Consider the following 58,325-nt stretch of genomic DNA (forward strand, 5'->3'; position numbering starts at 1 on the left):
GTCTTGATCACATGACTATAGAGATACTGTGTACTGATTTGCGTGATTTTTGGACAGAATCTGAAGGAGTAATAACAACAAATTTGTTTTACAAAAGTCAGCCTCCTGGTGGCGCTCTAACAGGCAGATATGAAAAATGCAGGGCAAAGGTTTTTCCTTGGCCTCTAGGGAGTGTGCAAAGTTTCCTGTGGCCTGTCATAGCGCCACCATGAGGCTGATTTGAACATTTTCTATAAAAAAAAAAATTAAAAAACAATCTGGTCTCGGTCTCGACTCGGTCTCGCCTCCGGTCGGTCTCGGCCTCGACTCGGTCTCGCCTCCCGTCGGTCTTGGTCTTGACTCGGACTCGACCCCCTCCCTGGCCTCTCGGACTCGGTCTTGACTCGGACTCGCCCCCCCTCGGACTTGGTCTTGACTTGGACTCGCTTTAGGTGGTCTCGACTACAACCCTAGCAAAAATATAAAAAAATACATTTGCCTCTGAGATATAGCCTACTTGAGTAGAAGTATAAAGTATTGCATAATGGATATGTTTAAGTGAAGAAAAGTACCACAAAATTGTAAAAAAAAAAGGAGTAGTTCACCCAATCAATCACAATCAATTACACACCCCATGAAGCATTGAATTCATGGAGATGTTTTTGTTTTTGTCGCATTCCTAAGCCAATAATTTGATTACCGGCGGAAAGATGCTAATGTATCCGGTAGGAGACTCAAATTAGTCTTTTTGAGTCTCCTACTGGAAATACAACCGGTCATAAAATTATTGTCTCAGGAATGCGTCAAAAACAAAAACATCTCCATGAATTCAAGGCTTCATGGGGTGTGTAATTGATAGAAAATAAGTCTTTAAAGGAGCATTACACCCCTGGAAGAACTTGCAGTCACTCAATGTTAATCATATATATATTAATGATCTATTATAATATAGTAGATAACAGTAGCTAAATTTCAAATTTGCACCCTATGGCCAGAAAAATATAGAAGTCTTGACTTTGACTGGATGACTGGGGTTTGGCTGCATTACTACAATGACCACAATGCTTTGGGGCACTGCACTTCCTTGTGGGGAGGAGGCTGCGTGGGGGCGTGGTCTACGTTGTAACTTTCCCCTCCCAGTTCTCACTACAACAACATCAACAAACACATACAGCACATTGCATTGGCCAGTGTTGCCATGTCTGCTTATTATAAGCGGCTGGTTTCTAAAATGTAGTTGATATTTGGGCTCGTTTCCAAATGTTTTGATTGTTGTTTAAACCAGTGGTTCTCAAACATGTTCATGTACTTTTCCACGGACCCTCATCTGTGCACTGCGCGCCAACATATTTGCCAGGGAGACCCTACCAAAAATGTGTTGTTAAAATGTTTAAAAAATATTCCACATTTTGCACTTTTTTCCCCTCAAGATTTTTTGGAAAATAGCAGATCTACAAGCTCGACTTTTTTGTCTACCTTTGGATCACAAAACACGACATCGAAGCCATGTTCTTTCTTGGATCACGTGAAATACCCATTGCAAGTTTGCTATACCAGGATGTCAGTCCCATCATCACGTTTCATACTCATGTTATGTGTGACTCCTTATTTCTGAGAGCATAATGTTTCACTGTCATTTCCAGTTATATTCTTTGGACTAAACTTATAGAAAACATGGGCATTACTTTAGAATGACATGCTAATGTTCAAATACTCTTGTCATACACACAGCCTAATCGTTTTTTTTCTCTTTTTTCAAATGAGACCGTTTCATGCTTTCAATTGGTGTATATGGATAATATTAGGTTTTACTATAGCCTATTATATCTAAGACCAGTAAAGTTGAATCCAATGTGCTGGGGTCCCCAGAAAAATTATGATTACATGTAGAAGTAAATACTAACAGAATGTACAAGAGTTTTTCACTATTATATCTGTAATGCAATTATGTACCATTCTGCCAAATGAAAGACCATCTCCTATCATGAAACAGTTCAAAAGAACCCTTATAGAATTGGGGTTCACATTTTGTCATTATGAATGCTTATACAATGTAGAATGTACCGTGATCAATGAGTAGAGCAAGCAGGGTGTCAATGTAATCGTTTTATTTAGAAAAAGAATATGGTTGTATCTCAAAAGGCGAGTCCCAGGGGTCTTCATCAGCCGAACGTTACTCCATTTCCGCAGGCAGGCGAAACAACATTCTGTCCTGTTAAAAAGAACACATTAGATTACACTTGTAGATTAAATAGATATCATCCCACGTGAAGCCTAATCTATACTAATATTGCATGCAAGCCGCAAATAGCAGACCTACAAGCTCACAAAGTGTCGAGTCTGACGCGTTGTGAGCTTGTAGATCTGCTATTTTCGGGACCCGGCGACGTAGCCCTGAAACATGACTGTCATGGGGGAACTTCAACCTGGTGTTTGCACTTTCTACATGTACAATCCGTTATCTACATAAACGTTCGGATTTCAAATAAAAAGTGCTTATCCCATGACCACGGATGTTACAATTTGAATCGGGTGGGTCTAAGTACCAGTATCTTCCGTATTGTTTAATAAAAGCATTTTAATCCGATCAGTGGCCATTTATTATGCGACCCTTATGCGATCGGTTGGGAGGTTTATGAGAAAATGACCACCGATCAGATTAAAATGCTTTTATTTAAACAATACGGAAGATACGGGTACTTGCACCCAGCCGATTCAAATTGTAACATCCGTGGCCATGGCATAAGCACTTTATATTTGAAATCTGACAAGAGACAAAGCATAAATTTGGCTTGTCACACAAGTGGTTTAGCTTTGCATTTGGCTAGCTATGGAACGACAATGTAAACAACACTGCTCTGCGTGCATGCGTCTATCAGAAGTCAACTACACATTGTATACTACTACCCTAACTTTATTAATCTCTAACATTAAAGCAATCAAGTACAATTACACTTGGATTATTATGTCAAATTGGCATAACGTTTACAGCAATCATTACTTACTCTATAAAGTAATGAATCCAAGCTGTGTCCAGCATGATTTCAGCATACAGCCTGTTGAATTCCTCTGCGGTGGAGCAGCTCTTCTGTGTTTTATGGTTCAAATAAATATCTGTTGTGTTAGTATTCCTCCCACGGAGTGTTTACCGACGCGAGCAGGGAGAAAGCAAGGCTGATCCCACTCTTTGGGAGACACCCCTTGGGGTGTGTGTGGGGTTGGTCTCACTGAGACACCATGTAGTGCGGACATAGGTGAGAACCCGCGGAAAACGTCATTTGCTGCAAATGGGCAGCAAAATCGGCGAAGTTTCCCTTTAAATACAGTACTTTTGTAAATGTAGGCTACTTCCAGTCCATGTACTGCCTTGATAAACATATCTCTACAACACAGAGATCATTTGATTCAAAATGTCAATCATGGTAGCATTTCAATAGTTCAGAGTGTGTCTGAATATACACACACGTCATGTTTATTTGGTCGACTGCTGCATAAAAACAGGAATACAAATCAAAGGCTGCAGTGAAGTGAGTGTTCACCATCTTGATTCTGTTGACTTTTGGTATATTCTGTTTGGCTAGAAGCCAAGACACATGATATGATCGTTGTAGAGAATGTCTCATCTCACTCTGCAGCCATGCTTTCCCTATATCACAGCTCTGAGATGTACTCAGTGAAGGTGATGGAAGTGATATTTTTTGGTTAATTGGTTTATTTTATTTTAGTTAAAGATCCAGATTGAGAGTAATCATTGCTATAGAGCGGGGGTCTTCAACAGGTTCCGGGACCCCTAGGAGGTCCTTAGAGTTACTCCCTACATTCACTGAAAATAGCAGATGACACATTGTGAGCTTGTAGATCGGCTATTTTATTTTAGTGCATCGTTTGTGACATTGTGTTCAATGATTCGTGCCTTCACTGCTCTGTTATTTCCTCATTTTACAATCATGCACTCAGATTGTGCAAACAACTGCCCTATCTCTCATTCACACGTGTGTGAATTGACACATACGCACACACAGATGATTGTTAAGTTAGACAGACCTTACAGTTTTACATATTCATACAAATGTGTCAAAATTGCATTGCCTGTAGTCAAGTGTGTTTGTACATTTCTATGTACCTATGCACCTTATGTCATGTGTACCTCAACCCCTAGCACTGACCTCTCCTTGTATCGCTTCTTGTACCTCACCGGCTCACCCCCTAGCACTCAGCTATCCTTCTATAGTGGTGCGGCATAGCTAACCGTTCATTTTGTGATAGAAGCGCCAAATTTAGTAGATGTGCGTGTGTGTGAGCTTGTAGATCTGGATATTGGGGCATGGCCACCAGCGGTTGGTCTAATCTTCCTAACCCACCCTTTAGTGGCTGAAATGTTGCAGGAATGTCAAGTGTGTGTGTGTGTGTGTGTGTGTGTGTGTGTGTGTGTGTGTGTGTGTGTTTCATGCTAATTGCCTAAAAAGGGGCATTGGGCAGTGGCCTCATATGGCAAAAACATTCATAACTTCCAAGTAGATTCACAGATTTGCACAAGAGTTAGTGGAATGGTTGGTTATGACCCAAAGAACAGCTCGGTAACTGTTCATGTCAATTGCTAAAAAAGGGGTGTGTCATTTCAGATGACAACTTTCAAGTTTGACCTATTAAGCACAATTGATGTGGCTATTACATTTTGGGCCTTGTTGTGACACATCTCTCTACTGTTGAATGGTTTGCCATGTTTCAAAGCGTTTGTCTTTCAGGAAGGGGGTTCTGTCCTTGAAGTAGTTGTTGAAGAGTCTGGAAAGACATGAAAGGATGAAACATTTTAATTCAACAGGTATGATGTGTGTAGTATCTACACGATGAAAACAATAATTATTTAATTAATTATTAATGTGTGTGTGTGTGTGTGTGTGTGTGTGTGTGTGTGTGTGTGTGTGTGTGTGTGTGTGTGTGTGTGTGTGTGTGTGTGTGTGTGTGTGTGTGTGTGTGTGTGTGTGTGTGTGTTTTCATGCTAATTGCCTAAAAAGGGGCATTGCAATGGGAGTGGCCTCATATGGCAAAAACATTCATAACTTCCAAGTAGATTCACAGATTTGCACAAGAGTTAGTGGAATGGTTGGTTATGACCCAAAGAACAGCTCGGTAACTGTTCATGTCAATTGCTAAAAAAGGGGTGTGTCATTTCAGATGACAACTTTCAAGTTTGACCTATTAAGCACAATTGATGTGGCTATTACATTTTGGGCCTTGTTGTGACACATTTCTCTACTGTTGAATGGTTTGCCATGTTTCAAAGCGTTTGTCTTTCAGTTCTGTCCTTGAAGTAGTTGTTGAAGAGTCTGGAAAGACATGAAAGGATGAAACATTTTAATTCAACAGGTATGATGTGTGTAGTATCTACACGATGAAAACAATAATTATTTAATTAAAAATATATTAATAATGAACATAAAAACATATTTTTTGTTTGCACATTTAAAAAATACAACAGCATAATATTGGGTTGGGTTGTGCAGGTGAGATTTAGAAAACCACGTGGGGTTTATAGAGTTAATCTCACCTCACTTAACAACAAAAAATACAAAGTAATAAAAAAACAAACATAAATTATTTGGCAACATAAATAATACGACAATAGATACACAGTATAACAAACATAAGTATTGAATTCTACTCACCAGACAGTTTGGATGGAGGTATTGATGGAGAGCAGCTGGAGTAATCTGTCTGTTAGAGCATCAGTGAGATTATTGTGACTCAGACTACAACAACACAAGGAAGAGAAAGGACAAAGGAATAGATCAGTACCTCATGTACGCACACACGCGCACACGCACACACACACACACACACACACACTCTCACACACACACTCTCACACACACACACACACACACACACACACACACACACACACACACACACACACACACACACACACACACACACACACACACACACACACACACACACACACACACACACACACAATTCTAAGATACTACTCACTCCAGGACTTGTGCTTTGTGCAGGTGGGGGATCAGAGTCTCTAGTAGCTGGTCAGTGAGTTGACAGTGACTGAGGTCCAGTTCTGTCAGTCCCTCAGAGTGTTCCAGAACCAGGGCCAAACATCTGCAGGCCTTCTCATCTAGTCTGGTCTCACTGAGGTCCAGCTCTCCACCCAGGGCTCCAGCCAGGGAACCTGCTCGCATCACTGTGTTCCTTTCACTGCCCTCAGGGACCAGAGATAGGAGCTGGAGAAGGAGGGATTTGCTGCATCTGGAGAAAGAAATACAGAAGAATAAAAACATCGATGTGGTTTTAAACCTGCTGCTTCTTAGATTTAAACTGTTTTGTGAACATTGTGGCAAGTCAACACATAGTAAGAACAGTGACGAAAAGGCAACACCTGGCTGCTGTGTCCCAGGACAGTAGAGATGTCCCTGCAGTGTGTGACAGTCAGAGACAGAGCCACCACCTGCTGTTGCTCTGACAGGTCCACAGAGGAGGAGCAGGACAAATCCAGTCTGTACTGTAGAGCTCTGAGCAGACCTGCTGCTGCTGCTGCCCCCTGCTGTGTCTGACAGGTAGTGCAGCAGTGGAGGAACATCAGCAGCAGAGTCCTGTCAACACTGGTTTGAAGATGTACAACATAACACATTTAATCATCACTTAATTGATGAAATATTAATAAGTCATGCAAATACATAACCATACAACATAACTAGACATGTTGGATTACCCATCTAAGATAATGCCATCATAATCGCTCATATTCATATTGCATATTCTAAATGCATGTTTCAGCATTGACAATTGGCTACATCCAACTTACCTGAGATGAGAGACGTTGTCCAGAGAGTACAGGATGTTCTTAGTTACTTGTGGTGGTATGGAGGTCCACAACAGACTGAGTTCTGTCACTTTATCACAGTGTTTGAGGGTAAAGAGCAGAGCATCACAGTCCACTGTGTCCAGCTCTGTGTTGTTCAGGTTGATTACATATTCGAATGACCTCAATAGACTGGACACATAGAAACCGGAAGAACATTCATATGTCTCTCTGATGGCACACCGTGTAAAGCTAGGTCTGGGTCTGAAAACATGGATTATTGTTAGTATAAAATGCTGAATTACAAGTATAGTAACACTAGAAGATGTACTAGAGATGTTCCACCATTAAGAATATAGTCTACAATGTAAACAAAATATATCCATTCAGTGATTATTTTAAACTCACCTTTTAAATAAAACTCTGTCCAGAAAGGGTAAAAGACCTGTGATGCTTCTCTCTGAGATTCTTATCTTCCTCAAGTCCACAGTGATCCTCAGCTCTCCACCAACCTTCTCCAGGAAAGACTTTGTCAAGTCCTCATCCTGAGCTGTAAACACAACACCGGCTAGCTGCTGCAGAACCTCTGGACACAGTCTAATGGAATTATGGATCAGAGAATGTAGATAAAGTCATGAACGTTTTAGGATGAAGGTCGTTATGCTTTTTAAATTACTGACATGTTTTATGTCAACAAAACAAACTGACTTACTTGATTTTCAGTTGATCATGGTGACTCAACAGTGGAAGGAGGAGGTATGAATGGATGCTGGACTTGGTCATGTCCAAACTTGTGACTGACCATTGTCTCAGCAGGGATGCCACATTACTAACAACCGTGGACAATAGTCTCTCTGATTGTGGTGTCGTCTTTAGAAGGGAAAGCTCTTCAATAGCCACTGGATAGGATAAATGTCCTATTCTTACCAATCGAAAAAGTAGCAACATCATGCTTTCAGACAGTCTGTAAGAGAAAAAAAATAAGAATAATATATTTGAGTTATGAGCACTCCTAGTTTTAATTACACAGCTACATCATATGATTCAGAGTCAAGGTACATTTCTGATTTTAGTAATAGTAGCCAATAGCTTTACAGAATCTAATAAACATAGCCTACCTTAGACTTTGGATTTGTGCTACATGTCTAAAAAGCAGTGAAACTTCTTTGAGAGAGATCTTGCTGGGTGTCAGGAGCAGATCCACTCTAGAGCCACAGAGTTGCAGAACTTTCCCCACAGTCTCGCAGGTGTTTGTCCATAAGTCTCCTGTCAGCACCAGGGTGAAATCAAGGAGACGGAGGAGAGAGACCAGCTGTTCCACCTCCTCTCTGGATCTAACAGTGATGTGTGCACAGGTGCTGGAAGAATCCTGGATCACATCTGAAACATGTATGAGTTATGGAAGAACATATTACAGCAGCAATATAGTAACAGACATAATGATTAATAACCTTGTATATTTCTGGAAAATGTCTAAAATATTCATCAGTTATTCATCAGTGACTTGACTAATAACTATATGTTAGTGTATGATATATTTAACTAAAAATATTATTAAGAAGTCTAGATGGAAAGAGGGGTCCACGCACATAGGGTGGATTTTCTTTCTCCACCAGTTTTTTTCTTAATCCTTGAAGGGTGTATTGTAGGATACTGCCAGGTGCCAAGCTGAAATAATGTCCCATGGCGTTATACCCTTTTTTACACATATCTTGACCCTAAACCCCAAGATGAAAACAAGCGAAAACAAGCATAACATTTGAAGGAAACAACCTACTGAGACAAATTAACCTTTTTTTCAAAGCAATTTGGACCCAAGGAATTAATTAAGTGATTATTATAAGATTCAAGCACATCTTGACTCTATTACAGGACAAATAAAGTAGTTTGAAACTATACACACTATACAAGGCGGATTATAAAATGAAATAAAACTTTAAAGGGTATTGCATTTATCTTCTAAAGCTTTTATAAAAAAAATAAAAAAGCTATAAAGATAGATAGTGCATCATTTGATGCTGGGATAATAATTAACCACTAAAGCCCTATTTTATACTTACAACACGTCCCATCGTGACACATTGTAAGCTTAGATCACCGAATGAAATTTGCGCCTATTAAGCAATTATTTTAACAGCTTATCAATTACTGATTATTCTTGTAATCGATTAAACCGATTAGTTTGATTAAGTGTTGCAACCCTAAATGGAAGTAAAAACATTAACCTGAGCTGTGAGATGTAGGGTAGACACTGAAGGAAGCTCCTCACTTCACTCTCTTCATCTGACCAGCCTCTCAGCTCTACTGGTTTCTTCTCAGGTTGGAGTTTCAGCAGCTCTAGGAGGAGGGAGACCTTTCTCTCTGAGAGGTCTATGGACCAGACTGTAGGAGATGACTGGTAAACTGGTTGTAATGCTGGAAGAACACTCTTGTGTGTTTGACTCTCATAGTCTTTGACATGGGCGTACAGGTCTAGAAGGAAGTCCCATTTGCGAAGATATCCAGACAACAAAATCACTTTCACATTTGTATATTTGTATATCCTTTACTGCTGACATGTAGGTAAAGATCAAGAAGGATGTCACATCTCATAGTGTAAACAGCGAACAATGACAGGAGTGTGTTCACTGTCTGCTGAAATACTTCCCTCTCATTAATTGCTGCATCCAGGCACAGATCTAGTAATAGCTTCTTTGTTTCCCCCTCCAGTAATCCAGGGAATTGTCCCTGAACCAGTGAGTCTGCAACTCTGGATGTGTCTCTGAAACTTAATTGCAGTATTCAAACATGGGTCACAAAAAAGGTACAGTACAACTTACTAGTATATTAGTTATTAAATAAGCAAATCATTTCATGATTTTATTCTTTAAAATGTGTCTGTTTCAAAGTGAATTCGTTAATTCAAGTTGCAAAGTGGATGTTGACAAATTTGAGAAAGATATTATAGCATCAACATTGCACAAATGCACACACCTGAGTTTGCTGATACGAGGCAGAGACTCCAACAGAGTCCGTCTCAGATCTTGAGAGGCACTGGTCTTCCTGTCCCAGAGGAGGCAGAGGTGAACACTCTCTGGACTGTTCTGCATGACCTCTACTGCTCTTTCAAACACTCGTCTTTTACCACAATCGACTGGGAGGTGCAACTCATTTCTACCAAGGCCAAGTAAACCTCTGTAGTCCATCTCCTCTTCACTGAGGAGTAAAGCCTCCCAGAGCTGGCTTTGCAAGGTATCACACCTTTTCCTGAAGTGAGACCCTCCCTTCCATATTAAATATAATTAGACATGTTGTAACATTATAGTATGTCCATCTTTGCTGTTTCATGGTAACCGCTGTACTACGGTTTTGGGCCAATTGACTAAGTTAACCACTTGTACCCTAGCGTCCCTATTCTGTGACAAATATTTTGTGGAAATAGTCAATCTACAAGCACACAATGTGACAAGTTGTGAGCTAGGATATGTTCGGCAAAGACATTTGGTGTAGAAGGGAAAAGGAGGAGGCCTATTATAGGGGGGACTCTGGTCTATGGAGTATATAGGGTTTAAGTGGTTTTAAAAGCTTAGTATCTGTATCATATTAAAGTAAAATCATGAATCATCTCACACAGATAGTGGTCTAATTAAAACAGCAGTGACTAATGTACAGTATAAGTGCTATTGTAACAACCTCATTAGATCAACTGTAGACCATATAGACTATAGAGTGTAAATACAAATAAATGCTCACCCATCCAGTTGGATGTTTTGCAGGCAGCAAGTATTAATCTCAGTCCTTGTTCTGGTACAGTGTCCTCAAGTTTGAGCTGTATTTGGGCGGTGTAGCCGCCCCTATAAGTGGGGTTGGGACACCTCATTAGTATTAGTTTCCTGCACTGTGATTGGCCCACTTGGCCCACTTTCCTGTACTGTGATTGGCTGATTCTATTGGCTGACTCTATTCAGCACTGTGATTGGCTAGCGAGACACATGATGACATTAATAACCTATAAATAGGATTATGCACAACATTTTTTTTGGAAGTGAGCTTCCATCACTATGATGACCACTGTGATGACCACACCGCCCACTTCACACTGGGTGTGATTTTTTGGGCGGTGAAACCGCCCCTATATGTGAGGTTTGGATATTTGCACACCAAATCCTGCGCTGTGATTGGCCACCAGTGTACCCCCCTAACCCTGCACCGTGATTGGCCAGTCACAGTCTATTCAGGACTGTGATTGGCTAGGTAAACATGACACATGTACATAGCCCTATAAATAGGACTATGCACTTAAAAAAAAAAACATTTATGTTTTTTTTTTTACCACATTTAAAAACACATTTATGTTTTTTTTTAAGTGATGTCCACAATATTACTTTTCTTCCATCACTTCTTCCATCACTGTGATGACCACTGTGACCACACCGCCCACTTCACACTGGGTGTGATTTTTTCTCTCTTTGGACTGACTGATTACATAAGACACAGCACAATAATGGTGAGGATCAAGATTCTCTTCACTCAAATCAAGGCAATAATCCAGTTTGTCCAGAAAGTCAAGACAGGCTTCAGTGGACTGAGATTCATACAAGCACTGGCATAAGAACAGTATGTTGTCACTGTGATCTTCATTTAGTCGAGAAAAGAGAAATGTGTTTACCACGTCTCTGATGAAAGACTTAGCGATGTTTTTCACCTGCTGATCTGGAGCCAGATATTTGAAATTGTCAAGATTGTTCACCCTACACAAACCACACAAGAAAGGGATCACATGTTTCATGTGTTTCTTCTCTTCGGTGCAGCACTGTTGCAGAAGATCAGTTATTTTGTCAGGATTCTTCAAAAACCACAACGCTGCAAAAAAATCCTGTATGGTGTAGTGGAGAAATGCAGAGTGGGTTTTCCAGTCTGTAGGTTGCTCTTGAACACAAAGTGTGTTTAGGAAGGCTGAAAGAACACAGCTTTCTTCGCAATCTGTTAAGTTCACAGTTTTTTCTTGAGTTGCCTGAAAAGCAGCCTTTGCCAATAAAGCAAGTATTGCTTCACTGTTGTCTCTGATAGTTTAGTTTATTTTGTGTTATTTCCTTGCCACTGTGCTTTTGAATGCAACCACGAAAAATATTGATGCATATTTCAGTTACAGTGCACAGTCCTTGAGGAGCCATAGAGCAGGCAACCACCATCAGTGCATATACTGGGACATGGCAAAGACTGAACAACTCCATATTGTTCTCAATGGTGTTCAACTGCTCAGAGTTCAACATCTTATAAGTACTCTCTGATGGTTGTTGTGCTGAAGCCGTTCACCTCCACTCTGAGAGAAGCCCAGTCTGATAGGAAGTCTTCTGATTCAACCTCTGGTCTGCATGTGATCACGATCTTTGCATCAGGAAGGTCGCCTTCCACAAGACTCTCTATCACTGAGGAAGACAGAACTGTCAGTCCATCAAAAATGATTTTAACATTTTCCGAATGCCTCTTTATGTCCTCCAAGACCTCTCCCTTTCCTTCATCTGGTTCACTAAACTTATTGAAGAGAAGATCCTCCAAACTCAAGGGATTTGTGATTTTTCTCATATCAAAATAGAACATGTAATCTAGGTCCTTGTTGTCTCTTCCTCCCCAGATTTTCAGTATTTGACATACAGCTGTTGTCTTTCCAACTCCAGGCTTACCAACCAGGAGAATTTTGATCTCACGTGTTTTGAGTAAATTGTCTACAGATATTTCCTGTTCATCCACAGGAATGTAGGTCTTCATTTTACGCCGGGTTTTCTTGCATTTTTTGCTCTTTAATGTCATTCTTTCAGATGGTGTATTTTCACAAGTGTCTAATACCAGTGGAGTGTAAGACAGATGAGAATACTTGTACTTTGGTAGGAATGTTGGTTTGTTTCCACACATCTTCTGATAGTTTACGTGTTTTTTTCTTTAACTTTTCCTGGTATCTGTGGCATGGTGTTGGACCTAAAATGACAATAATAGAAGGAGATAAAAAATCATCCTTAAACTGACTGAAATACCTATGGACAGTATTGTTGTACAGATTTATGAGTTAAAGTTTTAACACTGTGTTCACAATGCAAAAAGTAATGGCAATATCAGCGTTCAAAACTGTTTCTCCTTTATAAACATTACCTGTTAAATAGTTGATTTCCTCATCATCTTTGAAAGAAAAGCAGCTGATCCATTGATGTAGGTCTGGTCTCAAGGTCCTCTTTCTAGTTACGTCAATGATCTTCAGTAATTCATAGCAGGCCGCCTCTCCTTTGTTTGTGACCCTGTCCAGTATCGTTCTTCTTTTATTAAAGTCAGTATCCTCTGTCTGTATGTCACTGACCTCCTCCTCAGTGAACACTTCTCTCTGGTACAGATTCTCCACAATAAGGGAAAGATTCTGTAATCCTCCATTCACCAGGTTGATTCTGGCGTTCCTTATGTATTCCACAGCTGACTGACTTGTAGACGCCATGTTCTCAAACATGTACTGTAACCTATACTAACCTGAGTGCATAGGTTTTTTAAATGATAATGTAAACTGGCATGTGTTTTAATAATGTTACCTTAGCAGATCCTAAAGTCTTATATCTGTCTCTTAGTGTTATCTGTGTTGTGTTCTATGGTTGTGCTGATTGAAGTTTAGATCCGGACCACAAACATCTGCTGGTTGCTCTTTTAATGGGAACTATATGGAGGTTGTGTCTCTGTACAAATCAATACAAAATAACAGAAATGATCAGTGATACAGTCTCCACACACACACACACACACACACACACACACACACACACACACACACACACACACACACACACACACACACACACACACACACACACACACACACACACACACACACACACACACACACACACACACACACACACACACACACACACACACACACACCTGCTCACAATGCAATGCATTGCAACATGTTGTGAACTTGTAGATATTTGCTATTTTCGAATATTCACCTATAGGCCTATGCCCAAAACATGCCCAAAATTGCGAGGTCAGGTTGAAAGTGGTTAAATGTGTGTGGGTTTTTTAATAAATATTTAACCACTAAACAGTATTAACAAGAACTTGTGACAAAATAATAACTACATTCTCATGCAGTGGTGTCATCATGGGGGCAACACGGAGTAGGACGGCGTTTGGCCGGTAAATTATTCATGCGCACCCACGGTACGGTGCACGCGCGTGCACGCGTGTGCCCCCTTTAGATCACGCCCCCCCCAGACCACCATATTTATAGTGTGTGTAGTGTGTTTCTATATTTCTAGTGTGTGTAGTGTGTTTCCTACACCTTTTCAGCTCCTATAATTCAAGGCATTCCTTGAGAAGATTTACAAAGACTAAAACTGTTGAACTCAAGGTTCAAGGTTGTACTTTATTGTTACATCTTGTGTACATAAGAGTAAAACTTATTTTGGTTCGGCTTGCTTCAGACAATGCAGCAGCCTAAGTAATAACAATAGAATAAAGAAAACACGTAAAAAGATTTAAAGAAAGAGTGCAAAAAGATCCAGATGGACCCTTTGGGGGTCTGTAACTCTGAGAGTGTGCAAATGGAACCAAATGGACCCTTATGGGTCAGTAACTAGAGGGTACATTTCTATTTGTACTCTCTTATAGTTGAATTAACCCTGAGGATTTTACAGTGTAGAGCTGGGTCCCAGTGATATCAACTGGTATCAAATGGGGGTCTATTAAGACAGACAGACAGGCAGACGGTCAGTCAGGCAGGCAGGCAGACAGACAGACAGACAGACAGACAGAGGGGCAGGCAGACAGGCAGACAGACGGGCAGGCAGGCAGGCAGGCCGGCCGGCCGACCGACAGACAGACAGACAGACAGACAGACAGACAGACAGACAGACAGGCAGGCAGGCAGGCAGGCAGGCAGGCAGGCAGGCAGGCAGGCAGGCAGGCAGGCAGGCAGGCAGGCAGACAGACAGACAGACAGACAGACAGACAGACAGACAGACAGACAGACAGACAGACAGACAGACAGACAGACAGACAGACAGACAGACAGACAGACAGACAGACAGTAATGATAGGAGTCAGGCCTGGTTGAGGCACAAAGGAGTGTCCCCAGTGACTTTGTGTTGTGCTGGGGGACGATAAGTCTGTGTTAACCATTAATACTATACTCCCTGACCAACATATTTCTACTCAGGGGTGGAAGAACATACTCAGATTTCTTACTTAAAGACCTGAGGCCGATTCTACAAATGCCTTCTAAAGTAGTTATTTCAAGTAAAAGTAGCGATACCACAATGTAGATATACTCTGTTCCAAGTTAAAGTCCTATATTCAAAAAAAAAATTGGTACGCGTTGTGAGCTTATAGCCTATTTTTGACTAGCACAAATATTAAATAGGGATATGAATTGGCTGTTTTGTAATAATCAAAATCTGTAAAGCAACTTGTAACTAAAGATGTCAAATAACTGTAGTGGATTAAAAACATTTGCCTCTGAGATATAGCCTACTTGAGTAGAAGTATAAAGTATTGCAAAAATGTATATGTTTAAGTACCTCAAAATTTGACTTAAATACAGTACTTGAGTACTTCCAGTACTTCCAGTCCACCACTGCCTTGATTAACATAGCTCTACTACACAGAGATCATTTGATTCAAAATGTCAATCATGGTAGCATTTCAATAGTGCAGAGTGTGTCTGAATACACACACACGTCATGTTTGTTTGGTCGACTGCTGCATAAAAACAGGAATACAAAGACTGCAGTGAAGTGAGTGTTCGCCATCTTGATTCTGTTGACTTTTGGTATATTCTGTTTGGCTAGAAGCCAAGACACATGATATGATCGTTGTAGGGCATACATGGGCAACTGGCGGCCCGGGGGCCACATGCAGTCTCCACCTTCACTTAATGCGGCCAGCAGGTTAATATCGGAAATTCTAATATTATTGATTTCAGCTGTTACAATTCCAAACATGACCCGCTTTAATTACTTCAGTCTATATTAGTAGCTTAATAACTAGTATTAAAATTCTACTGTATTTTTTTTAAGTCCAATGTATTTGTATTTAAGTTCATAAAGTTAACATAAGCATAACTATTTGCATTTGAAAAAATAATTATATATATTTTTTCAGGATTCCAATTAACCCATTAACTGCCAAAATTATTTCTGGCCGCGTTTGCCCACTGCCAGAGATTTTTCATTGGAAAAAAAAAAAGTACTCAGGAGCCGAGATACAGAATTTTTAAGTTTTAAGTTAACAAGGAAGTGGATAGGAGTCTAGATCTTCGAAAAATCATATCTCCTTGGTCTTTGGGTCAAATAAAACATTTATAAATTATATTATATATATTTTTTTAAGTTCACGTAGATCTACGCGACTGGCACGTGGCGGCTTTAAATAGGTTCGCGTAGATCTATGCGATTGGCAGTCAATGGGTGGTTAATAAAGAGGGAAAAAAAATCTGAATTTTAATTGGAAAATAGCAAAAATAGCAGATCTACAAGCTCAAAACGCGTCGCAGACACATTTTGAGCTTGTAGGTCTGCTATTTTTGCTACTTTTGTGTGACATAGAATGGCCCGACAGTATATGAAATGTGGCCCTCTGGAGTGAGTGTGGAAATATAGTGGCCCTCTCCATCATCAAAGTTGCATCACCCCTGTTGTAGAGAATGTCTTATCTCACTCTGCAGCCATGCTTTCCCTTATCACAGCTCTGAGATGCACTTAGTAAAGGTGCTGGAAGTGATATTTTTCGTTAAAACCAAAACTTTATTTTATTTTAGTTAAATATTGTGAGAGTAATCATTGCTATAGAGCAGGGGTCTTCAACAGGGGTTCCGGGACCACTAGGGGGCCCTCAGAGTTACTAAAGCGGGGCCGCCAAATCTTTGTGTGAGAGGAACTTTTTTTTTTTTTTTTTTACATTAACCACTTGAACCCTAGAATCCTTATTCTAGTGGAAACATTTGCTGAAAATAGCAGATGACGCGTTGTGAGCTTGTAGATCGGCTATTTTGTTTTAATGCAGTGTTGTTTAATTTGTGTTCAATGATTCGTGCCTTCACTGCTCTGTCATTTCCTCCTTATACAAACATACACTCAGATTGTGCAAACACGTAAGTGCTCTCCCTATCTCTAATTCACCCCCCCCACACACACACACACACACACACACACACACACACACCTCACCTCACCTCACCCCCTAGCACTCCTCTCTCCTTGTATCATTGCCTATTGTGATTACATGTAGTCTGTCTGTCTGTCTGTCTGTCTGTCTGTCTGTCTGTCTGTCTGTCTGTCTGTCTGTCTGTCTGTCTGTCTGTCTGTCTATCTATCAATTGTATATTCTCTCCTTTAGGGGTCCCTGGACCTCACTTTGGGAACCACTGCTGTATTTGGCATGGCATTCTCCCCATGAATCGAGTATGTGAGGATCCCATTTGAAACAAGCCATTGCGGCTTTGCTGGGCGATCTATTTTAGTTGACCTTGTATTGTAAACTGTACTTCCATGTGTTTTTTTCTGCAAAATTCTAAATAAAGTATTCAATCAATCAATCAATCAATCAATCAATCAATCAAAGCATTCAGTTTAATTCATGGTCAGATTGCTCCAGGTATACATTGGACTCAGTGGTGTAAACTTAAAGTAACTAAGTACATTTACTCAAATTACTCATTTGGCTCTTTACTTGAACCACTGTTTTCTTTTTGGCAGCTCCACAGGTCAGGTTCTATACAGTACTGTATAGAATAATGTTGCTGAGATCTCTGCTAGGGTCAATGGGCTTACAAAGTAAAACAGCGCCCCTTGGTGGACGTGCATTGTAATCAGCAGAACAATATCATTCTCATACTAAATGGTGTCACCACGCACACGCACGCACGCACGCACGCACGCACGCACGCACACACACACACACACACACACACACACACACACACACACACACACACACACACATGCACGCACGCATGCATGCACACATGGGGTCTGTAACTCTGAGAGCGTAGCAAATGGAACCAAATGGACCCTTACAGGTCCGTAACTAGAGTGTACAATTCCATCTTTACACTATCAGACAGACAGACAGACAGACAGACAGACAGACAGACAGACAGACAGACAGACAGACAGACAGAGGGGCAGACAGACAGACAGACAGACAGACAGACAGACAGACAGACAGACAGACAGACAGACAGACAGACAGACAGACAGACAGACAGACAGACAGACAGACAGGCAGGCAGGCAGGCAGGCAGGCAAGAAACAGGTCAGATGCAAGTAAGTAGTGATAAAAATTCAATAAATAAAAAACAGTTCAACAGTTGTACAACAGAATTAATTTGATTCTAAATTTTTAGTAGTTCAGAGTGTGTTTCTGAATAATGAATAATGTCATGTTGGTGGACTGTTTCTGCATAGAAAAAAGGAATACATATCAAAGACTGCAGTGAAGTGAGTGTTCACCATAGTGATTCTGTTGACTTTGTGCTTTTTGCTTGGCTAAAAGCCAAGAAACTTGATATTATCGTTGCAGAGAATGTCTTATCTCACTCTGCAGCCATGCCTTCCCTTATCACAGCTCTGAAATGTGCCCAGTAAAGGTGATGGAAGTGATATATTTTGGTCAAAACAACTTTTTTTTTACATTTATTGTTTTATATTGTGATAGAAATCTTGGACTAGAGCAAGGACCTCTTATCTGAGAGAGGTGAAGCAGTGTTGCAGATTTAAGATCTTTTACACAGATTTCATATAGCTTTATAGACTTGTTTGACAGCACTCTCAGTGTTGTGTAAATTAAGGTTTTTTGTTTGTTTGTTTTCACATTTTCTGTTCTATCAATATGGATCCATGTTAATGTGTATTATAAGACATTTAACCTCTTAAACCCTCAATACTTACCGGTAGTCTACTTGAACTTTGGCTCTGCACTTGGTCAGCTCTTTTTCCCTCTACACCAAATCTCTTCACCGAAAATAGCAGATAAGCTCGCAATGAGGTGCCGTGCAGCACGATGCGTTGTGAGCTTGTAGATCTGCTATTTTTGGCAAATGTTTCCCCCGAGAATATGGGATGCTAGAGTTCAAATTTGTAGGCTTAAACCACAAACTATTTGCAGTTTGGAAAACCGTCTCTGTAAACTGCAAAATGCTTTCAATTGCCTAATAATTATATATAAGTATATAAAACTCTTCAAAAAGAGTTCAGAAACCCAGCACACACCTGCTGGCAGGTTTGTGACTGGCACCTGAACATGGGTCCTGCAACTTGAGTTTGTGTGATGCTCCAAGCAGCAACACTGATGCCACGTTTGTCCCCTCAGTGCAATAGGGCAAGTGAAAGCTGATGTTCCGTTAATGCAGAGTGGCATTATTTGGTGTCAGCCCTGGTAACATTTCCAAACTTAGGGCCAAATTATGTGTGACTGACAGTGGTGTAAAGTAACTAAGTACTTAACTATGTACTTAAGTACTGTACTTCAGTACAATTTTGAGGTATATTTGTACTTTATTTGAGTATTTCCAATTACCAGTACTTTTACTTCTACTCCATTACCTCTCAGAGGCAAATATTGTGCTTTTACTCCACTACAATTATTTGAAAACTTTAGTTACTAGTTACTTACTGTAGATTTTGATTATTATTACAAAACATACACTAACCACTTCAGCCCTATACATATTTTTGCCATTTGAAAATAGCCGATCTACAAGCTCACAATGCATCGCGATGCGACACATTGTGAGCGTGTCTGCTATTTTCAAATGATTTTTTTTTGTGAAAACTTGTGAAATGGGACATTCTGCATAATGAGTACTTTTACTTTTAGTACTTTAAGTATATTTTTATGCCAATACTTTTGAACTTTTACTCAAGTCAATTTTGAATAGAGCACCGAAGTCTGACGTAATTTACACATCCTACCTGGTTCACGGTTTTCCACCCCCGTTCTGAATCCCCATAGACGTCTTTAATATCGCGTCAAATAATTAAGAACTGTGTTCCAAAAATAAACAAATGACCCCGGCGGTTTGACTCTTATGGATATGAAGAATCAACTGACGGTGAGAAAACGCTAATGTTACTTCTGCCGAATTAGTTAAGTTTTCGCCAGAAACAGACTGTATATAAGTGACTGACTATCATAAACGATTTATATAAGTGACTGACTATCATAAACGATACAGAACCACCTCCCTGACAATATCGCCGAGACAGTTTGTTTATTTATGGACCACAATTCTTATATGAGACGATTCTAAGATGACCCAATGTTATTCTCCATAGAGAAATTACTTTACGAACCGGGGGATGAACGAGTGACGTCAGGACTTCTGTACTCTATTCCGGACTATTACTTGTAATGGAGTATCTCTACATTGCAGTATTGATACTTTTACTTAAGTACAAAATGTTAGTACTTTATCCACCACTGGTGACTGGTGAAGTCAAAGACAGACCACGAAGTGGCCGTCCCAGGAAGACAACACCCCAAGAAGACCAGTTCTTCACCCTTGCTTCACTGAGGAACCATAGGCTTTCTTCCAGAGATTTACAGGCAAAATTTGCACAACAGAACCACGGACAGATCTCTGTCAAAGTTGCAGCACCCATACGCAGGTGCCAGTCACACACCTGTGACTGGCACACACCTGCCAGCATGTGTGTGCTGACCGGTTGTTCAAAACTAGAGTGAATACCAACAGAAGCATATTGGGGGCCAATATTTTGGGGGGAGCTACCCACACGTTTAGCTGTGTTGCTCATTCCACATATTCAGTAGTTCAGAGTGTGTTTCTGAAATATTAAATAATTAAATAAGTCATGTTTGTTTGGTGGACTGTTGCGTAGAAAAAAAAGTATACAAATCGAAGACTGCAGTGAAGTGAGTGTTCACCACAGTGATTCTGTTGACTTTGTGTTTTTTTCTTGGTTAGAAGCCAAGAAACTTGATATTATCGTTGCAGAGAATGTCTTATCTCACTCTGCTGCCATGCCTTCCCTTATCACAGCTCTGAAATGTACCCAGTAAAGGTGATGGAAGTGATATATTTTGGTCCTATATTGTGATAGAAATCTTGGACTAGAGCAGGGGTCTTAGCTGAGAGAGATGAAGCGGGGACCGCCATACATATTGCATAAAATTGTGTTGCAGATTTAAGATCTTTTTCATAGATTTCATATAGCTTTATAGACTTGTTTGACAGAACAATCAGTGTTGTGTAAATTAATGTTTTCCGTTTGTGCCAGTCACAGTCACACACCTGCCAGCATGTGTGTGCTGGCAGGTCGTTCAAAACCAGAGCAAATACCAACAGAAGCATAATTGAGGGGCAATATTTTGGGGGGCACTACCCACACGTTTAGCTGTGTTCATTCCAGGATTTGTATTTGTACTTTACTTGAGTATTTCCAATTTCCAATACTTTTACTTCTACTCCACTACGTCTCAGAGGCAAATATTGTACTTTTACTCCACTACAATTATTTGAAAGATTTAGTTACTAGTTACTTTTCAGATATAAATTATGAAATTATGAAACATATACATTAACGATGTGCAAACTGGTGAACCCAAAAGCAGAGCCAAACACAGGGAGCAAGTTAAAAGGTATTTATTCACAACCAAGGGAGGAAGTAGGGGTAGGTGGCGTGGAAGTGAGGCCGTTTTGTAGGGACGTTGTGAGCAGGCACGTAGTAGAACAGCAGGCAGCAGTGTGATTCTGAGGCAGAGGAGAAGAGTTTGAGTAGAAGGTGAACACAGGAGCAAAAACGAAGGTAAACACAGGAGCAAAAACTAGAAACACTAGGAACACGACACAAGGAGAAATTCTTGGTATAACTTAATTCGCTGAGATTAAGTTCACTAGGCATACAACTGGCAGGAGTTGCGCTACTACCAATGGTGTAAAGTAACTAAGTACATTTACTCAAGTACTGTACTTAAGTACAATTTTGAGGTACTTTTACTTTACTGGAGTATTTCCAATTGTCTATGCTTTTACTTCTACTCCACTACAGCTCAGAGGCAAGTATTGTACTTTGACTCCACTACAATTATTTGAGAACTTTAGTTACTTTGCAGATATAAATTATTCCATTATAAAACCACTTTAGCCCTATTTTATACCTAGGCTATTTGAAAATAGCCGATCTACAAGCTCACAACGTGGCGACGCGTTGTGAGCTTGTAGATCGGCTATTTCCAAACATTTTAGTACTTTTACTTTTGGTACTTTAAGTACAATTTGATCGCAATAATTTTGTACTTTTAGGGTTAGTCAATTTTGAATTCCGGACTTGTACTTGTAATAGAGTACTTCTACATTACAGTATTGATACTTTTATTTAAGTAAAACATTTGAGTACTTTTTCCACCACTGGCCACTACCAGGGTAGGTTGCGCAATGATCTGGCCATGAACAGTGTGAAGACCAGGGTTTAAATACTGTGAGGGTTGATGAGTTGATGGCCGGCAGGTGCGTCAACTGAGGGAGACGAGGTGACCATAGACAGGTGTGCCAAAGCTGGAAGCTGGGAGGCAAGCCTATACCCGCACAAAGACACAGACTGTGACATTTGTCTATGATTTTGATCGCATGTCTGTCTGTCTATCAATTGTTCTCTCCTTTAGGTGTTTAATTCAGGATCAGATTACCCCTAGTGCATTGGACTATAACACAAGTTCTTTTCCTTTTTTTTTACCCGCCCATTGTACGAAGGTAAAGCTAATATTTTAACCTCATTGTCATTGTCAGCTAAAGTATGTGCACACATTGCGGGAACACTGATAAAAAAATATTTTATTTCCACGCTCCATAGTAAATACGAAGATGAATCTACTATACATTGGTTTTGGACTTCGTGATTCAAGGACCTTTTCAATTTTATTCCAGAGGAAATATCATAGTTTAATAATAATAATAATAATAATACATTTTATTTGTAACGCACTTTATATTTGAAACCAATCTTAAAGTGCTACAGGTTAAAAACAAAAAAGAAAGAAGAAAACAACAATAATAAAACAGTGAAATTAATAACTTCAAATCAAGTCAGCAAAACACAGTAGAAGTTTAAAAACAACTACATCTCTATCTAGGCAAATTCCCCTTTTAAAAGTGTCAATGGACTGTGGTGCTCTCAGATGGTCCGGGAGGGCATTCCACAGTCGAGGAGCTGCTGACCAGAAGGCCCGATCCCCCATGGTGCGGAGATTTGTTGTGCGGGGCTCGAGTGCGTTTGAGTTTCTAGAGCGGAGTGAGCGGGTGGAGTTCGGGGGTTTGAGGAGTTCCTTTAGGTAGGAGGGGGCATTGCTGTAGAAGATGCACTGATGGGTGAGGAGGGAGACCTTGTACTCGATCCTGACGGAGATGGGAAGCCAGTGTAGTGAATGGAGGATGGGTGTGATGTGTTCGTATTTCCGCACTCTCATCAGGATCCTAGCAGCACTGTTCTGGATGTACTGGAGCTTCTGGATGCTCTTGCTAGGGATCCCGATGAGAAGTGCGTTGCAGTAGTCAAGCCTTGAGGAGACAAAGGCGTGAACTAGTTTTTCGGCATCTGGCAGGGTGAGTGTGGGGCGGAGTCTGGCTATATTTCTGAGGTGGAAAAATGAGGTTTTGCAGAGGTGTTTGATATGGGAATCGAAAGTCAGGTGGGGGTCCATTTTAACACCGAGGTTGGTGACTACGGGTGAGAGGGAGAGGATCTGGCTGGAGAAAGTGATACTAGTTATTGGGGATGATTTGACCTGGTGTGGGGTGCCGATTAGAATGGCCTCTGTTTTTGTACTGTTTAGCTGTAGGAAATTTTGAGTCATCCACGCCTTTATCTCCTCAAGGCAGGTGGTCAGTGTGGATGATGGTGTTGAAGGTGGTGACGGCAGGGAGGCAGAGTGGGTTGGGTTGGTCCTGATGTAAAGTTGGGTGTCATCAGCGTAGCAGTGGTAGGAAATCCCATGCCGGCTGATGACACGACCAAGGGGGAGTATGTAGAGTGTGAAGAGGGTGGGGCCGAGAACAGAACCTTGGGGGACGCCACAGGTGACAGGCTGTGTCCGGGAACTTGCACCTCCCAGGGAGACACGCTCGGTTCTGTCTGTGAGGTAGGAGGTGAACCAGTTTAGTGCAGAGTCGGAAAGTCCTATGGTGGAGTGAAGACGGTTGAGGAGAATGTTGTGGTCGACTGTATCGAAGGCCGCCGAGAGGTCCAGGAGGATGAGGAGGGAGGGGGAGCCAGCATCAGCCGCCATCAAAAGGTCATTAGTGACCCTGACCAGCGCTGTTTCTGTGCTGTGGGCTGAGCGGAAACCTGATTGAAAAGTTTCAAAACGTTTATTGTGTTGGAGATGTTGTTGAAGTTGAGCGGCGACAACCTTTTCCAGCACCTTGGAGAGGAAGGGCAGGTTGGAGATGGGTCTGTAGTTGGTGAAGACTTCCGGGTCAAGGGTGGGTTTTTCCAGGAGGGGTGTAATGATGGCTGTCTTTAAAGCAGGTGGGACGTGGCCGGCTTGGAGGGAGTGGTTAATGGCTGTGGTGATGAGAGGACTTATGGCAGTGATGTTGGTTTTTATCAGGGCTGTGGGGAAGGGGTCAAGGGCGCAAGTGGAAGATTTCATCTTGCTGATGGTGTCCTCAACCTCTCACTGTGAGATGTTGACAAAACAGCGGAGAGGCTGGGAGATCACTGGCTGTGGGGCAGCAATCAGGACAGGTAGAGTGGGGGAGGCAGAGAGAACAGAGCGGATGGTATTTACCTTTGATCTGAAGGAATCAAGGTAGTTGTTGCACTGATCCTCTGTGGTGGCAGTGTGGGTGGGTGATTGTGGTTTAAGGAAGTTATTTATGGTGGAGAAAAGTTGCTTGGAGTTACCGGAACTGTTATTAATGATGTTAGAATAGAATTTTGACCGTGCGTCTCTGAGGGCCGTTCGATGCTCTCTGTATATCAGCCTGTGGACAGTGAGCCCTGACGCCATGTAACGGCGCTCAAGGATACGGCCTGCTGCCTTCAATTTCCGCAGCTCACTGGTGAACCAAGGGGAGGAGCGTGAGAAAGAGACTGTTTTTGTTTTGACAGGGGCGTGAAGATCCAGGAGACGGCTCAGGGTGTTATTGGTCAACTGATTCAGTGGCTGATGAGGGGGTTGCAGAGGAGAGGTGATGGAGGTCCAGGGCTATGGCGTCAGGGTTAATGTTTTTTAGATTCCTGAAATGGATTTGGCGTTTGGGCTTGTTGTGGGGGAGGGGAGTGGGAGCTCCATTGAGATGACCCTGTGGTCCGACACACCCATGTCATACACCTGTAGGTTGCTGATCAGGGCAGAGTCACTGATGACAAGGTCCAATGTCCAATTTTTGCTGTGCCCCCCCCCCCCCCCTGATAACTATACTCCCCTACTTCTGAAGCTTTACCACTTGATCTTTTTTACTTATTTTTTTTACCTTTTGTTTTATTGCTTTTGTTTTCTGTCTTATGCTTATGATTTTCTGTACGTACACTGTTTTGTTTGTAGGTCTGAGTTGTAGTCTGTTGTTGTAGTCTGTTGTTGTTGTAGTCTGTTGTCTAAATGTAAAGCGGAAAATTGCAAAAATAAATGATTGGGGAAAAAAAGAAAAGAGTTTATGACGACGTGTCTCGTTGTGACACATTGTGAGCTTTGGGGCTAATGTTCCTCCCAGAATATCGATGCTGGAATTCAAGTGGTTAAAAGTTCAAGTCCTGCCAATGCTTGGATAAGAGCAGTGGTGGAAAAAGTACTCAAATGTTTTTACTTAAGTAACAGTATCAATACTGCAATGTAGAAGTACTCTGTTATGAATAAAACTCCGGAATTAAACATTTGCTTGAGTAAAAGTACACATTTATTGGTATCAAAATGTCCTTAAAGTACCAAAAGTAAAAGTATTAAGATGTTTGAAAATAGCAGATCTACAAGCTCACAACGTTGTGAGCTTGTAGATCGTCTATTTTCAAATAGCCAAGGTATAAAATAAGGCTAAAGTGGTAAATGTATGTTTTATAATGTAATCATTTATACCTGCAAAGTAACTAGTAACTAAAGTTTTCAAATAATTGTAGTGGAGTAAAAGTACAATAATTCCTTTTGAGATGTAGTGGAGTAGAAGTACACGTACTGAAAACTGGAAATACTCCAGTAAAGTAAAAAAAATACAAAAAAAAGTACACTTGAGTAAATGTACTTAGTTACTTTACACCACTGGATAAGAGACAAGGCAACCTCTATACCAGGCGTGTCCAAACTTTTTTTCAAAGGGAGACATATTTGAAAATATTAAAATACCTTTGGGCCCACTGCATCTCCGGTCATACTGAATACCTTTAAACCATAACAAAGTCACATACCTGTACAAATGCATTCATTACAAAAATGTAATATTGCACTACAGTGCAATAATAACTGGTTCAGAAACCCTTAACAATATCGATCGCCTTTTGTTGGCAGTCTAGCCAAATGTAAGCCACTCATCCGTGCTGTGAGCAAAACAAAAACTAATTCAGCCTTTTCAAACGCATGCACTGCATTGCTATTACATTTACACTCCAATAAATAGTCTTTTGTCCAAATGGCAGTTACATGTAACCGGGTGTTAAAAGGTCTCTACAAAATAAAAATAAATAAAAATAAATAAAAATAAATAAAAATAAATAAAAATAAATAAAAATAAATAAAAATAAATAAATAAAAATAAAATAAAATAAAATAAAATAAAATAAAATAAAATAAAATAAAATAAAATAAAATAAAATAAAATAAAATTCTACAGTGAAATCTGTCCAGGTTATCTGTGCAGGTAGACCACATGAATTTTTTTCTTTAAATATAAAAAAAAATCTCCTTTTTGGCATCTGCCATTTGAATTAACTTGATTGATTGACATCGAGAAAGGCCTGTCAGCTCACTTCACGGCTTCTATAGTAGGGAAAACGACAATGCAATGCTTTGTTTTCAAGAGTGTTACATGCAAACGTTGTAGCATTATTACATTACATTAATATATACCCCCCCCCCCTCTATTTCACATTCCAAGTCCGTTTGTCTTTTTCTGGTTGGTAGATCTTGTTGAGCTGGTCATTTTAAAAGTAGTTCTCAAGTAGGGCACCCCTGCCATATACAATACATTTTAGGAAGGACAATCTGTCCTCGTCTCACAATTGCCCCCCTGGCCATACTTTGGACATGTCTGCTCTATCCCCCTTTATCTGGACCTGAGCATTCAGACTGTCATATCAAATATGATATCTCCGCTGTGCTGTCCGGCAGAAACCAGCTAACTCCAAAATATTCATTTTTCAGGAAATGAAAAAGAAGTGGAGTTAGGAGGTTTTGTTCATCATTGATAAGAACAGCTGAATGGACCTCCAAGCTCACAATGAGGTTGGAGGTCAAAAGATGGTGGAGCCTGGAGTCAGCAAAAGCAGAAAGTTTGAGGATCCAATGGAGTTAGCTGGTTTTGTCAGAAGCACTTTTTAATGCTTTTCATTGGTTCAATATTTTACCAACACACAGACGTAAAGGGTGTTCAATGGCCCTGATTTATGGAAAAAAAATGCAAAAGCGTCAAAATGGAGTTAGCTGGTTTCTGCCGGACAGCAACGATATGTTTTACTTTTATACTTAAGAACACTGTTTCATTTGGTTCCATTTGTGCACTCATAGTTATAGTTAGATATAACTGGGGGTCCTTGAAATTTAAAAAGTTTGAGAACCACTTCTTAAAACGTATTAAACACTGTTGGGTTTTCTAGGGAGTGGTGTAAAGTAACTGAGTACATTTACTCAAGTACTTTACTTTACTTTACTTGCGGTACTTTACTTTACTTGAGCATTTCCATTTGTTGATATGTCATACTTGTACTCCACTACATCTCAGAGGCAAATATTGTAATTTTTAACCACTACAATTATTTGAAAACGTTAGTTACTAGATTAAGATTATTATTACAAAATACATACATTAATCACATAAGCCTTATTTTATACTTTGTCTATTTGAACAATCCACAAGCTCACAACGCGCCACATCGCTACGTGTTGTGAGCTTGTGTAGTTCGGCTATATTCGAACAAGAAGTTTGACTTATTTGAACTTTTACTTTGGTACTTCAACTATACTTTGATGCCAATATTATTCTTTTTTCACTTTTACTCAAGTCAAAGGTTGAATACGGGCATTTCGCTTGTAACAGAGCATTTCTACATTGATACTTTTACTTAAATACAAACTGAGTACGATCCAGCCCTGCTCAGAGGAGACCAAACCAAACCCTGCCATGTAGGCCAGTTCTGGCCGAAGGATTATGTAACACCTCACTGTTACCACGGAAACAAACCACAAAGGATGCCTTTGTCAAACTATCTGGGTTTTATTCAACTTCGATGTAATAAACAATAAACAACCAGGCTACAATAAACTCATTCTTCTGCAACTAGTTTTGGCCTGTCTAATTTAGTTTAATAGACAGCCTACATTTGTAGGATTTATTGCTTAGTTTTATTCTAAGGGTTCAATTGTGAGTGCTTCCTCAAACATTTTCATGTCAAGGTCCCCCACATTAATGCAGTGGTGGGAAGTAACTAAGTACATTTGTACTGTACTTATGTACAATTTTGAGATATTTGTACTTTACTTGAGTATTTCCAATTTCCAGTACTTTTACTTCTACTCCACTACATCTCGGATCCAAATATTGTACTTTTACTCCGCTACAATTATTTGAAAGCTTTAGTTACTTTGTAGATTTTTATTATTATTACAAAACATACATTAACCACTTCAGCCCTATATACATTTAGGCCATTTGAAAATAGCCGATCTACAAGCTCACAATGCGTCGCGATGCGACGCATTGTGAGCTTGTAGATCTGCTATTTTCAAAATATTTGTACTTGTGAAATGGGACATTCTGCACAATGAGTACTTTTACTTTTGGTACTTTAAGTATATTTTGATGCCAATACTTTTGCACTTTTACAAGTAACATTTTGATTTCCGGACTTTTACTTGTATTTCTACACTGCAGTAGTGATACTTTTACTTAAGTAAAAGATGCGAGTACTTTTTCCACCACTGGTACCCAGGGACCACCATACAAGATTCGTGTTGTTAAAATGTAAATAAAAATAATAATAATAATAATGATGAATATGTTTTGCAAATAGCAGATCTACAAGTTCCCAGCGTGTTGCATCGCGACACGTTGCGAACTTGTAGATCTTCTATTCTCAAATAGCCAATGTAATTATACGTGTTGTGGTTAAACTGATTTTGATGCTTTATTAACTGACTTTGCTGAAACCCCCTCAAGGACCCCTGGGGGTCCCCCAGGGGTGCTGTCATTAGTGTTGTTGTATTTGAAAGGTCTATGAGTCAGCCAGTGGCCCTACTTGTAGCCTGCCTTGTGTAGAGGATATTACGCAATAGTTCTGACATGCAGCAGAGATGGAAAGTAACTAACTAGTCTACTTTTACTCAAGTACACAATCAGGTCAACTTTTAGGCACATTAAATGTGCCTAAAAGCGACACTATTAAAAGGAAAATACTCAAGTAAGTTTACTTGAGTATTTTCCTTTTAATAGTATCGTTTTTACTCTACTACAACTACAAGTATTTGACTGCTTTAGTTACTCGTTGCTTTGTAGATTTAAATTAAGAATTTCATATACAAATATTCTTTAATCCAGTGGTTCTTAATTTTTTTCATGTCGAGGACCCCCAAATTGATGCATAAATGCATAAATGGACAAAGTGGTTAGAATGATTTTAACGCTATATCAACTAATTTAGCTGGGGACCCCCTGGAACCCCACTTTGACAACCACACTGCTTTAAACCACTTACGCCCTATTATATGCTTTGGCTATTTTCAAAAAGATTTGACAGAATTTGAGTACTTTTACTTTGGCGCTGCAAGTATATGGTGATGCCAATACTTTTGTACTTTCACTCAAGTCAATATTTGAATACAGAACTTTGACTTGTAAAAGAGTACACAGGACTATAATCATTTTTACAATGTGGCATTGCTACTTTTACTCGAGTATTATTTGAATGGAATACATGGAACTGGTACTTGTAGTCAGGATATTGTGCAATATTGCCTGACATGCTACATTCCTGTCCAAACATCTTTACAAAAGGAATGTTCCACAGAACTTATACACACCCACCCACTCACACACACCACACACACACGCGCACGCACGCACACACACACACACACACACACACACACACACACACACACACACACACACACACACACTTCACATTCTAGCTGCATGCTGAGAACTCCCTGGAAGACCTCACACCCAAACGCAGGCAAAAAAAACCTCACTTACTTTTCCATTTCTTAAGAAGACCATTTGATTTTGTTTTTGAACCCATGGCCAAACTTCAAACTACTGGATTCTTAGTTTTCATTTATTTATTTATTTAATTATATATGTTTTATATTTCTTCTAGTTTTTGTCTTTTTCGTGCCTACTTACAGCATACATTCTTATTTTTCATTTTATTTTATTTATTCATTTTCTTAGTTTCTGTCTTGTTTTTCTTCGAGCCTATTCTTATTTTTCCATTTAATTATTATTACCCTATTATTATTATTATTATTATTATTATTATTATTATTATTATTATTATTATTATTATTATATATTTTTTGTATAGTTTGGTCTTGTGTTTCCAGTGGTGGAAAGTAACTAAGTACATTTACTCAAGTACTGTACCAATTTTCTATACTTTTACTTCTACTCCATACTTTTGTACTTTTACTCAAGTACATTTGGATTACCAGACTTTCACTTGTAACAGAGTATTTCTACACTGCAGTATTGATACTTTTACTTAAGTAAACAAATGTGAGTACTTTTTTCCACCACTGGATAGCTCTAATTTTCCGGGTTGAAAATGCCTCGTTTGCACTAAAACGACCAAAGTTTCCTTTTCTGTTAACATTTAAACAAACTTCTCTTCTATTTTCTATCTTCTACAAGCGATTTATGAACACAAAAATATATTCATGAATTAATAAAAAAAAACGCTCGAGCAAAAGAAGGCAACATTTAGCATGTTAAACTTATCAGAATAATAATGATAAATATAATAACACATCATTTCTTCCCCTTTTGACTGGGGGAAAAAAAGGCGTCCCCGCCTCCTTTTCTTGGTAATCTGTGTTTAAAAAAAAATCCGTACGCTTCCTCCGCCGTACGACGGCGGCGGTGGAGCCGATCTGCAAGCTCACAGCGCGTCGCGTTCGCGACGCGCTGTGAGCTTGCAGATCGGCTGTTTTCGGCGCGCGCCACACCGACGTACGTGCGAAGCGTCGCAGGCAGTTCTGACACTGGACACCTTGCAGCGTTGAAAGAAACCAGAGCCGCTGCCTGTAACTATCTGAAAAAAGTGTTTGAAAAACAGGCGAAACCTGTTAAAGTTATTTAATGACCTTGTCATATTTTATAAATATTTTATAAATATTTTTAAAATATTGTATTCATTAACCAAGCATTTGAACAAGAGTTTTCTTCTTTTTAAGTAGACATAAGGCGATTCCTGGGGGAGTTTATCACTCCATCTGCGAGAGATATTAAGACACAAGAAAACACAACTAAAGAGGATTACTTCATTTTAAAGGTAAACTGATCTTTTTTTTTTGTTGTTGTAATTTTGTGTGATTTGTAAAGTTTGTCTCATTTGTAATGACACAATGATTCAGGCATGCCTTTTAAAAATGTAATAATGATGATGATCAGTGGTGGAAAAAGTGCTCACATTTTTTACTTAAGTAAAAGTATCAATACTGCAAAAAAGAAATACTCTGTTACAAGTAAAAGTCCGGAATCCAAACTGTAGGCTATTGAGTAAAAGTACAAAGTGTTGGCATCAAAATGTACTTATAGTAGGCTACCAAAAGTAAAAGTACTCATTATGAGGAATGTCTGATTACATTTTTTTCAAATGTATAAAATCGTTTGAAAATAGCAGATCTACAAGCTCAATGTGAGCTTGTAGATTGTCTATTTTCAAATGGCTGAAGTGGTAATAATAATCAAAATATACAAAGTAACTAGTAACTAAAGTTTTCAAATAAATGTAGTGGAGTAAAAGTATTGGAAATGGGAAATACTCAAGGAAAGTACAAATACTTCACAATTGTACTTAAGTACAGTACTTAAGTAAATGTACTTAGTTACTTTCCACAACTGATGATGATGATGATGATGATTATTATTGTTGTTATTATTATTATTATTATTATTATTATTATTATTATTATTATTATTACCATTATTATTATTATTATTAGTAGTAGTAGTAGTAGTAGTATTAATATTATTATTATTATTATTATTATTATTATTATTAGTTGTAGTAGTAGTAGTAGTATTATTATTAGTATTATTGTTATTATTATTAATCAGGGAGAGTAGGCTTACAGTTAATATTTAGGCTCTCTTTGTCATTCACACATCAATGAAATAAATCTTCTCCCCCAAAAAGATGTATTTAAGATGGAAAGTAGCTTAGTACATTTACTCAAGTACTGTACAATTTTGAGGTACTTTTACTTTACTTGAGTTTTCCCATTTATCAATACTTTATACTTCTAGTTCTACTCCACAATATCTTTTAAATTTGTTTTACTCTACTACAATTATTTGACAACTTTAGTTACTACTACTAGTAACTTTGCGAATTTAGATTAGTATTACATGAACTACTTAATGGGTCTTCAACAGGGGGTCCGGGACTCCTAGTGGTCCTCAGAGTTACTACAGGGGGGTCTGCCAAATCTTTGTGTGATAGGATTTATCTATGAAGTCTATGAAAAAGTTTAATTTGCAACACAAATTTATACAGTATATGTAGTGTAGGGCATTGGTTCTCAAAGTGGGGTCCGGGGACCCGAGGGGTCCTTGATGGGGTTCCAGGGGGTCCCCAGCAAAATGTGTTAATATAGCATCACAATAATAAAAAAACACTTAAAACTTTTATACTTTGGCTTTGACAAAAATACAAGATCTACTAGCTCATAGTGCGGCACGAGTGCCGCGCTATGAGCTTGTAGATCTGCTATTTTTTGAGAAATTGTGATTCTTTTTGCAAATCTTTTAATATATTTATTTTTAAGTGAACATTTGTAACTCAAATCTTTGCTTCTGGGGGTCCCTGGAACAAAATATTTTGAGATGGGGGTCCGCGGCCAAATACATATAATTTTGGGGGTCCTTGACATGAAACAGTTTGAGAACCACTGATGTAGGGTCCCTGCTTCATCTCTCTCTCAGCTAAGGGGTCCTTGGGCTGGAAAACATTGAAGAAGTCTTAGGGCACGCTCCCACCAAAACATGGTCGGCTAGCGTTAAACGCAGGTTGTGCGCGGCCACAGTTTTTTGCAGCCAGCGGATTCTAAAAAAAGGGAGTGACGCGCCTGTCACTCACTTTCAGGATCCTCCCCGTAGCCCGCACCGCCTGATGCCTTGAGCACCATGGTGCTTCCTGAGTCTTGGGACGGTCCGCCTTCCACTCACCCGATTGGACAGAGGGGGAAAATCAGCTCCCGCCTCCAGCAGTTTTCTGCTTCAAATGGACAAGTCGTCTAGAGCAGATAAACGCAAGGTCTGCGCGACAGGCGGAAAGATCCGCTCTTGCGTGAATCCACGCATTTACATTGACAAAGCATTGGCAGATTCTGCCCCAGAGGTAAAATAAAAGTGCGGTGGGAGCGCGCCATTGCATTGGCAGAATCTGCCAATGCTTTGTCAATGTAAATGCGTGGATTCACGCAAGAGCAGATTTTTCCGCTTGTCGCGCAGACCTTGCGTTTATCTGCTCTCCGCGACTAAGCATAAAACTGCTGGAGGCAGGAGCCGATTTTCTCCCTCTGTCCAATCGGGTGAGTTGAAGGCGGACCGTCCCAAGATTCAGGAAGCACCATGGTGCTCAAGGCAGCAGGCGGTGCGGGCTACGGGGAGAGTCTTGAATGTGAGTGACAGGTGCGTCACAGCGTTTTTTTGAATCCGCTGGCTGCAAAAAATTGTGGCCACGCACAACCTGCGTTTAACAGCGGCCAGCCAACTCTTGGTGGGAGCGCGCCCTTAAAGGTATCATGACATTCATTTTCACTTTTTTTATTTTCAATGTTTTATTTGGGGTTTTATGACCTCAATTACACCCAAAAAAACTGAACTTAGAACATTCAGTGGATTTTCTGTGGTCTGGGGTTTTCTGAATAATTAGGCTGAAAAGTAATCTGAGCTTGGCCCTTCGACAGTGAGGTCACAGTCGATTAATCCCGCCCACTCTCCTCCTCGCCCCTCCCCTCCCCTATCCTTTCCTTTGGGGGGGGGCGGAGCAGAGGCGATGATTGACAGGCAAAATCCCTCACCAGCGACACCCGCAGGCAAAGATTTCTTTTTTCATTGCAGTTGAAAAGGCTTTAGAAATGTGAGAGAAAAACACCTGCCATGGATCACTGGAATGGAATTTTCACTTAAAACTTTTTGTACACTTTTGAAGGACCAGGACAAAGACTTTGAATGTGGTGTAAAAGTGAATGTCATTAAACCTTTAAGCCTTATTTCATATGTCAGCTATTTTCGAAAAAAAATCACACATTTTGAATTGTTTTAGTACTTTTACTTTGGTATTTAAAGTATACCTTATTTATACTTAAGTTAAAAAAAAATCTGAGTATTTCTTCCACCACTGTAAAAAGAAAAAAAGGAATAATGGTCAATCTTTCATTCTTTTCATTCATAAAGTCAAATCAGCAGTGAACTTGCCTGGTTCTATTCACAGGAACTAAACACATGATACCTTTTGTGATATTTATCATATAATAATAATTTATAATAATAATATATTATTATTACTTTCTCCAGTAATTTTATAAGGTACAGTTATTGATCCAATTAAGTTCTGGATACTCTTGATACCAGGTAATAAGTATCTTTGTTTAATATTAGGACTTTTTAAGAGGAGTAATAAGTAACTAATAACTTGTTTCTCTTCTTGAGTAACACTGTCCACCACAGCACAGGAGCTGTACTTATAATGAACCACTTTAGCCCTCTATCAGGGGTCTTCAACAGGGGGTCCGGGACCCCTGAGGGGTCTTCAGAGTTACTACAGCGGGGGCACCAAATATATGTGTGCTAGGACCACTTGAACCCTAGCTTCCCTATTATGGGGCGAACATTCGCCGAAAATAGCTGATTTACAAGCTCACAACTCACAATTGCGCTGCGACGCATTGTGAGCTTGTAGATCGGCTATTTTCGTTGAAGAGATTTGGTGCAGAGGGAAAAAAAGAGCAGGCCAAGTCCAGATCCAAAGGTCAAGTTTACTCAGTATTGAGGGTTTATGTGGTTAAATGTCTGAAAATAGACATTAACATGAATCCAACATATTTATAGAATAGAACAACAATAACAAAAACAAAAACATGAATTTACATAACACTTATAATGATAGTGAAATCTGATCTGTAAAATATATATGAAAAACTTAAATTTGCAAGACAATTTCATACAATATGTACAAAATTCATCTGCTTCATCTCTCTCTCTCTCCGCTAAGGGGTCCTTGGTCTGACAAACACTGAAGACCCATGCCCTGTATCATTCGTTGTACGACAAATTCCAGAAATAGCAGATATACAAGCTTGCAAAGCATCGAGGCATTATTTGTGGGTCTTGCAGATCCCCATGCCCATCAACAATAAAAGATTACCTGTGGATGTGTTATGTTTCCTGAGGACGGACCCTATAGGGACCAAAAGGTTGCTTCCACGACACGTACCGTACAAGTTGCCAGTGTGCGGGTAATCTTTTATCGTCTATGTTATATATCGTCTCTGTCTGTCTGAAATCTCATATGTCTTACTTTTCAGGATTAAAATAAAAAAATAGCAAAAGAAGCAGATCTGCTACTTTTGATGCTTTTGTGTGACACTTGTGTGTAGTATGATCAAGTTAAGTAGGGTCACTGTTAATTTACGAAAAAAGTTGGAATATGGAGATAAGAGGTGTCTGCCCGCAAAGCAACGATGTTTTTCTTTTGCCTACACACCTGCCTTTAACCCATTTAGACCTAGATTAGAACCCCTATTCATTGGTATACCTTTCAATCCGGGAACTCCTTTTTGTAACATTAGCTGTTGCTATATACTGTATATACATAGCAACATATTTATATCTTTTTTTTTGTGCAATTTTTTTTGAATTAAAATCTGTTTTTCAGAAAACCTTTAGCCAGGATTTAGAAGGTGTTTCTCAGGTCTAAATAAAGGTGTGCCAAAGTTTCTTTTACACAAGTCATGAATGACACAGGGACAAAAATAGAGACCGGGTGTCGTAACCTGCATTTGTGGTTTTTCCAGTTCCAACAATGAGTGACATTCTTTTGTTTTCTTTGATGTGAAAAGCAGTCCACTGGTCCCCAGGGGCCCCTTCTACTGGCCCCCCCCAGGCCCCCCTCCGCCAGCCAATTGGCCCCTGGCCTCAGCTAGGGGCCCCTCCTGCTCCCCATCATGGCCACTATCTTCATGGAGAGAATCGGCCGGCTTTTCATCAACGTCCAGCAGGTGAGCAGTGGTGTAAAGTAACTAAGTACATTTACTCAAGTACTGTTCCTTAAGTAAAAGTTTTAGGTATTTTTGACTTTACTGGAGTATTTCCAATTTTCAGTCCTTTTACTTGTACTCCACTACATCTCAGAGGCAAATATTGTACTTTTACTCCACTGCAATTATTTGAAAACTTTAGTTAGTTACTTTGCAGATATAAATTATTATATTATAAAACATACATTAACCACTCCAGCCCAATTTTATACCTAGGCTATTTGAAAATAGCCGATCTACAAGCTCACAACGCATCGCATCGCGGCACGTTGTGAGCTTGTAGATCGGCTATTTTCAAACAAGTACTTTTACTTTTGGAACTTTAACCTTTGCTCTAGAGTGTTTGTTCAGTAACAGGAGTCTCCATGTCTCTCCAGCTCTTTATTAAACTGATGTATTTTCAAGTCAGGATACCAATTTTATCCAATCAGGATAGAGAACTCAGGATACAGATAAACAAGTGAAATTGGAAGTAATGACACAAATACATGAGCAGACAAAATTGTAGCTGGATCACTATAAAAATTAAGCTGTTAAATGGGTACTATCTCCTGATTGGCTGACATTGTGTCACCTACCTGAAAATGTGTTTTCTGTTTGTTAAAGAGCTGGAGAGACATGGAGACTCCTGTTACTGAACATACAGTCTATAGCAACGCTTAATGTCAGAATATAGAGCTTTAACTTTTTCATAAAAAACTTTTTGTTTTAACCAACAAATATCACTTACCCTACCTTTAAGTACATTTTGATACCAATACTTTTGTACTTTTACTCAAGTAAATTTAGAATTCCAGACTTTCATTAGTAACAAAGTGCTTCTACATTGCATTATTGATACCTTTACTTAAGTAAAACATTTGAGTACTTTTTCCACTGCACTGCCAGGTGAGGCAGGTGCCCCGCATGCTGACCGAGGCGGTGCCCTCCTCCATGCCCGGCACGGTGCCGGACACCGAGGTGCCGCCGTTCTTCCGAGAGCGCTACGTCCGCGGCGGCTACCGCCCGCTCCACCAGGGGTGGCGCTACTACTTCCTGTCGCTCTTCCGGCGCCACAACGAGACCGTCAACATCTGGAGCCACCTGATCGGACTGATGGCCGTGGCCGTCAAGTTCTGCCACCTGGCGGAGACGGTGGACTTCTCGGACACCCACTCGTGGCCCCTGGCGATCCTCTTGGTGTCCTCGGGGGGCTACATGGCATGCAGCGTCACCGCCCACCTCCTGGCGGGCAAGTCGGAGCTGTGCCACTACATGTTCTTCTTCCTGGACTACGTGGGCGTGGCGCAGTACCAGGTATAACAAGAGCTGCTCAGTCCCGTGGTTTACTTCCGGTTGAGGAATAGATTCAAAATGATAAGGGGTATTTCACTTTAAGACACTTCTGTTTTTTTAAAGCAGTGGATCCCAAACCTTTTAGCTCGAGACACTAAAGAGAAGTTCGATGTGTCCCCGGGACCCAAACTAGTGAAAATAACATATCTTTTTGGTTTTTGTGTTTTTTTTATTTATGGAATTTCTTAGATTTTTCATTTATTTATTAAATTCTTTTGAAAAATATTGTATTTTTCTTTTTTTATGTATTTTTTTTTTTTTTAGATTTTAAAAGGTAGGGTAAGTGATATTTTTGGGTGTATATATATTGTTTTTGTTAAAAAGGTTAAAGTACTATATTCTGATAGTAATCATTAATTGCTACAGAGCGTTTGTTCGGTCACAGGGGTCTCTCCAGCTCTTTAGTAAACAGAATATAGTACATTTTCAGGTAGGTGACAAAATTTAAGCCAATCAGGAGAGAGCACTGAAAATGCATTTTCTGTTTAATGAAGAGCTGGAGAGACATGGGAGACTCCTTTTACTGAACAAACACTCTAGCAATGAGTACTATCAGAATATAGAGCTATTTAACACTGATTTTAACCAAAGTAAAGCACTTACCCTACCTTGAATTGAAAATCTTTTGAAATAATGATATATCGCATAGATGTTTTTAAATGTAGTAAACAAAAAGAAAAAAGAAAAGAAAAAGGAGGGATATTTACTTGCAACCCATAAAAAAGGGTCTGCAACCCATGGGTCCTGACCCACTGTTGTTTGTTTTAAAGGACTACGAGGGCTTTTGTGTGCAACCCCAGAGAGTTTTCAAGTTGCTCGATTTCAATATTCAGATATTTGATATGAATCTTTTTTAATCGGATAATAAATACATTCTGGTTGTGGTTCCCAGTACGGCAGTGCAGTGGTGCATTTCTACTACGCTGTGGAGGAGAGTTGGCACCGGCGCGTAGCAGGCTTCTTCATGCCCGCCGCTAGCGCCCTCTGCTGTCTGAGCTGTCTGGGCTGCTGCTACGGAAAATACCGGAACCACAGCCTGCCGGCATGGGTGCGCAAGGTGGGTGTCTCCAAGTACTTTTACTCAAGTACTGTTACTCATACTCTCAAGTTCGACATTAACCACTTAAACCCCAGCATCCTTATCGTGGGGAAAGCTTTAGCAGAGAAATAGCAGATAGAGAAGCACACATAGCCGAGCTTGTCGATCGGCTATTTTCAGCTAAAGCTTTCCCCACGACAACAGACAACACACTAGTATGGAGCCCTGAGGGACTTTACTAACTGGAGAACCAAGTCTGACAAGACGTTTGATGTCACAACATTTTTATGTGAGATCAGGTTACCTGTCATTGTTAAGGGTGACCCGGCACCGCCAGAGCTACGTGACATGGTCCAATATCAATTTAGGGCACAGAGTAAGAAGTGCATCACTGAGGTACTGTACTATGGTGAAGATGGTTACTGATGTATGATTTGTTCAAGCTACAGATGAGTAGTGATGTCGATAAGGAGGATACTTTGGAGGATGAGGTAGACCAGGATGTGGGTAAGATAATTGTGTGCATGCCAATCAGGAGGGCGAGGGCAGGGAGGATGTGGTGGGTGGACTTTCTGATCCTGATTATGAGTTGGAGCTTACAGATATTGAATGTAGTCGCAAAAGAAAAAAAATGTCATCTTATTTTATATGTTTACACTCATGTTATTATGAATACCAGTTCCTGTGACATGTTAATGACATGTTTCACAAAAATAAATCATGACTAAAGTGAACCATTAATGGAATATTAATGGGATATGGAATTTCAATATACATTTCCTTAGAATCTATGTATATAAACATGGTTTTAAATCTTTAGGTTACTAACGAACGGGGGCACTGTGGCGCAGTCGGTAGCGCTGACGCCTCACAGCTAGAAGGTCCTGGGTCCGATTCCCGCCGGGGACGCTGTAGGCGCTGGGGTTGTGTTTTCTCCTCCGCGTCATCAGCACCCATACCCTAGGTGGGGTTGGCGAAAGGGCCTACTCTGTGTGGAGTTTGCATGTTCTCCCTGTGTCTCCTAGGGTAGTTAATACCCTCACAAAAACATGTAGTAATCCTGGTCACTATACCGCCTCCCCCTGGCCAGCCGGGGCGCCTGATGGAGGGGAAGGGAACGGATTGGAATAACGTGTTCCTTCCACGCGCTACGTCCAACCGGGGAAACTCCTCCCTGTCAGGTGACAAGAAGGTCAGTTGGCTCTCATGCATTGAAGGAGGCATGAGCTCGGCCCTGGACTCCCTGGGCTGGTGGGGGGGGTGTAGCGCCCAGGATCACTTAGAAAATTGGCACCGGGTGAAAAAAGGGTGGGATTAAAAGAAAAAAAATAATAATAAGAGAGAACCATCAGTTTGAAGTAGAATGCTTCATTCGGATTTTGAAAACTGTGTTTTGGCATGTTGTTATAAATGGAGTGATAACACACAGAAAGCTACCACTGATGCAAGGCAAGGCTATCATATATTTCCTAGCACTAGGGGTGTATACCTTCCAGAAAATCATTATGAGAATTATTCCCCCCAGATGATACCGATGACCCCAAATTTGGGGCCCTGGTTCGCGGACTAATACGTTGTTGATCGGAGTTCCTCAGGGCTCTATATACAAGTGTCTTCTTTTCTGTTTTCGCTCTGCATTAAATATCTTCGCAGAAAGTAGCCGATCTGCAAGCTCACAAGGCGTCGCTGCTATTTTCCTGCGAAAACGTTTCCCCACAATACGGATGCTGAATCTGTGTCTCAGAGGAGGGCTGTGGACAGTTCATAAACCTGCCTACCAGTGACATCATCGATGGGGAATCCAAGCTAATAGAAACTACAGGCTTTCTATTCCTGGAACGTTAGCATGCTATAATACGAGCTATTGTGTAAATCAATCAATCAATCAATATATCTTTTTTGAAATGACCAAACCTGCCTACCGATGATGTCACTGGTAGGCGGGTTTCTGAACTGTCCACAGCCCTCCTCTGAGACACAGAATGTAACCATATTATAATGAGCATTAGTGAGGACGAATAATATGAAGATAGGTTGAGAATGGGTGAAGTGCTCCTTTAGGTCCTATTTTACACTTACAGTACGTTTTAACAGCGGGCGACTCTCGGGCGATCGCCGGCGACATCGTCCAAAATATAAAGAAAGTCTATGAGAGCCGGCGACTACTGGCGATAGGGCGAAGTGGGCGGGGGGGCGATGAAAAGATGGATTTTCTTTATCTTTTGGACGATGTCGCCCGGGATCGCCCGAGAGTCGCCCGCTGTTAAAACGTACTGTTAGGCTATTCAAACATAGCCAGTCTACAAGCTCACAACAACGTGTCGTATGGCGAAAGTTTTAATTGTTTTTGCCTACGGCAAGTATATTTTCATGCAAATACTTTTGTTGTTTTACTCAAATGTTGAATACAAGCCTTTAACTTGTAACAGAGTATTTATACATTGTGCTATTGCTACTTTTACTTAAAGGACCACTTCACACATCTTCATACTGTATAATTGGTCATCACTGATGCTTATTAAAAGATGGTACCATTGTTGTTTGTTGTCTATTAGGTCTGTGTCTCAGAGGAGGGCTGTGGACAGTTCAGAAACCTGCCTACCAGTGACATCATCGGTAGGCAGGTTTGGTCATTTCAAACAAGATTTCAAACTTTTTTATTTTATTTATTTTTGTATTAACACATTCCATGCCAGAGTTTAATCTCATAATGTACTCACCAGTGCCAGCGTTTTATTGTTGTTTTTTTGTTTTTTTCATGTCGCCACAGACCTCGCTAAATAAGTTAAAAGTGCGCGTTCATTTGGTTCTAAACACACAGCGGATCTGTGAGAAACGGCCAGCGAAAACAGTTTCCAAATCCGTGCCGCCATCTTGAAGATACAGCAGATCAACGTTAAACAGTGATCAGCGAGGAGAAAAACAACAACCGAGAAAATCGAGTTTTAAACAGGATCCCAGACAGGAAGCGGATACGATCGAAAAAACCGGAACCCGAATAATTCTGTTTCCGACCGGAAACCGGAAACGGAAATGGATCAAAAAAAATCGGAAAGTGCACCTGGGGCAATTTCAATGGGAATCGGCGGTTCGCGTAGATCTACGCGACTGGCACGCTGCGGCTTTAAATAGGTTCGCGTAGATCTACGCGACTGGCATTCAATGTGTTAAAGGACAATGGATCCTATTTCAGCATGCTAACTTTCCGGGAAGAGAAAGGCTGTAGTTTCTATTAGCTTGGAATCCCAATTGATGATGTCACTGGTAGGTATGTTTCTGTCCATAGCCCACCAATGAGACACAGAGTGAAATGGTGACATCTTATACTGAGCATTAGACGAGTGAGGACCAATTATATGAAGATAGGTTGAAAATGGGTGAAAACATAAAACAAAATCTACCTACTCTCTTCCACCACTAGGTGGGGCAGGTGGTTCCGTCTGCATTGGCGTACGCATGGGACACCAGCCCCGTGTTCCAACGACTCGCAAACTCCTGGAACCACGGCCACCACGAACAAGACCCCGCCCTCCTTTTCCACTTCGGACAAATTAGTTTTTTTCTGCTGTGTGGGTTTTTCTTCACCAGCCCGCTGCCGGAGCGCTGCTTCCCAGGTCGCTGCGATTTCATAGGTCAGTCAGCGGTGGACAGTAAACTAAGTACATTTACTTGAGTACTGTAGGCTACCTAAGTAAATGTTTTACAGTATTTGTTTTCTTGGCTTTCACTCTGCTATATATAGAAATAGAAATATTGTACTTTTGACTCCACTTCATGTGTAGGAAGGGAAAAAGTACATTTTGAATTAACCACTTAGGGCACGGTCACACCGCAGCCTAAGCCCTAAGCATAAATCCGCAAATGGCAACAAACCGCTCCGTTACCCTTGAAAAGCATTGTCAGAATCCGCCATCATAGACATAATTAAAGCTCGGTGTGAACCCTTAGGGCGCGGTCCCACCGCAATTTTGTTTTACCTATGGGGCGGAATCTGCCAATGCTTTTTCAATGAGAATCGTGTGGATTGATGGTGTTGCGCATCTTTCCGCTTTTCCCCCTCTGTCCAATCGGGTGAGTCGAAGGCGGACCGTCCCAAGCCTCGGGAGGTGACATGGTGCTTACGATAGAGCAACTGGTTGTAGCTGTTGCTTTGGAGGGTCCTGATAGTGAGTGACAGGTGCGTCACTGGTCATTGGGACAGAATGCTCTGTAAGCTACATCGTTTTTTAGAATGCGCTGGCTGCAAAAAAACTATCGGCTGCGCACAACCTGAGTTTAACAGCGGGCAACCATATTCTGGTGGGACCGCGCCCTTAAGCCCTATTTTGTAAGTTTATAGATCTGCTATATCCACTATGTCTTATTGTTTTTTATGTTTTGTTTTTTACAATTTTGGAAAATTTCTGAATTGTCTTTTTTAATTTTTTTGAAATGTTATAAAAAAACATTTGAATACTTGAGTGCTTCTGGTTGTGGTCACACCGAACTGGAATTTTACCTATATGCGGGTCAATTCTGCCAATGCTTTTCAATGGGAACGGAGCGGTTTGTTGCCACTTGTGGATTTCTGAAAAAGGACACTCAGTTCCCATTGAAAAGCATTAGCAGAATCGGCCCTCGTAGGTAGAATTTAAGTTCGGTGTGACCACACCCTAAGGGCGCGCTCCCAACGCACTTTTATTTTACCTCTGGGTCGGAATCTGCCAATGCTTTGTGAATGCAAATGCGTGGATTCATGGTCTTGTGGATTTTTTCCAAGAATCCACGCATTTGCATTGACAAAGGATTGGCAGATTCCGCCCAAGAGGTAAAATAAAAGTGCGGTAGGACCGTGCCCTTACTTGAAAATACTTTTTATTTTAAAATACTTGAGTATTTAAAAAAATAAATAAGGCTATTTACTATTTGAGTATAATATACACTTTTTTATCCACGGCTGTAGGTCAGGGTCACCAGTTGTTCCACGTCCTGCTGGTCCTGTGTACCATGTGTCAGATCCACGCCTCGTACCTGGACTACGCCGGACGCCGGGCGCTCTACACCCGTCTCCACGCCCACGGCCAGGCGGCCATCTTTGTCGGTTTGTACGCCGCCACGGTGGTGGCGTGCGCGCTCATCGCGACCTTCATGATCGGCAAGGTCAAACGAGTACTGGGCGACAAGGTCAAAACCAAGTGAAAGGATTGGAAGACTGTCCGGTACGAGCTCACTGTTGCTCAATGTGGGGTTTGAGGACCACCAGGGGTCCAAATGGACCCGTACAGGTCTCTGAAAGTGTACAAATGGAACCAAGCGGACCATTACGGGTCTGTTTGGTTCCATTTGTACACTCTCAGAGTCAGAGGGTACGGGATATTCATTGGTTAAAACAAAAAATATTCTTTTGTAAAAAGGTTAAAGCTCTATTCAGATCGTTTATAGAGTGTTTGTTCAGTAACAGTTTCTCCCTGTCTCTTCAGCTCTTTAATAAACAGAAAATACATTTTCAGGTGGGTTGCCAATTTCAGCCAATCAGTCGAAAGTACCCATTTATGAACTTTTTATCTTGTATCCTTAATGAGTTCCCTCTCCTGATTCGATACAATTAGTATCCCGACCTGAAAATGCATTTTCTGTTTACTAAAGAACTGGAGAGACTGGTAGACCCCTGTTACTGAACAAACACTCTATAGCAATGATGCTCAAAATATAGAGAAAGTTAACATTTATTTGAACAAAAGTAAATCACTTACTGCACCTTAAAAAAAACACGGAGGATTTTACAGTGTAGGTTGGGTTCCGGGAGATACTAAATGGTGTCAAGTGGGGGTCCGTTGACAAAATGCATATCAAAATGGGGGTCCTTGTAACGAAAAAGTTTGAGAGTCACTGAACTAGCGTATTAATGTTATTGTGATATGGATACATACACTGCCATGCCTGTAACTTAAAGTTAATTTTGTTTATTTCTATTTTGTATTAAGTCTGTAGCTTTCAAAGTTGGACTAGCTTTTCTCACTACAGATGTTTATGAACTCAGAATCTCATTGTTGAGATTTGCACCTTTCACCTAAATTATATTTTTCTATAATGGCAAATGCCAGTTGAATAGAGGGCTAATGTATTTATCTATAATAATATAGAATGTCTGTATGTTTTTTAATAACTGGTTTTAATGTGGGAGTTTCGTACACTGACCAATAGCAAAAGTGGTTAAGCCCTATTTAAAAAATTTGTCTTCATATTATTTTATTTTTTTATAGCTAATATGCATTGCGAGCTTGTAGATCAAATATGTTTTCAATTCTTTTGAAGATTTCAAAGATGACAAATAGTGAACTCGACTGAAAACGTGCTCTCAAATTTAAGGAGGGCATATGAAAATAGATATCTATCTGCTACGTCATTGCCTGTCTATCTGCTACAACATTACATGTCTATCTGCAACAGCATTACCTGTCTATCTGCTACAAGATGTCTTTCTGCTTCTAATTACCTCCTTCTAATGAATGTTAGACTCATTGAAAACCAGTGGTGGAAAGTAACTAAGCACATTTACTTAAGTACTCTACTTGAGTACAATTCTGAGGTATTTGTACTTTACTTGAGTATTTCCAATTTCCATTACTTTTACTTCTACTCCACTAGGAAGTAACAATTTAAAACAAACCTGGATGAATTAATTAAATACATGAATTAAATGAATGAATGAATGAATACGTTAACCAGCGGAACCCTAGATTCTGGAGGCAGATAAGCTCACAACACGATGCGTTGTGGGCTATTTTAATGGTACTTGGTACTTTAAAGGGATAGTTCACCCCCAAAATGACTTTTTTTCTATCGATTAGTCACCCCATGGAGACTTGAATTCATGCGACAAAAACAAAAAAATATCCATGAATTCAAGTCTCCATGGGGTGACTAATCAAAGTCTTTTTTTGGGGTGAACTATAAGTATATTTTGAAGCCAATTATTATGTACTGTTACTCAAGCAATAGTTTTGAATACAGGATGTTTAGTTAGTTGGCATCGCTACTTTTACTTATAGGTAAAAAAAAGAGTACATCTTCCACCTCTGCTTTGTCCAGCTGTTTGGAGTTTTGTGTGTGTGTGTGTGTGTGTGTGTGTGTGTGTGTGTGTGTGTGCGTGTGTGTGTGTGTGTGTGTGTGTGTGTGTGTGTGTGTGTGTGTGTGTGTGTGTTGGACTCTGACGCAAGCGACACCCAACACTGACTCTGATTGGCTCTCACTCACTCCCAGGTCGCCATGGTGATCCCTAAGTAAACACCCGCTCTGCCAGTAGGTTTGAACAAGTTTGAGGAGAAATGTAGGCCTACTACATAAATACATATGTATGGACACACCAGTGGTGGAAAAAGTACTCAAATGTTTTACTTAAGTAAAAGTATCAATACTGCAATGTAGAAGTACTCTGTTACAAGTAAAAGTCAGGAATTCTAAATTTACTTGAGTAAAAGTACAAAAGTATTGGTATCAAAACGTACTTAAATACTTAAAGTACAAAATATATATATATATATATTATATATTATTATATATATATATATATATATATATATATATATATATATATATATATATATTTTTTAATGCTATTCTTTACCTTCCACAAATACAGTTATTCAAAACCGTGTTGTTTGACATGTAAGCCTTCCGTCCAAATATGTATTTTAATGTTTACAAGTAGTAGTACCGAAGCAATGTGGACAATCTGGAAATGCTTGTATTGATATGTAGGCCTATTATATTTGAAATGTTATGAGGCATATTGTCAAAAGTAATAAATATAGGTTATATTTGAAAAAGACTACAGTAAGCAATAAAGGAGGTTGTTTATGCAATCAACACCAACATTACTATTCTTTATTTTTTTAATCACAGCACTCTGCTAATATACATAATACATCCTGTCTGAAGGCACAGCGCTGGTGGAAAGTAACTAACAGTTGACAGTTACTCAAGTACTGTAGTGCAATTTTGAGTTAATGTTAGTAGGCTATACTTGAGTGTTAACGTTGTATTGCCTACTTTATACTTCTACACTATATCTCAGAGTGAGATTGTAGATTTGACATTTTGAAAAAAATGGGTGAAAAAAAGGCTACTGTAAGTATATTTCCAGGCCAATACTTCTGTACTTTTACTCAAGTAAAATGACCACTGGAATCATGGCTGGATGTTAGAATAAGCTGATCACATTTTCCATTTTTGCCATTGCAACCACAATGCATCCAAAGTGAAGTTTGGTCCGGTAGCCTACTGCCCTCAAGTGGACATTAAGTGAACTTCATTGTGTACACTCAAGCAGAGATAGACAAAGCTCATAAGAAACTGATTCTATAAGCAGATATATGAAGCACTGGTGGACAAAGTACTTAACGTCAGTACTTGAGTCAAAGTATAGATACTTGGATACAACAAGTGGAAGTTACTGTGTCAAAAAATGCTAAATTCAGAAGTAGAAATTAAAAAGCTTTTTTTAATTATCATTATTATTATTATTATTATTATTATTATTATTATTATTATTATTATTATTATTATTATTATTGTTATTATTATTATCAATGCATTTCTGCACTTAATATGAGGATAAATATATAAATATAAAATAATAATACAAATAATAATAATGTTTTCCCCCAAAGAATAATGCGAATAGCAGATCTAAGCGCAATATGAGCTTGTAGATATTTTGAAATGCTATATAGTGCTATATTTGTCTTTGAAATGTAGTGGAGTGAAAGTCACAAGCTTAAAACTAATGAATGAATGAATGAATGAATGAATGAATGAATGAATGAATAAATAAATAAAGTACAGATACAAAATATATCGTTGCTGTCCGGCAGAAACCAGCTAACTCCATTTTGACGCTTTTGCATTTTTTCCCATAAATCAGGGCCATTGAACAGGGCCATCTGTGTGTTGATAAAAATAAATATTGAACCAAAGAAAAGCATTAAAAAGCGCTTCTGACAAAACCAGCAAACTCCATTGGATTCTCAAACGTTCTGCTAAAGGTTTTGCTGACTCCAGGCTCCACCCCCTTTTGACCTCCAACCTCATTGTGAGCTTGGAGGTCCATTCATCTGTTCTTATCAATGATGAACAAAACCTCCTAACTCCACTTTTTTTCATTTCCTGAAAAATGAACATTGTGGAGTTAGCTGGTTTCTGCCGGACAGCAGAGATATATATTTAAGTACAGTACTCAAGTAAATGTATTACTAACATTACTGTCCACTGCATGAAGTGAGCAGGCATTGTGTTCAGACTGCTAGAGCATTGGTTCTCTCACCTTTTCAGGTCGCGCTACCCCCCAAAATAATCATATTTGAACTGGGGACCCCCCAGACAACCTGACAAGCACTTGGTATTGTAGGAGTTGAGGCATTACATGTTGTTTGACTCGGTTCCACAGCTAAACATTGTGAAAATAGCCGATCTACAAGTTGCGAGGCGTTGTGAGCTGGTAGATCTGCTATTTTCACAATGTTTGCCTCATATATTAGCCTATTTGACAATTTGGCCAATGTTTGACCAGTTTTTATAGTATAGTTTGTTGAATACTTTTGATGTAGTAGGCCTAATGGACTTTTTGTTTTATTACTTTTTTCTTTTTTTTTCATTAAAAAGGTCTTAAAAGTTTTTAAATTGTCACTTCACTGTCATCTGGGGACCTCCCCCCCCCCCCCAAATCATGTGGGGACCCCCCTGGGGGTCCCGGCCCACAGGTTGAGAACCGCTGTGCTAGAGTATTCACAGTGGGTCATGCGCCTCACGGCTCAGTTCCTCAGTGAAAAATAAAAGCTGATTCAGCACAATAATATTGGACGCCGTCCCACATTCTCTGCTTCCTGCAGAGAAACAATGGGGCCGTTTCCCCCTCCACAATAAAGGTCACGCGCAATGAATCTATTGAACCATTGAAAAGTATTAAAGGGATAGTTCACCCCCAAAATGACTTTTTTTAATTATTGATTAGTCACCCCATGGAGACTTGAATTCATGGATTTTCTTTTCTTTTTTTGTCGCATTCCTAAGTCAATAATTCTGATGACCGGCAGCAGTTCCGGTAGGAGACACAAAGAGTCTCCTTTGTGTCTCCTACCGGAACCGCTGCCTACAGGTCCGCTGGTCATCAAATTTTTAGCTTAGGAATGCGACAAAAACATATGCATTCAAGTCTCCATGGGGTGTCTAATCAATAAAAAAAAAGTAATATTTTGAGTGAACTATATAACAAGAGCTTGTTGTGACTAAATAATAACTATATTGGATCCATTGGAACACATAGGTTCTCTTTTGTATATACATTTCCTAAAAAGTAACAGTTTTGGACATAAGAGATATCCGACCGACAGCGAGTCAGCGACTATAATGACATATAGCCTATACATGCAGAGTCATAGAGGTAACAGGTAGGGTGGGCACCAAAACATTCTCGGCACTATAGGGGAAACCATGCATGGGCACCTTGGAAGAGTGGGCACCAGGGAAATCTGGGCACCAAAACAGAGTGGGCACCAGGCGTCGGAGGAGGAGTGGGCACCAGGGAAATCTGGGCACCAAAACACAGTGGGCACCTGGCGTCTGAAGAGTGGGCACCAGGGAAATCTGGGCACCAAAACAGAGTGGGCACCAGGCGTCGGAGGAGTGGGCACCATGGAAATCTGGGCACCAAAACAGAGTGGGCACCAGGCCCCGGAAGATTGGCCACTAGAGGAAATCCAGTCACCAAACGGGAATTCTAGTTTTACTGAGGTTAGGGTTAGGATTAAGGTTTGGTTTAGGCATGGTTTTACTGGTTTGGACATTAGACATTTTACTAAAAAGGTGCCCAGTCTTCCGAGCCCTGGTGCCCACTCTTCTCCAGCGCCCAGTCTTCCCAAAAAATGCTGCCCAGATTTCCCTAGTGCCCACCCTTCCTGTATTTGTGATAGATCAGAATGGATTTCTCCAGGCTACAGGTATATATCACACTGTATACTGTATACTGGAGTAGCTACGTTTATTTGTCTATAAGGCCAAGGGGTGAAACAATAAGGGCCGACTGTTTTTTTTTCTTGCCTTTTTGGGGTCCTTTACCTTCTCGACATTGGTTCTCAATGTGGGCAGGGGCCCACAGGTTGAGGATATTGCAAATGGGCCCCCAAATATTTGGCAAAACACATTATGATTATAAAAAAGATAATGTAAAAAAATTGACAGTATTCTTTATTTAAAAAAGGTTTTCATTGTGATGCAATAAATAGGAACTTAATGTCAGTTCCATTGATCCAAGCTGGATAACACAATCGATTGATTGATCATTAAAATCAGTGGTGGAATAAGTACTACTTTTTTTTTACTTAAGTAAAAGTATCAATACTGCAATGCAGAAATACTCTGTTACATGTAAAAGTCAGGAATTAAAAATTTACTGGAGTAAAAGTATTGGTGTCAAAATGGACTTAAAGTACCAAAAGTAGAAAGTACTCATTATGCAGAATGTCCTGCTTGAAAATAGCAGATCTACAAGCTCACAATGTGTCACATCACAACGCATTGTGAGCTCGTAGATCGGCTATTTTCAAGTAGACGAAATGTATACAGAGCTGAAATGGTTAATGTATGTTTTGTAGTAATAATCAAAATCTACAAAGTAACTAGTGATTAAAGTTTTCAAACGATTGTAGTGGAGTAAAAGTATAACATTTGCCTCTGAGATGTAGTGAAGTAAAAGCAGTGAAAATTGGAAATACTCCAGTAAAGTAAAAAAACACCTCAAAATTGTACTTAAGTACAGTACTTGAGTAAATGTACTTTGTTACTTTACACCGCTGATTAAAATGGAGGAGGAGGCATTAAAATGGAGGAGGAGGGCCCTGATCCAGAAAAGGTTGTTCACAGCACAGTTCACTCAAATATAACATTCCACATAATAACGGCAGGACATTATGGGAACATATGGATTTATCATGCTGCATGATGAGATTACATGAATAGGCTACTTAATACATAATATATCATCTCATTCTAATGGATCATATCTAATTTTTGGTCATATGGAGAAGAAAGGTCAAGCGCTAGATTTAACCCATGACACAATGGTGGAATGTAAATGGAATAACCTCAATGTACTTTTACTTTACTTGAGTATTTCAGGTTTTTTTATATTTTATACTTCTACTCCACTACATTTCAGAGGCAAAATATTGTACTTGTTACTCCACTACAATGATTTGACAGCTTTACTACTTAGCAGATTTATATTATTACTACAAAACATACTTTAAGTGATGAATGAATGATGATGGGACGGTGACCCAACAAGGGTCCGTGCGCCCTATGTTTAGTGACCACGTTGCATAATGTGTCTTTAAATTTAATTGGGAATCAAAATACAACTTCCATCCTTACAACATGGCATTATTCGTGAATTACTCAACCGTCAAGCACCAGTTCAAAAATAGTATGAAAATAGCAGATCTGCAACCTCACAACACCTCACATTGCGACACATTTTCTGGGGAAAGAATACAAGATGGATTTTTTATTTCTATTTATGGACATTTCTAAAAAATATATTTGTATTATTTTTCTTTCTTTCTTCCTTTCTGAGGAAAAGAAAATCGTAGAAAGTAAGTATGTAAGTGTATGAATGAATGGATGGATGAATGAATGAATGAATGGATGAATAAATGCACACATACATAAAGTTAGCTCCATAAAGAACCTCTCACTCCGCTATACAGCTCCGAGATGAGGTTCTATGTCGTTCTTAAACAGAATCGGGTGAACGTCCACCAAGGCTCCGCTGTTTACCCTTTTGTATACATCGTATCCCAAAACTAATGGTAGATTCCAAACCACACGGATGTTTAAGGTTTGGTTCGGAGCATAATATTTTAGGTCCGGAGCGAAACTACCCGTTTAAATCGCTTATTTAGTCAGCCTGTGGGTCCGTGTATTTCCTGGCAGTTGGATTTTCTTTTGGTAACCACAAACAGAAATCCGCCCATTGCGCTCGTTTTTCATTTTTCATTTTTCATTTAGGGTCGCGTCGGTTATTTCGCTCCCGTTCGCTCCCGTGTTTCATTTTTCATTCTTCATTTTAAAACAAGTTACGTTCGTTTCGCTCCCGTCTTTCATTTTTCATTCTTCAATAAAAAATAAAAAATGAAACGTAAGAAAACAGGGTTTTGCTTTTTCATTCTTTCATTTCTCGATCTTAATCAAAGATACTGTAAAGACAAGACCAGAAGCGGAAGTAGATTTAGTACTTAAAAATAAAAGTGATATATATATATATTAAATATAATTTTATACCGTAGGCTACATGATTATAACATTACTATGGCTACATCAATGTTAGACAGATGGACATATATATAGATAGATAGATAGATAGATAGATAGATAGATAGATAGATAGATAGATAATATAAATATATTATAGGCCTACTGTAGGCTACACGGTTATAACATAAACATAATTATGATAGGCTATATTATTATATTAGGCTATTAACATTATGCAAGCTAATTATATTTACCATGGTTACGTCAATAAGAAGACAGACAGATCTATATCTGTCTGTCTGTCTGTCTGTCTGTCTGTCTGTCTGTCTGTCTGTCTGACGGACGGACGGACGGACGGACGGGCAGATATGCCTACGTGATTCTCTTCTTTTCATTTAGACATGCGTTTTTTCATCCAAAATGTGTGTTATATTTATATTATTTAGTTGCAGCATGATTAATTAATAGCCACTCATTGTCATCAAGTGTTTCAGAATCGGTATAAACAAAACGTGAATACTATCAATACAAAAGATACAATGCAACTTTGGACTGGTACATCAGAGCTTATCAATATTCGGTGTCTGTCTGTCTGGATGGACAGACGGACGGACTTACGGACAGATTGATAAGTAGACTTGATTATAGCCAATATATTATTTTATTTTCATTTACACATGCGCCTTTTCACCCAAAATGTGTTATATTATTAATAGTCCCTGTTTGCGTAGCCCCCAAATCGGGCTCCCCAAGTTTTGCTCGCTGTGTGAACTGTTCAAAGACGCAACAACAAGCTCCATACTAGCACTCGGTGGTACTGGTGCGTCTCTGACCGTTTCTGTCTGTCTGTCTGTCTGTCTGTCTGTCTGTCTGTCTGTCTGTCTACTCTGTCCACAGTAGGCCTATAGAAGGATATAGACCTAGGAAATCCAGGTGTCCAAATGTAACAATGTTGATATTGCAGTAGTAATTTTAAATCGAGTCTTTACAACTGGCTGGAAATCTGGAATCTCATGAACTTGGATGTATAATAGTTACGCTACAATATTCAGACCCTGCCCTATGGCACACAGTGCCCGTGATGGGATCATTCCTTACAAATGGTTACATACGGTTGTAGCCTATGTTTGTCATAATTGTAATACTTTTGGAATAATCACCATGAACGATCGAGCTCAATCTCTCCCCTCCATTGCGCACTGGAGTCTGGACGTTTGGTTGTTCATTGATTACAAGTTACTAATACTACTGGTTACTCCTACCAATACAATATGAACTACCCCCCACAGTTAAGAGGTTCACATCTCACTAGTCTGGGCAGATCTGTTCTTTTCGGTTTCCTCGATTGCCATGGTTGGTAAACACTGTATGACTTAAAGTCGTCAGGTTGTATTACTATTAATCATACTGCAACTAAAGCCAACACATTTTGGATGAAAAAGCTGATGTCTAAATTAAATAGATTGGCTAAAGTACATTAATGGCCTACAGCCGCACGAAGTGATCAGAAGCGACACTATCCAGGCACGCACCTTTACGCATCCTAATTTATGTTATCCTACAGTGTATAGACCAATTATTTGTTTACTAACATTGAGACTGGACGCACAGGTGATTGTTTCAACCCCCTCCAACCCCCTCTTGTGTGTTGGCTGGTGGTGAGACGCGTCTTAGCGAGACCTGATAGAATAGGTTTCATTGCGCGCATACTGGTTGCACGCATACTGGTTCTTATCAGTGTGACGTCGTCTGTTAAGGGGTCTATATATAGGCGCGTTCATTAATTCATTAATAGTGCGTGCTAAAAACAAGGCATTTCGTACCATAAACAGCACCGTCCGCATTGATATATTGTTCAACAGGTGTGTGGGGCAATGTATCCCACTGACGACGAGCACCTGCAGAGCCAGGACTACACTCGGGGTTTTGCTTAGCCTAATTTATAAGAAAATAAACAGTTAATAAAGCACATACAGTAGGCCTATACCTTCAATGAAATGCTCCCGCACAACACACCACCAGGAAGAAAGAACAAGCCAGCTAACTGGCGGCTGCGTAAGGCTTTGAATTTGTTTATGCAGTTATTTTTGTCAATAGCTGACAAGCATGCTCCAGATAGAAAACAAACTAACCTGTATAAGAGCACCTTGGATTGGAAATTAAGAACTGCAGTCTGCATGGCTTTAGAAACACTGCAAAGCAAAAGGCAAGTGAATCTGTCAGTCTGGATGACTGGCAGATCTACTGTAAATTAAGGAATAATGTGCCAAAAATGAATAGAAATAATTTATTGAGCCAATGATAGATGGCCCTCTGTTTCATGGTAATTACCTAGTACTACACGTCACAGCCTCAAGGTAGCGACAATCAGTGGTGATTGGGGTTGGCTCTGGGTATGGACTATTAGACATATTGCAAAATATATACAAAATAGTAAAACCATATAATGCCATATCAAGATAAAGTTAAAGCAGTGTACATATAGAAATAAGGGACGGAAAATATTAGGCCAATACCAAAACATGTTAGATCTTTTTAAGACACAATGCAAAAAAGAGAACATTTTCAAAAATGAAAGGCACCAAAAACACAAAATACACATGAAAGCCTCAGGGACCGTCTACAGGAAGCAAGAAAGGCTCTGCTCTTCGTTTAGAGTAGACCATGGGTGTTAAGGTTGTGGATCCATAGTACTTCTCTGCGAAGCAATTTATTAATGATGTCACCACCCCGTGATGAGGCTGCAAGATTTTCTCTATTCCCCAGAATTTAAGGGATGCTGGGGAGCCATGCTTTGCTTGTTGATAGTGCCTGCCATGGCATATTCAGGGTTGTTAGTAGGAATAGCAGTTTTGTGCTCACCAATACGAGTTTAAGTGGTCTCTTAGTTTGACCAATGTATGCCAGTCCACATGCAGGGACATTTAAGCATGTATACCACATGGGTTGAGTTACAATTTATAAATAAGGATATTTTATATTTTTTACCAGTAGGTGCATGGGTAAAACATTTGGTATTTGACGAATTAGAGCACTGAGCACAGTTGCCACATTTATAAAAGCTCTGTGGGGGATTGGGAAGCCAGGTGGGGGGGGGGGGGGGGGGGGTTCATATTGGTGTGACATATTTACAAATGACATGCCACTGGTCTTAGACAGGGCCAATAGACCAATTATTTGTTTACAAACATTGAGACTGGACGCACAGGTAACTGTTTCATGTAATCAATTCCCAACAGATCCCCAAACCTGTTGTTTTGGGGTGAGCTTGTTTCAGTTCATTCAACCTCTTCTGTGTGTAGGCTAGTGGAGTGCGCCCTGCAGGCAACACATATATACTCCATCGCGTAACGGCATTGCGCACCGAGAACAGCTGACATACAAGCTCACAACCGCGTCACGGATGCGACCGCTGTGAGCTTGGAGATCTGCTATTCTCGGCCGTTCTCTGTGCGCGACACCTTCGCGGGACGGAGCATAAATTAGTCTTGACGGGCTGCTGCTGCGCGAGCCAAGCAGGTTCTGGTGCCATGATCATAGAGCGCTCTCTCCGTTCTTATATGACAGTTGACAGCCACTGGAGGTGGAGTTTTGAGGACAACTGCTTTGAATTGTTATTATTGTTTACACACAACAGAAACCAAGGATTATATATTTCAAGAGCGAGAGATCAGTAAAAATCCTGAGCATTCTTCCTCCACACTGGGAGAGAAACAGCATCTGAAAGTTTGATGGGATGCATTTTTACACGTGAGACTGTGACCACTTTTACATTGCATCTTATGAGCGGTGGGGTTCTTTTGCTGCCGACATGCGCGCGCATACTGTTTCGTATCAGTGTGACGTCGTCTGTTAAGGCGTCTATAGCCATGTATTCTGACGACACAACTTTGTCTGCTACTATGTGGAAGACCTGTCTGTAGCTCTTAACAAGGAACCAATATCAGAGTGGGTGGTGGTCCTGAACATCTCAAAGACAAAATCCATTGTATTTGAATCACAGTATAATCACAGTATCATTCACACAGCGAGCAAAACTTGGGGAGCCCGATTTGGGGGCTACGCAAACAGGAACTATTAATTAACTATGCTACAAGTAAATAGTATAACACACATTTTGGATGAAAAGGCGCATGTGTAAATGAAAAATGAAAAATAATATAATATAATCAAGTCTACTTATCAATCTGTCCGTAAGTCCGTCCGTCCGTCCGTCCATCCAGAGTCCAGACAGACAGACAGACAGACACCGAATATTGATAAGCTCTGATGTACCAGTCCAAAGTTGCATTGTATCTTTTGTATTGATAGTATTCACGTTTGTTTATACCGATTCTGAAACACCTGAGACAATGAGTGCTTCATTTAAAAAAAAAATGTTTTAGGTTACTGCATTAGATAGATAGATAGATAGCACCGGGAGCGCACGTATGGTACCCTCAGTCTGTCCAGTCTGAGTGTGTCCCTTTGCCTATATTGCCTCCCCAGCGCACCACAGCATAGAAAAGGACGCTGCAACCACTGTCTGATAGAACATCTGCAGATGTTTATTATTGTGTATTGAGGAAATCTAACATGCTGTATCTATAACATGACCTGCTGAGCTTTAAGGCTGCTTCATCGTTGCAGACGGCAGTGCTTTCTACGGGCATAATATTGTCAAACCCTTACACTGATGACTGACAGGGCATTAGTGAAAGCAGCTACCAGTTATTTGAAGATATTAATCTGTTCCGCTATATAGGCCATTTCAATTGTAGGCTACTGTGTGGAAATAACTGCAGTGTGTATTTATGTATAGGCTAGTAACGGTAACAGCCAGGATAGGTGGGCACCAAAACATTCTGGGCACTAGGGATAACTGGGCACCTTGGACGAGTGGGCATTAGGGACATGTGGGCACTTGGAAGAGTGGGCACTTAGGGGTGGAGAAGAGTGGGCGCTAGGGAAATCTGGGCACCAGGAAGACTGGGCACCAGGAAAACTGGTGTTAATAATCATTGTTAATAAAGAATTCAATCTCTGCAGGCAGTGCACACATGTACCCACTCTTCCTGGTGCCCAGATGTCCCTAGTGTCCACCTATGCTGTATCCGATTAAAACGTCAGCAGAGATGTAATTTCGATGGTTCAATGAGTAGCGACGCCTATAGCTCTCAAGTCTCTACCCAACTTTCCAAGTTCAAATTATATAGGTAGATTTGTTTCTGTTTTCCTATTCCGTAATATTGCTATTAATTAATCATTCTGCAACTAAATAATATAAATATAACACACATTTTGGATGAAAAAACGCATGTCTAAATGAAAAGAAGAGAATCACGTAGGCCTATATCTGCCCGTCCGTCCGTCCGTCCGACAGACAGACAGACAGACAGACAGACAGACAGACAGACAGACAGACAGACAGACAGATATAGATCTGTCTGTCTTCTTATTGACGTAACCATGGTAAATATAATTAGCTTGCATAATGTTAATAGCCTAATATAATAATATAGCCATATCATAATTATGTTTATGTTATAACCGTGTAGCCTACAGTATAATGTATTTATATTATCTATCTATCTTTATCTATCTATCTATCTATCTATCTATCTATCTATCTATCTATCTATCTATCTATCTATCTATCTATCTATATATATGTCCATCTGTCTAACATTGGTGTAGCCATAGTAATGTTATAATCATGTAGCCTACGGTATAAAATTATATTTAATATATATATATATCACTTTTATTTTTAAGTACTAAATCTACTTCCGCTTCTGGTCTTGTCTTTACAGTATCTTTGATTAAGATCGAGAAATGAAAGAATGAAAAAGCAAAACCCTGTTTTCTTACGTTTCATTTTTTATTTTTTATTGAAGAATGAAAAATGAAAGACGGGAGCGAAACGAACGTAACTTGTTTTAAAATGAAGAATGAAAAATGAAACACGGGAGCGAACGGGAGCGAAAGAACCGATGCGACCCTAAATGAAAAATGAAAAATGAAAAACGAGCGCAATGGGCGGATTTCTGTTTGTGGTTACCAAAAGAAAATCCAACTGCCAGGAAATACACGGACCCCTGTGGCCATGTTTCCCATTGTAGCCAAACCGGGAGCAGTACTGGCAGCGGACGTAGGGGGGTTTTCCGGGTTGAATGGGAAACATGGCCACAGGCTGACTAAATAAGCGATTTAAACGGGTAG

At 40.0% G+C, this 58,325-nt stretch overlaps 2 protein-coding genes and 2 long non-coding RNA genes across 8 annotated transcripts; 1 reads left to right on the forward strand and 3 right to left on the reverse strand.

Moving 5' to 3' along the window:
- Nucleotides 1-4,529: 4,529 nt before the first annotated feature.
- On the reverse strand, nt 4,530-9,391 carry LOC308095727 (uncharacterized protein; the record flags this gene model as incomplete). The annotated part of the gene is made up of 5 exons (XM_080442766.1): nt 4,530-4,761; nt 5,646-5,729; nt 5,977-6,246; nt 9,025-9,316; nt 9,385-9,391. Coding segments are annotated over 5 exons (654 nt in total). The 3' UTR covers nt 4,530-4,760.
- On the reverse strand, nt 7,296-8,117 carry LOC308095346. Its single transcript, XR_013934058.1, has 3 exons — nt 7,918-8,117; nt 7,512-7,763; nt 7,296-7,396 (listed from the first exon to the last, which is right to left on the reverse strand). It is a non-coding gene; the product is annotated as an uncharacterized lncRNA (long non-coding RNA).
- Nucleotides 9,392-9,428: 37 nt separating the features above from the next.
- On the reverse strand, nt 9,429-10,615 carry LOC308095149. The gene is made up of 3 exons (XR_013934035.1): nt 10,532-10,615; nt 9,773-10,039; nt 9,429-9,566 (listed from the first exon to the last, which is right to left on the reverse strand). It is a non-coding gene; the product is annotated as an uncharacterized lncRNA (long non-coding RNA).
- A 19,460-nt stretch (nt 10,616-30,075) lies between these two features.
- paqr7a (progestin and adipoQ receptor family member VII, a) lies at nt 30,076-45,221 on the forward strand. 5 transcript variants are annotated; one of them, XM_080442322.1, is made up of 7 exons: nt 30,076-30,150; nt 31,373-31,467; nt 36,263-36,421; nt 37,349-37,756; nt 38,688-38,852; nt 42,256-42,466; nt 43,777-45,221. In XM_080442322.1, exons 3-7 carry the CDS (start codon nt 36,368-36,370, stop codon nt 44,010-44,012), a joined length of 1,074 nt encoding a protein of 357 aa, XP_080298448.1. In that variant the 5' UTR covers nt 30,076-30,150; nt 31,373-31,467; nt 36,263-36,367; the 3' UTR covers nt 44,013-45,221. The 5 variants fall into 5 exon arrangements, with proteins under 5 accessions (XP_080298448.1, XP_080298451.1, XP_080298449.1 ...); XM_080442325.1 differs by having other exon boundaries at nt 36,266-36,421; XM_080442323.1 differs by lacking the exon at nt 30,076-30,150 and adding an exon at nt 31,193-31,219 and having other exon boundaries at nt 31,370-31,467.
- Nucleotides 45,222-58,325: the final 13,104 nt, after the last annotated feature.

Source organism: Gymnoscopelus braueri, assembly GCF_963280865.1.
Source record: "Gymnoscopelus braueri genome assembly, chromosome: 11".
In the NCBI taxonomy this organism is placed as follows: Eukaryota; Metazoa; Chordata; class Actinopteri; order Myctophiformes; family Myctophidae; genus Gymnoscopelus; species Gymnoscopelus braueri.

What these genes read in the sequence shown, in the direction of transcription:
- paqr7a (XM_080442322.1), top strand. Translation starts at nt 36,368, where the DNA reads ATGGCCACTATCTTCATGGAGAGAATCGGCCGGCTTTTCATCAACGTC. An exon ending in TTTTCATCAACGTCCAGCAG is followed by an intron (nt 36,422 to 37,348) that starts GTGAGCAGTGGT and finishes CTGCACTGCCAG; the next exon opens with GTGAGGCAGGTGCCCCGCAT. An exon ending in AGGTCGCTGCGATTTCATAG is followed by an intron (nt 42,467 to 43,776) that starts GTCAGTCAGCGG and finishes CCACGGCTGTAG; the next exon opens with GTCAGGGTCACCAGTTGTTC.